The following is a 72,089-nucleotide window of genomic DNA, read 5'->3' as shown; positions in this document are numbered from 1 at the left end:
AAATGTATAAGTGTGAAGTTTTGCCTTCTCTTTGTTTGGCAATCAGCTCGAAACATGAAGAAAATATGCATGGTGATAAACAAAATATTTGTTCTCTTTGGCAACAATTCCTGACATGTAATATACAGACCCAGAACTGATACATTTTCCCTTTGGGGGTTTATTTAATGTGAAAAGAATTGGACCTAGAAATGTTGTGTTTTCTTGTCTCTGTAGACAAAGAAAAACTTGGAGCTGGGAGACATTCTCTCAGTTCAGGAGCTAGAATTAAAACAATGTTGCAAATAAAATCTCTTTGGTGCCTTCAAATGCAGGATCGATTTGATATTTAAAATCAGAAATGGGCAACCTCACTTATGTCTCTTTACTAAGACCCACTTTTAGCACCCTTCTTTTTGTTAATAGCATTAATAACTCCTTCCAATATTGGAAACCAATAAGTATCAGAGTCCTGTAAAATAACACTGTAATATGCACTGATCAAATCTCAGTATCAATCATTAAAAATTACTCAGTTGCAATCAAAAGCATTCTCAGAGATATATAGAACAGACCCTGGCACCAACCAAGTGTTGTGGTGATAGAGTCCTTTGTAATTACTGCACCTACGCTGAAGGGTTATAAAATGTGTCAGAAAGTAAATTTTGCTGAGCCCCATTATAAGAAGTAAAACTGGTGCTTTAAACTTTGCATCTTATAAAGGAATGATTTATTTGACTTTTGACTGGTCCACTTGCAGAAATCATTGCATTGCAATATTCAGTGACTGTGCATAGGAGAAAGAAAGGATAAATCGTGCAGAGACATTTTCAAGTTCATATCTGGTGACCATAAAATGCCAAGTTTTAAGGCAAAAAATCTGCCCATGATGGGGCAAATAATGAGATATGCTGGGGATTTAGGCAAAGGAACAGGGCTTTCGATCTTATGAAAATAGTCCATAACCAATTTCATTGATACAAAGCAATTGCACAAATCTTTTCCCCACAAATTATATAAAGACAATTACAACCTTTAAAATATGAACTTCTTTTAAATTTCTTTAAAATAAAGCTGTAATGATTTTTTCTGGGACTGAATTCTAATTAATACTGCATACTTTTAACAAAAAATATAAAGATGAGAACAACTTCAGCTTGAAAAGGTCAGTGTTGCCATTTGTCCAGCGACATGCGAAGTCACCAGGGTAAAATGAGACCACACAAAAGAGGAGCAAGAAACTGCATTGTTTACATAGGCGCTCAGTATGATAATCAGGGGTAAAAACTTTGTGCATTCCTTAATTAATCTATTCATGACGTTTTATCATCTGTTATATGTAATGCCGTGTTAGACATTCTGGGAAATGTAAAGACAGACAAAAAAAAATCTCTTCTCTTGAGAAGCCTTTACTATATAGTAAAAGGCAGGAGCACAAGCATGTCTTTACAATAGAAGACAATGTGAGGCAATTGACATTGGAAAGGAAGAACATGCCTAAGATTTCACAAGTAGATTTCCTCCTGTCCGGCAGCCCAGGATGCTCCATGGCATGGCAACATCAAGACTTCTAAGGATGGGCAAGATGTTGAAAGGTCAAGATTGGTAGAGAAAAGATTAAAGTTTTACAGTTTAAAATGTTTTATCGACGCTTCCCAATATTTAATGTATTTTCTGGCCTCTCCAGAGAATGGTAAAAGTTCTTTTACTTTCAGAATTGTCAAATAGTTTTTATAATAATAAAAAGGAAGACTCAATGCTCGTTCCAGCTAGCATTTTTTGAAATTGAGCCTAAATATCTACTTTAATGGTTAATTTCATGCATTTAATGCAATTAGTACAAAGTGAGATAAAATTAGAAAACAATAAACCTGAGCAAGTGTAAAAATATTCTCAAAAAAAAGTTTACTTTCAAATTACAAAATAATTTTATTGATATTCATGTAAAATCTGGCTGGAGACAAAAACAATCATAGTTTAGAGAAAATGTTGAAAACTCTGAATCGTGCAGTTTAGTAAATTTCATATATGTATTTCAATTCCTGCCTGGGGATGGAGGTGGGAATTTGGTGGTGGATAAAAGTGAGTCTCGGCAAAACACCTGTAGTAATATAAAATTTCAAGTATTATTTAATAAAGGGTAGAAAATAAAACAAACAATTCATAGAGCTTACTGAATTCATTTAATTCACAAGCACTTCTGATATGCTCCTGGTTTCAATTATCATCTTAAAAGTAAAGAACCTGTCATGCAGTACTAGGTAACACTGAAAATCAACAAACTAAATTAGTCCCAGGAATAATGAATGTGTGTCCCTGTTTGCAAGCATATAAAGGAGAAATGCAGGTGCCTTTAGAAAATATGAAGAGTTCGGAAAACAAAATGATCATGTACAAACTAATACCTAATCTGAGTGCTATTCTGGGTCTTATTCTGAGCGCCTGGAAGGTGTCTCACTAATATAGGAATAGGCAGTGGCTCTTTTAACTGTAACTGAGACGCCTCTTTCACAGAACTCTAAGGAGCTTAGAATCACCTTTCTGACCATCTTTCCTGTCTCCTATATATCCTCATAAAATATTTACTGTTCTTCTGAATGACCACTCTGATTATCCTTAGACTCCTTTCAGATTCCCTGATGATGTCATGGAAATGTTAAACCCATTATGCTAAGTTAGGACCTCCATCTGCAGTGACCTCTTGGCACAAGCTTCGAGGACAGCATGATATTTTTACATAAAAGTGAGGCTTCATTCAAATCCTCGAGGTCTGATCCTGAAAAAAAAACACTGACAGTTCAATCAACCCTAATAAATACTTAACCAGGTCCATGGAAAAAATAATAATACAGTTCCCCCAAAATAATCCATTATACATTCACAATTGAGCCATAAAAGTGTCTATTAAGTGTACAATTATTTTATCACATTTTTATTGAAAAACAAGCATTTATCCTAATTTATAGGTTTAACCTAAAGGTAGTACATGATATTCCTTTTCATTAAGCTATTAGGGGAGTGAGGAGTGATGGCACCCAGTTCTAATTATCTCTAATGTAGTGTTTCAAATTGATCATGCATAATGCAATTGCAAATCATAATTAAATTAATTTGTATTGATTTAAGATTTTATAAGTTGTTAATAAATTCAGTGTACTGCATCTATTTCCAGGAGCTAACATTCATATTTTTAAACTGCCAAACCATGTCCTTCTTTTTACTCCTTTTGTCCTCATTTGAAAGTTCATAAACCTGTGACTACTTTATGCAGGTGAAGACTAAGTTTAAAACCTTATAGATGGAAGTTTTGAGTATTTAGATAAAGTGTCTCCAAGAAATAATGTCTAATAATTTGGATATTCACGACTATCTAAATTTAAAAATATTTCTATCTCTGAAACTCCTTGCCCTCCTCCATGTCCTAATTATCCCACCTGCCACAAATACCTTCCTGGCACGTAACACCAGCTTCCAATCAAGTGACTGACTCCAGGAGAGCCATATAAATGCAAAAGTCCCTTCCTCAACATTACAGGGGGATAAAGAAGAGTCCTAAAGCCACGGGAAGGCCCGAGCAAACTTTGCCTGGTAACAAAGCTCATAGAGTTGGATCTCCCCAAACAATTCCCTTCCCTCCTCATCCCAACCACATTCAAGGAACAAAGTTCCCTCAGAAATCTCTACATCTGATGGCAAAAGTGGAGAATGGATTAGTAGAAAGTCCAGGAAATTGAGGAACCTGTCCTTCCCCCTGCTTCTCTCAAGAACTGAAGGGAAACTTGGGAGGAGAACAGTGAGACAAGAGAACAAGTTGGATTAATGACTCTAAAAGCTCCATCAGTATGTTTTCGTTACAGAAATAAATATTGGGCAAATTTGCAAATTCAGTCTAACTGGTTTTGTCACATACTAAAGTATTCCTCCACCTCCTCATACTTGAACTGGAAATCCAGCCAGATCCATGGCATCAACCACAAAGAGGCATAATCTGGTCCTTCTGGACTCCACAAACCTTGGAACTATAAGTAACTGACCTCTGGATTGCTGTTCTCACCCAGAAGGGTGGGCCTAGAGTTGAGGGTTCTTTCCCTGTGCCTTTCACTGGATGTATTAAATGCCTTAAGGTCTGGGGGATAAGTGGTGATGAAAGGAGACTTGATTTGGGGTGGTGAAAACACACTACAGTGTCCAGATGATGTGTTGTGGAATTGGGCACCTGAAACCTGTATAATTTTGTTAACCAGTATCACCCCAATAAACTCAATATAAAAGGAGGTAATATCTTTAAGTCCTACGAAGGTAAATGAAGTAATGCAATTTGGAAGGGACAGATTGGAAGTGGAAGTGAAATGTTTATGAGAACGGCTCAGAAATGAATTTTATGGGTAGTTTCCCAGATTCCGCAGCCTGCGGGTGGGATTGGTCACTAACAGCCACCTACTGAACTTCAGGAGTGCAAGCTCACACCAACTTGAGGCAGGAACTCAGCCTAAAAACCCTCAGGAGCCTTTGCAGCCAGCGAAGTTTGCTGCTCATTAGCGACCCCTACAGGTCTCAGGGGGAAATGAGCTGATACAGAAGTGCATCCTGGACATGCCCCCCTCCCGCACGTCCCCTCCCCCCCCCCCCCCCCGCGCCTCCGCCCCACAAGGAGAAGAACTTTTTTCTGAGGGCTACCCCAACCCCACGTCCCTACAACTGAGCACTGCAAGCCACCAGCCCAGCCCTGCATAGACGCAGCACCAGAGCCCCACTCAGGGATCGAGCTCCCGGGCGATCCAGGCAGGGGAGTGTGGAGAGAGCACCCCTCTCATTACCATCATAAAGAAGCCAAAGTTTCGGGCATCCGGAGCATAAACTGAGCAGGAGAGGAAAAACAAAGGAACGCCAAACTTCAGTGGAACTGACATGGGGCTCCGAGGGAATGAAACCCAGCAGAGTGAGGGCGTGGACGTGGGGGCTTATGGGTCTTCTTCTATATTGGCTACCACTGGCTTGACATCTCTTGTATCTGAGGTCGAACCACCGCGATGGTTTCAGATACAAACAAGCTTGAGCAACACTTTCTCTACACATAGTACACACACACACATACACACGCACACTTTCTCTACACATAGTACATACATTCACACATACACACACTTTCTCTACACATAGTACACACACATACACACACACACTTTCTCTACACATAGTACACACACATACACACACACACTTTCTCTACACATAGTACACACATTCACACATACACACACTTTCTCTACACATAGTACACACACACACACACACACACACACACACACACACACTTTCTCCAGCAAGAAAATAAAAGTAAGGGGTAAGGAAGGGAGGGGTCCAAATTTAAGTGGACTGCCAGGACCTGCTCCTCCCTCAGCTGAGTTGCTGTCTACACCCCACCCACTCCGCCAGGTGGGAGGGACTACATCCATAGGATGCATCTTGTAGATAAATGCACGCTTTCAGTTGTTTCGCTTACTGAGGCCTCAGTTAGCCCAGTCACATCACCCACTGGCAAAATTAGTTCTCCAGTGTGACTTCTAAAAATGTCTCTTTCTGGTCAAGCACTTGTCACAACAGATGGGGGTCCTTGTGGTGTTTCATTCTCCCCAACACTACACAGAGAAACTCTCAAATGGACGATTCCTTAGCCAAAGACTTCAGAAAGAGTCTTGAGCGGTGACGGGATCTTTACATTAAAAGGTGCTGAAAGAGAAGGGGACAAGAAGTGTAGAACAGTTTCAAGTAAACTCGAATCACACTGCTATACTAGAGAATAAAACTAATTCACTCAAACTCAACACATCATTTCCCTTAACTAGTAATACTCAGAATGCTGATATGGATTTCCTTGGACTTGAGTTACAGTTTGGCAGTAGACTCAACACTGCAGTCTTGAAATTGAACTGCCAGCAATGATTTCTCTGGTGTGTGTTGTCCCTGGGATTGAGATAAAAAGCTCTACCCTCCAGAAACTAGGACATTGGGGGGACCAGGAGATTCATCCATAAAGGACTCTTTTATGATTAAAAAAAAAGAGAGAGAGAGACTGGTTTTAATAAAGTCTTACCATTGAGGCTGAATTTAAGTGTTTATTTTGAAGAGTGGGTTTGGTATTTTGTGGGTGTTGTGTGTGTGTGTGTGTGTGTGTGTGTGTGTGTGTTGTTTTGTTTTTTTTTCTCTCATGACTTGCAGTTCAGGTTGTTAAGTTTCCAAGCAGGAATCAGCTTTAAATGCATGGATTGTATTATATGTACAATTTAATCACAAGGTATTTAAAATAGACATTTCCATCTAAAATCCAATCAGAAATCAACACAGTTCCTCCAGGCATTAGATGATCATCTCAATTTTGCATTTGTAAACTGGGAGAAATAAATGTGACTTGTGGATACCAAGAGGTCAAGTACGGCTGCTCAAATATTTTTCTTACAAAATGACGGATTTATTAGACAAATAAGTAGCCCGGCTGATGCAAAACCCCCAGTGATTGAATTTTGACGTTAAGTCAACAACAACTCGAACTACAGCAGTGCTTCAAGATTTAGTTATGATGGTAGAGATTACTGAACAAATAAGAGCCAGAAATGAATACAGATTTCTGAGGATCTGCCCCTGGCACCCTCTTCTTGACATTCTCCTCCATATGCTCCCCCTATTCAGACTGTATTATAATTAAAGATTTGCTTATGCCTTATGATTGGAAAAGAACTTTAAAATAATTAGGCATATTTTTCTCTGTGTGATTTTGTATTTTTTTTTTTAAGGACAGGCTCAGGGAGAAAGCCAATTGAGTTTCATTATACATTCCTTCGTGGCCTGAAAGTCATCCACTATTGAGGGAGGGAGCCTACAGTGGGTGTTTAGTTTTGTTTTGTTTTTTAAAGATCTTACTTTCATTAAGAGTTTTTGATAACTTACTCTCTTACCTTTCCCTCCTTTCCTTTAAAGGAAAGAGTTGAGGACTTTCTAAAAGATTTGAGGACTTTTGGCAAACTTAGGATCCCACTCGCGGATGCGGATCCACCGCTAAATAATTAAACCGCACATAAAATTTCAGAAGTATTTAGATTTCACCTTTCCTGGGTCACACTGCGCCACCCCATCCACCCTCTGCGGAGCTGGCCGTAGTGCTGAAAACCCAGTGTGATCTTTTGGGAAGGGAGGGCGCCACTCATGGAGACTTTGGCTCCTGGTAAGTGGGGGCTTACATAATTGAGATTACATTTAAGCACAAAGCAGTTCATTTCTCATCTTTTCATGGATAAAGGGGCTAATCTGCTCCTAGTGTGCCTTTATTTATTCTGTGTGACTTCCTTATTGTAGTGGAATTGGTGACTCAATTTCCATTTGTCTTTTTGAACCAGCCAAGAACTCATTCCTTCCACATTCTTCTCTTATTCCCCTATTTTCAGCTATAGTTGAGGCGCCCCTAGTTTATGAAAATATTTATTTTGCAAGGACAAATCTATATATTTGATTTTAAGGCTTTGCCCGATCAAGGGCTTGACACAATTTCTCTTTGTAGCTAGAAATTTATTTTCTGGGTTTCCAGGCACAGACCACTAGAGGCAATAAACTGGTACTAGATTTTTTCCCAGATTTTATTTAAATGTAGTATAATTGCACTCTGTAAAATAAGTTGCCCATCCCGGCTTCTCTCCCAATTTCTCATATTCCCCTCTTATGTATGTATATTCCCATAATGTCTATAGATGTTTTCATCATGCTGGTTTTTAAATCATCCATTGTATTAGTTGTTTTCCTGAGTAAATAAACCTGAAAATACAAAATTGCTAACCTTAAAATAAACAATATAATTCATAAGTAGAAAGGAATGTTTCATAATTATTTTTCCACTCCCCAGGATTAAACAATAAGTTGTGCAATTGAAGCCCTTCTACCAGGGACAGAGGTGTAGTCCTCTATTCCTCTTCCTTTTAAAATATTGAATAGTACTCTCAGTCCAACAATGCATCTGTTTACAGTTTGCCTAAATTTGTTTCTGGATTTATATTTCAGTATGCTCTTTAGGATGCAAAATTCCTGTCAAATTAAAGAGTGTTCAGGTCTTGCCCGCTTCCAGCAAATCACTCGCAGCACCTAATAAATCCAGCTGGGGTTCCTTCCATAGCCCGATGCTGCCGAAATCATTATTGTCCTGCCTTGTTTCATGTCAGAGGCCTCTTCGCCTCATCTGTCATGAAACCAATTTCACTTTATTTACATCCATTTGCTAGTTTAATTACTGTGCTGATGAATAGCCTGAAGGAATTAAGTTACGAGTCTTTGGAAACCCAAAGCGACAGATATATGGGCTACCTTTTAACTACAGGGGAAGAAATGAAGGCCAGTGTGTGGCATGCACAAAAATTTAAAGATAATAAGTGTTTCTCTTTACCCAGCTACTCTTGAAATTCAGGATGATCCTGTCTTTATGCATTCATCATCTCCTGGATGAAATATAGTGTGTTAGGACCCCTCATATTTACAGATTGACTGCAGTTCTCTACAATACAATATAGTTCTCTATTTTTAAAAAGCATTTTGCATTACTAAAGGAGTGTCAGATGATCTTCTAGCCAAACCAAGTAATCTAATGTACTGATGTTTTAAATTACAGGTACCTATAAATGTTAACCTCTCCTTGTAACTGAGAACTTCTATATAAACACCAATAGATGTTTTTGTGAAATGAAAGAATATTTAATATAACTAATCTAATATACAGTACGAAGTACACCACTTATATACTATAAATAATGTAACAAAAGTCAGTTATATAAATTTTGTTTATCATTGAGCACAGTTTCACAGTGATATTCTTTTTTTAATATATATTTTTTATTATTGATAGTATTACAGATGTCTCTCCTTCCCTTCCCCCTTTACCCCCCTCCTCCCAGCCTCTACCCACCCAGCCCCAGGTCTTCACCCCCCTATTCCTGCATCCATGGGCTATGCATATAAGTATATAAGTTCTTTGGTTTATCTTCTTTAATGTATTTTTAAATCATAAATAAGAACATTCTGAAGTCTCTTTTACAAGTCCAACATAATAGAGTACTGTGAATCTATGTTAATGACAGAGGGTTTGTGGTGTGGTTGAATAATCTGTGCTCTCAAATATACATAAGTAATCATTTGCATATATTTTTAAAACCTAACATTAATAAACTTCAGTCGTTCCTTTATCCTATAAATTAGCTACTGTGGTATAAGCCTATTAATCATGACACTATTAAAATCATGCCTAATATAATATCATCTTCAAATTTTCTAAATGTTATCATTAATGTTAGACTTTAAACTGAACATTGATAATCCAGAAATTAAGTCTTTATATGGTTCATCATCACTGAGTACCAATTAAAACAACAATAAACCTGAATTGACATTAATTTCATATTTTCTCTCTCCCCAGGTATCATCACACAAGAAAAGAATACAACTTTAAAATCTAATGCTTATATATTTTCCTTCCTTTGTTTCTGAGAGTTTCTGACATTTTAAAATCAGTACTTTCATTTTATTTCCCTAAAAATGATGAGTTTAAGGCCCATAACAAATATATTCAGCATTTCAAGAAATAATCTAATTTTTTTTCTTATAGACTTACTGTACTTACTTATACCATCTCCATGTTGTGCACATAATTACTTCTAAGGTTGTGCAAACTTTCTAAACTGTTATCTAATGGAATATTTTTTGAACATTCATGGAAGGGCAAGAAATACTTCTAAACAAAACAGAAATGAGAAAAATTAAGGTTTTTAATGTTTTCTCATTTCCTCTCCTCCTAAAAGAATTAAACACCTTTTGCGCCTGTAGACTCTGCGGTGTGGTTTATTACAAAGCCAGCTTTAAGAAAAGGGTAAGAACATAAGCACTTTATATTTACTATCAGAAGATCTGAAAGTGCTGAAAACTCTACTATCTATGGAGACCTATATTAATAAGTTATATATTCATTACAAATCCTCTAGCCCCGCCCTTATAGCCTCTAAAAATACACTTGCCCCATTCTTCCTCCCCCATGACTTTTAATAAAGCTCACTGACAAACAACCTACATTACAAAAACTAGTTTTTTTGTGTATCAAAGAATCTTGCTTATAAAAGTTTTTCAATAAAGGAACCCTAAACAGGACCCTACAGGTAAAATTTTCCTCTATTTTAATAGAACCAGATATTATTCCATTTTTTAGTAGAGATTTATGAACAGTCTTTAACTTGACAGAAAGGAAACCTGCATTGTTTGAGTCTCTTTAGCTATTTTTCTTCATTTTTTAAATAAAAGAAGTGAGAATGATGGGGATTTAAAATGCTTTTTCTTTCTCCCTCTTCCTCCCCCATTACCCTCCTTCTCCCCCTTTCTAAGACCTTCTTCTCCCTCTCCAGCTCTTTTTGATTAATAGATCCATGTGGCTAACGGCCTGACATATGGTGTGCGAAGCAGCTTGAGATAGTACCTTAGGCATCCCCTACGGCCATTAACATATTAGGGGCTTATGTGCAGTCAGACAGACCTCATCCAGAGCCTGCATTTTCAGAAAGGCTGCACCCCAGAGCTGTTTGATAGAGAGTTTCAATAATGCACCACTCTTCAGTTTTAAGGGAGTTGCTTCTGGTACTGAGACACTGGAACAGAACCGGAACAGAGTTGAAAAAGACTCAGTTACATTCACCAGCAATAGTAAAAAGTGTGCTTACATCTATTTGTATATGGAGACACACCTTCAAACTCACAAACATGCACCGGCTTCTAAGTATTATTGGTAAACAGCCTAATGTCAGCTGCCTAGATTTTGTTTAAAATTGTATTTTGTTTTAAAGTCCTCTTTATGCAGGGAACACTAACAGTACAGTTACTGATGAAGATTATTCAAAAGCAAAAAAAAAAAAACAACAACAAAATATAGCATAACATTTAAGAAACTACTCTGAAACATATTGCTTTCTCTAATAAAAGAAATTAAGTGTATGTTTACATCTGTAGCCTTAAAATAAGGGGGGAAAAGGAAGAAAAGTTTAAGTTTAAAAGATTTTATCACATTTTAGATACATTGACAGATCAAATCCCTGGAGAGGTAACTATTCTTGTTCTACAAAACCTGAAAGTTTACAAACAAATAAAAGTCTGACAACAACTCAAAAAGGTGGGGAAAGCCTCTAGTATGTGCATATATGTCTAATAGACATATACTATGTACATGTATGTATGTATAAAATTTTGGAGAGAGGAATAATAATTCAAAATCAAAGCAGACATTCCACTTGGAGCTTATTTAGTTCACTTGAACGTCGTAATTGAAGCTTGAAATTCGTTTTGCCCAACGTCCTTCTCTTCTAGCCTCCTGCTGATAAACCACTGTACCTCCTTTTGAACTGTACTCTGGCTGTTTGCTTGGCAAATAAATGCTGTTCCGCCCTATTAAACCTTTTAGGTAGTTTCATCTTCGGATTTCTCAAATACAGAGCTAATAAGGAGGTGCTTTGATGCTGTTTTACTTTCAAACTATAGCCTCCAGGCGTCAAAACGCGCAAAAGGTAAGCGAAAAAGTAAACTGCCACGAGCAAGGCGCACCCTCCCTTTCAAAATCCCTCCGACCCTCTGCGGTGCACTGCGTGGCAGCCGAAAATCGCCTGTTCCTGTGCAGAACTAAGTTCCCTTGGCAGCCTCTGGGGTACTGAACCGGCGCCACGTTACCAGGGGGAGGAAGAGAGAGGAGGCACTTTTAAGTGTAAAGCCCTGGGATCCCTTGGGGAAGGGTAAAGATGGAAGGTAGAAAAAGGCAAAGGTTCCAAAAAGTTTATTCCAGGCAAACAAATAGCAGATGGGAAGTGAAGATTAAGAAATGGCAACTTGTTTTAAGCAGCCAGTAATAAAACTTTTGCATAAGGCGTGGCGGCGGTAGGAGAGAGCCTGCTCCCCAACTCAAGGCTGGTTTTAAACCTCCGGCTCAGGTTACACCTTTGGAGGGAAGACCGTGCCGGGCACTCCTGCCTCGCACCCACTGGAAACCCCCAGCCCACCCCCGCCCACCGACCCACCCACCCACCCATCGCCCTACCCTCCCACCCTTAGTTGAATATAAGCAAATGAAACTATTGAAACGTGTGTTTTCTTTAAAATTGGGATGAGTCTCCTGCTCAAAGGCGTCAAGGTTCCTCTCACGTAGGTGCATTTTCAGAAGAAATGGGAAGACCCGGGAACTGCCTAGAATCAAATGGACCCTACCTGCTTTTTAAAAATGCCTGTATTTCCATTGCTAGCTCACAAAACACATTTTAAGTAGGACAGTTGAGCTCCAATCTCAGCCTCAGAGCTCCTTGTCACATCCTGCTTCTCTTTCTTTCCCTTTCCATCAGAACGCTTTGGGAAAGTCGCATAAGTGATCAAAATTAACATAAATCATTATTAGTTATTAGGATTTGCTCTAAATTACACTGTGAATATCGCACCAGCCCCATCTGCCGCCCCAGCTCTCGCAGCAATAGATTGCAGATAAAATAAATGTCCTTACCCCATTAGAAGGTTCCTGTCTCTGTAGCCAAAAGCCAAACAAAAGCAATAAATACCGGGCTTTTCCTCTCCACCATTCAGCTGTGACTCTTTTCATCAGCTCTTCCTCTAGAAAAGCTCGATAGCTGCCTGAAAATATTGCATTTTATATCACCAAAGGGCGATTAATATTGCATTAACTGTATTTAACATTTTTAAGCGCGAATAAGCTACAATGAGTTTGTTTCTGTTATTAAGAATAGGGGGTATGAGAACCACTGCAGACCACTTAAGATACCTGTATAACCCTATTATTTGTCTCACACTTTGTATTTTTTTTTATATAATGTTGGAGTTAGCGCGCGCGCGATGTTTGAAGTGGAACAAGTATTCTGACACTGACTGGAGACATCCAAGTCCCTGCCTTCATTAAATGTTTATTGTCAACACTGGGGGGAGGAGTGGGGGGGCAGAGACTGGTGTAAGTGAATTTCCACGGCTGGAAATTGTCAACACTTTGTTTAATTCAAATCCGTACCCACAAAAGTTTGTTTACGTTATGCTGCATTGAAGTCAGGAGTCAGTTATCAAACTTTTGTTTGCAATTCGTTTCGCCTAATCAATGCAGGGAATCAGTTCCTCTTCCTCCCCCATCCCCCCCTTTTCCACGTCTCTTTCCCGGCACTCTTTCAGCTTCCCTTCTCCTCTTCCTATCCCCTTTCTTTGCAGCCTCCCGTGCCTTCGGGCTTGGGGCAGGGAATGGAGGCGGGAGCCCTTCTCCCACCCTTGGGTTTGCGGGAGCAGGACCCTGGTCTCTCACTACCTCTGCTTTTCTAGCTTCTCTCCGACCCAGATTTTCACTCTCCGTTTTGCGACCCAGCATTCTATGGACGTCTTCGGGAGGAAAGCCCTGTGTTCAGCCCTCCTCCCGTCCCGAGTAAAATCCTTGCCTAATCAATTCAAATCCATAACAGGGCTTTGGTGGTGTGCACCTTAACAACAAAACAAAAGCCAAGCTATTATTGCTCCCAGTTCTTTTTGAAAAAATGTAAACCAGTTTTGAAAGTTTTGTGGTGTTTAAGGCGTCTGTTTGCTTAGGCAAACTGTGGGGAGGAGAATATTTTTTAACCTCTGCGCGACACTGGTCCCTTCCCTTTTCAGGACGTACTCCGAGGCACTTGCAGGTTGGGCGAGGACCTCCGGGAGCGCCTCGTTACCAGCCGCGGAACCCCGCTCACCTCTCCGACCGACGGGACTCGGCGCACGTAACGCGCATGTGCGGGCTCGGCGCGCTCCCCGCTCTCCGTGCGCGCCCCCTGCGCCCCGCGCTCCCCGCGGCCCACGCCCCGCCTTCCACACCTGCGCACGCGCCCGGAAAGCCGGGCCTCGGGCTGTTGACCAGTTCAGGTCCTCCGCCGCCAGGTCAAGTCCCGGCCGGAGCCCGCCCGCCTGTGGCCGTCTCGCCAGCTGTGAGGAGCTGCGGCCGGCGGCAGCTAGAAGCCTCCGCCGGGCCGCGGATCTCGGGGCGACGGCGGAGGGGCGCAGACCGAGCGCACCGCTGTCGCTCGGCCAAGGCTCGAGCTCTTGGGACCTGGGATTCCCTGCGTAGACGGCCCCGAGTGGGTGGGTGTTCCCCACGGCAGAGAAAGCACCCGGCACGGGTTGAGGGAGGGCGGGTCCCCTCCTGGCTGCCAATTCTGACCCAATCAGCTCCGCCGGTGGTTTGAAAAGGCACCCGCCAACCCCACCGTCCCGAAGTCCGAAGTCGCGCTGGGGAGAGGGGCTGTCTACGGACGGCTGCGGCTGGAGGGAACGCAGCAGCCCCACGAGGCTGCACCCGCAATCGCTCCCGGGGTCAGAGGAGCGCTGGGCCGCTGAGTGCCCCAGACCCTTCCCAGCCAGAGCCCAGCCCTGTAGGTCCACCAGATTTCGGGGTGGGGGACAGGGAGGGCTGCCTGTGCCCCATCAAGCGGACTTGGAAGCAATTAGGAAAGTTTTTAATTAGCTTCTTGTTACCATTCATTATATTAATTTCCAGAAGTCTCAGGCCATGAATTATTCAAAAGCAAACCAGCGCAAGGGCTGCGGCCGCGCGCGCGCGCGCGCCCCCGCTGCAGATGCCCGGCCGGCTCGGGCCGCTGCTCGCCCGCTGCCCCGAGGGGTGAGCCAGCCCTGCGCCGCCAGCCACGGTGGCGCTAAGGTTTGATCAAATATTAAATAACGCAATTATTGAGACAAGGCTTATCTCGCAGGTGGAAAGAGTGCCCAGCCCCCGTGAGAATAAGAATTTGACTGCTATTTTTAAAAAATCAATTAAGCTTGCGGTCTCTTTTGAAACCGCCCTCGAGGACCGAGTGGCTCTCATCCTGGGGCTGAGACTGCTGCAGCAATAACACAGACAAGCAGAACCGTACCCGATAACAGTTGTTGGCATCATCTTGGCCATCCCGCTGGCCACCAAGGCCCTTTGAATGGGGTGGGGAACGCTGCTTTGGCCAGGGTCAGAAGTCACCATTCCAGCTTCCCAGCCTAGATTATAGAAACCGGTCCACGTGAAAGATGGAGCAGGAATGCTTCGCTGCAGGGTTGGCGGGAGAGGCCGGGGCGACAGAGCCCGGGGCCACGGGCGGGAGCTGGTCAGGTGAGTCCTAGAGTGAGGGCGCCCTGTCCGCTCTAGGCAAAGCCACTTGTAGGAACGGGACCGAAGTAGTTTTTCTCAAGAAAGTAAAAATCGATACAATCACGGCAGCGGTTGCCTACGGTTTAATTATGAGAGCGTAATAGAAATTGAGAGCAATTTCAGAGCACGCATTAAACAGAAATCTATTCAGAAGTTAGTTGATGTGTCTTGAGGACATCATTGCTTAGACCGACAGAAGGAAAGGAACAGGACCCGGAGCTAGGACTGGGGAAGAGAGAAAATACCAAACGAAGGGATGGCACAGACATGGCAGGTGCATTTCATGCTTACTTTTCTTTTGCCTTCCCCACTCCTCCACCACCTGGATTTCCTGGGAAGCCAAAAGGAGGACAATTTCCCACTCTCTCCAACTTATTTAGAGATTGTTCTTTAAAAGAACCGAAGCATTTCCACCTGACTGGTGCCTTGGATGCGCTTAGAGTAAAATGCCGCTCTTCAGAACCAGGAAACTTTGAAAGGCCAACTATTGCTGAGTGCCAAACCTTTGCATTTCCTTCAGGTGGACATGTGATTGTTTGCTCGTTTGTTTCTTCACGAAATGACAGTTAAACTTGTCTTAGAATAGTCTTATTATTCCTGCGGGCAGTACACAGATTCACTCGCCAGAGAGCAAAGCATATCTTGTTTTGCACAGTTTCCTACTACGGAAAATAGGAAACTCTGCAAAGCATGTATTTTCATAATCTGTTTTATTAACATAATATTGTCTTTTCATTTGGTGAGGGTTTTACTTAATACAAAACAAATGCTTAAGTTCTTATTACATACATTGGTCATCATTATATAATACAAATGTATTTGCAACATTTCGTTTGGGGCAGATTTTTTTTTAAAGCAGCCTTTGTAAATCTTTTCATCTGTTCATTCCTGGTTCTCCAACAATGAAATCGGTCATACTTTTCTATAAAATAACATGTTTTCTTTACAAATGCATTTTATTAAAAACTTTGATGACATTTCAAGTCAATAACAGAAAAAATCAGTTTTGATGGAAGAGAACTATTTTTAAAAATACCTCTAAGTGCTTTTTTTTAAAACATTAACAACTTTAAAATCACAGCTTTTTTAATGTACTATTTATTCTTTGTTGAACATCAAATGCTTTGTTTCACAGATTTGCCGGTGAAATTAAAAAGATTTGGCTAAAATAGGATGACTTCTGAAGATATAACCCCAGCTATTAAGAAACTTTGTACATTTGGCATCTGATCTAGTCCCAGGTCACCAAAAAATAAAGAATCTCTGGTTCCTCTGGAGCAGTAGGTGGCACACTAAATGTTCCAAATGAACAGAGGCATTTGCCATGAGGGTGGGACAGATTAGTGGATGGTTTTTGTATTAGCTTCCAAAAGAAAAGGTCATTTAGTTACAATACTTTTAAATAAATGTTTTTAGGCTAGAACAAAACATATAAACCTCCAAATGCCTCTGTCCCTGAACCTTGATTTAAATATTTGGGGGTGCTTGGATATTTATTAGCTTCCACCACTCTGAAGGGGGGGGGGGGGCTCTGGTTTGGGAATTTCTGTAGTTAAAGAAAACTTTGATAAACACAGGCAACTAATATAGAATTCATTTTATTCAGAGCACCACTTTTCACATGAGTTGTCTGAAAGTGAATTCTAATTCAGCAGAAAAATACATCATTCTCACCCTTTCCCCTGTATTTTTGGTTGAATTGAGTTTCATTTGCTGACCGGCTCTACCAGGATTTGGCCTAGTATAGACACAAAAATGCACCCAAATCATAAAACTGCTCTTCTTTCAGTTATGTTTTATTTGTAAGTGTACTGGGACACATCCCCCTGTTGTATTTTGGCGCACATAAATGGTTCTGATAGAAGTGGGAAGGAGAAACGGTAATAGAGCAGACATAACCAAGGAGAAAGCTCAGCAGACATACATGGACAAGTATAACACTGGCAGTCTGTAACCACTGTGTGAGTGTGTGCATTAAAGAAAATATTTACAATAATCTTCCTGTTTTACCTTTTTTTTTCTAAATACAAGAATATGACAAGAATGCTGTGTTTTCGGTGAAAACAGGCAGTAGACTGTGAAATCACACTATCCACAAAACGGTCTATCAGAAAGCTAGCCCAGTTTAGTGCTCAGTTTCAAATGCATAGAATGTTTGCGCTGCAAACAATGATATACAATGTAATTAAATAAATAATGCCTAACCAGAGTGAGACCTAATTGTGTTTCTTTCTGCACTTTTCAGATCATGCATGATTTCAGTCTTGTTAAATGGCAGGGTTTTTTTTTTTTTTCCTTTTCTTTCCACATTTGTTTTCAATTTTTTAAGTTCATATTAAAGGATAGTAATAAACCATCCCCACATGAGATCAAAAGAGTATCTTGTGCACCAAGCAAGCGTTTTACCTAACCACCTTCAACTGTCTTTCTCATTTTTTAATCCATCAGCAGTTCATAAAGTACCTTGATTATAACTATGAAATACTATACACGGTTTTCTATTTGGGAGACTGGTAGTGCAAATTAAAGTTCTTGCTACCCAACATTTATCCCCAGCAATAAATTACTTTTGAATAATAATAATAATAATAATAATAATAATTAAACACAGTTGTTCTGCTTCCCCCCCTCCCAACATGCAGACCCTTTTGAAACAAATGGAGGACTTTAACTCTGTCATCCTCTCATTTGGGATTTAGCTGATTTTTCCCCCACAGCCAAGTCCTGCTCCAACTGAAAGCAAAAACTTCTCAATATTTCAACCATTTCATGTTCTCCAAGAGAGAAGGAAAGGGTACCCAGAAGAGCTAGATGAGTCTTGTTCTGTGGAGTAAAAGGGACAGAGTATCTCTCCTATTGTTTTCCATCCCATTAATCTATTTGAATCAATAGGAAATAAAATTATTTTTCTGAGTGTAGTTTATTTTAAATAAACTACACTCAGAAAAATAAGTGATTGTGAACAGGCAAGCAAGTTCTATGGAGGGGGGTGGCACTGATCTTGAACATAGTCTGTTTCTAGGTCTTAGATATAAGAGCAAAAACGAAAAGGAAAAGAACTTGTTAAAATCGTTTTGTTCTTCTAGAATAAAATATTTCTTTCGGAGCTCCATAAATTCTGCCTATTAGTCAGCTCAAATACTACCGCTCGCTCCCTAAACACCCCCACCCCAATGGGCCCGGGCCACCGGAATATAGGCTAGGTCAGTGGAAAACTTGAACTCCACCTAAACAGGCCATAATACCCCCCGCCCCCCTTTCAGCTGTTCCCCCTTCTCACTTTCTGGCAATGGAGAGCAGCCATCCAGTCTCTTTGGAACGCAAAAAATAAAGAGAACGTGGGTGGGGTAGAGGTGAAACTGAGAAGGAAAAATTAAATTAAATGCACAGAACAACTAGCTTAGCTACCCACAATCTCACCTTCCAGTTCATTTGGTTTTCATTTTTCAGTTCATTTGTGAAGGGTTGGGTCAGTGGTAATAATGGTGGTGCTTTTTTTCTCTTCCTTGGGGGGGGGGGGGGGTTTGAAGCTGCAGAATATGGCTCCCTGGAGTTAAATTTCTAACGCATATTTTATTTGCTTTTGTTCTGCTTTGTTTTAGTTTGCTTTTATTTGTTTCGTTTTTTGGTGGTTGGTAGATTTGTTTTTGTACATAGTTCCTTGGTCCCCAGGAGATTTTGATAAAATGTCTCTGGTCCAAAACAGTCCATTTCTCTACCCTTCCAGTCTCCCCCCACCCTAACCCCCAGAACCATCCTGCTCCTCAAAACCCCTCCTCCGGGCTCTGCTTTCTTTCGCCCTCGACTACCAGCTCACCCAAATGCCCCCTCTCCGACGTCCACACCCAGCACCCCAGTCCTCCGGGCTGGGAGAAGGTGAGGGCAAGGAGAGCACAAGGGAAGGAGGGGGGCGAAAGAGAGCGCTGGAGGACGGATTCGCCAAAGGCAGGCAGGATAACGGACACTCCAAATCCGGGGGGAAGCCCCGAAAGGCCCCTGCAGCTCCCCGCTCAGCCCCCCGCTCCAGCTCCCGCCCACCCCACCCCCCTCAGTAAGTGGCGGAGAATTTCATCCGCTTCTGCTTCTGTCTCTGGTTGCAAAACCACACCCGCACCACGTTCTTTTTGAGGTCCAGTTTCTCGGCGATGGCGGCGATCTTCTCCGAGGAGGGCCGCGGCTGCACTGCGAAGTAGGCCTCGAGGGAGCGCTTCTCGGGCGCGGCGATGGAAGTCCGCTTGCGCTTCTTCTCGCCTCCGTTGAAGAGCTCGGGCTTGTTCATTTTCTCGCGCTGCGCGCCCTCGGCCTCCTCCAGCCACGCCTGGAGGATGGGCTTGAGCGCAATCATGTTGTTGTGCGAGAGCGTGAGCGACTCGAACCTGCAGATGGTGCTCTGGCTGAGCGAGCCCACGCCCGGGATCTTGAGGTTGGCCAGCGCCGAGCCCACGTCGGCCTGCGTCACGCCCAGCTTGATGCGCCGCTGCTTGAAGCGCTCCGCGAACGCCTCGAGCTCGCGCGGGTCCGTGTCCGAGTCGCAGATGGACGCCAGGCCGGCCGCGCCCACCACGGCCGCCGCCGCCGACGCCGCCGCCACCTGCCCCGCCGCCGCCGCCGCCGCCGCCGCCGCCGCGCCGTGGTGCGCCGCCGCCGCCACCAGCCCGGGGTGCGGCAGCCCCGACGGCATGTTCATGGCGGCCGCGGCCGCCGGGTGCGACAGGTGGCCCAGGCCGTGCATGTGCGGGTGCGGGTGCGCGGAGCCGCCCAACAGCCCGCCGCCCGGGCCGCCGCCCCCGCCCCCCGGGCCGCCGCCGCCGCCGCCGCCCCCGGGGCCGCCGCCGCCTGGGCCGCCGCCGCCCCCCGGCCCGCCGCCCCCCGGACCGTCGTGGGCGCCGCCGCCGCCGCCCGCCGAGCCCGCGCCGCCCGCGCCGGCCATGAGCGCCAGCGACGGGGAGGAGATGTGGTCCAGCAGGTCTCCGGGCTCGAGCGCCTGGTGGTGGTGGTGGTGGTGGTGGTGGTGCGCCAGCGGCACGGTGGACGTGGACGTGCACGGCACGCTGTTCATCGTGTGGTACGTGGCGTCCGGCTTGAACGGGTGGCTCTTGCCCTGGGACACGGCGATGTCCACCGCCGCCAGCGCCTCGGCCCGCGCCAGCAGCGTTTCGTCGAGGCTGGCGAAGAGGTTGCTCTGCAGCTGCAGGCGACACAAACCAAACCAAAAAAAAACCACAAAACCAAAAAAGCAAAACACAAACCAAAACAAAACCACACACAAACCAGGAAGCACAACAAGCAAAGGACACACACAAAGCAACCAAAATAACAACAACAGGGGTGGGGACAGTGGAGACCGGGGAAAAACAGAATGGGGACGTGTGGGAGAGGGGACCGGGAACGGAGGAGAAGGGTCAGAGTGCAGGGAAGAGAACAGATGCAGGGAGAGGAGAACACAGGAGCACATTGCGGGGAAGAGAGTGGGAAGACGAAAAAGGAGAGGGGGAAGAAGAAGAAACGGAGATGTAACTCGCAGCTGGGACCCGTGTCGCGCACCGAACACGCAGAGATCGCCTTTCCGAGGCATGACATTAACAGAGACAGTGGAGCAAAGTCGAGAGTCCTGGCCCCACCGATCCCCACTCTGATCGCAAGCGCCCGACAGGAAGGCAGGGGCGACAGAAACATGACATTAAGTGCCACTGTACAAAATGTACCAAGCAACGGGATGTCTCTAACAATCCCTGCCCTCAAATCCCCGCACCGGGACCTCTGCACACACCAGCACCCGACATGCAGCGTCTCGGAGACGGGGAGGGGACGAGTGCGCGGGCTGGGGCCGCGGGCGTGGGGCGCTTACCGGCGGCGTGGGCAGGCAGGCCCGCCGGATGGCCTCGGAGCTGGAGTGCAGCGATGGGTACTTGTGCTCAGGGAGGGTGGGATGCATGGCAAAGTGAGGCTGCTTGCTGTTCATGGACATCATCTTGATGGCTTGGCATGTAAATCCACAAACACTCCGAAAGTCCGCGGGAAAGTCCGCACGCCGGTTCCCCTGGCCTCCCTTCGGAGGCTGCAGCCTCGGCGGCTGGCGGCGCGGAGGCGGCGGCCACGCGGGGGGCTGCTGCTGCTCCTGCGGTCGCCGCGGCCGCCGGGCGCTCCCTTCGACCGCGCAGAGCGCCGCGCACCGAGCCCACTTCTCCAAGAGCTCTAGCCCCGCGCGCGGACGGGATGCACTCCTCTTACACCTGAGCCCCACTTCTCGCGGCCGGCCCGGGGAGCTCTCGCGAGAGCTCGCGGCCCCGCCGCGCTGACAGTCATCAGCTGTCTCGGTCTGTCTGACGCGCGCTCTCCTATTCCGCGGCGCGGGGCGACTGCGCGCGCGCGCGCTCGCCGGGCAGGGACCGGCGCGTGGGAGCCACTCTTATAGTGACCACCAGCAAGGACAGCGCAGGTGTTGTACCTGTAGCTGACCAGGCATGCGCACTGCACACCTCACCTTTCCCACCTCGGGTCTGAAGAGATCAAAAGGGCCAGCAATTGTCTGAGGGTAGGCAGGCACCTTTTAAGGAGAGAAAGCCACCGTGTCCGTTCACTCGCAGCCCAAGGTTTCCCCTCTTCTCCCAGCCCCCGCCCCCGCGCAAGCCCTGAATATATGCGCATTACTTAGGCACACCTCCTCGCTGGGATGTCTAACAAGCTGTTATATAATGTACAGAGCTGGGCATTTGTATGTTAAATTATGCCCGCGCATTCCTCTGTATACAGTATAAATAACAACACAGAAATGCAGAAGGTGCTGTCCTGTGCTGCAAGAACCTGTTTCTTTCAAGGTTTATAAATAGGTTCCTGGAGAATAATCGCGGTGACAGACATTTGTTTGAAGCAGTCAGACGCTATTGATTTCCATATAATTTAATTTCCTCCGCATACTTTTGTTGTTGTTTTTGTGAATATAACTGTGTCAGGCACCGACAGTGACAGCCACTTAGAAGCCACAAGGAGCGTGTGCTTTCTACTCGGGGAATGGCTGTTGAAATGAAATTGTGCCTTTCTCTTATTGTTTGTCTCCTTTAACTGTGTACAAACCCACATTTCAAACGAGCTCCGGGTGATCTGAGGCTTCTAGTAAACAAAAGGAAAAATAGTTAACAGGGTGTAGTTGGGATCCTTTCCTTCCCTCAGCGCGCGCGCGCGCGCGCGCGCGCGCGCGGACACACACACACACACACACACACACACACACTTTATCCTGGAAACTCCAGGAAAAGGAAATCACTTCAGAGAAAAGGGAATAAGATGTTGGAAAAAGAACTTTCTTTTCCTCCCATCGTTTTGGCTTCTTCGCCATGTATATTTTTTCTTCAATAGGAGACAGGATTAAGCCAGTTTATTTAAAAACGTAATTAAAATATTAACCCAAACCAATTTGAAAGAACGGGCCCAAGCTCTGACCTGGCTTTTACAGTATTTATTTTTGTTACTGTAAAATCAAAACCTAAAAAGAGAATAAATCAATTACCCAACCTATTGTATGGCCCTTTCGTGGTGGGCAAATCCAGGGCCTCACAGGGGACCACAGTTCAGGTGCCTGAGTCCCCAAGGAGCAGCACTAGCCCGGAGTGATAATAGCCCAGATGTTATCACATCTGGGGCGAGAGAGCTGGAGAACCGCAAGGGGCTGCTTATGGGAGGCAGAGATCAGATAAATAATTTTCCTGGTCTCTCCCACACCAAAGGGATCTGTATTTCCACCAATGAGCACATCTCACTTCTATAAACCTAAATTTGCATTCGCGTTTGAATTTATCTTTTCTTTGGACAATAGTCTGTGTATTTAGCATACTCGATCACTAATCAAATTCTAAGAGGAGCCCACAGGCGTCACCGTGGCTTTTCTTTTCTTTCTTTCATTTTCTCTCTGCCCACCCCCACCTCCAACCCGCCCCTTGCAGCCCAAGAAGGGAGTAAGAGGGATGTTCATTTGCTGGTGCGAGAAGGAGCCGCGTTTCCATCCATTACACGGTCCCCTGGGAGTGCTAAATGTAACTTTATCTCTTCGAGAAATGGACGATGAGCAGGACAGCGCTGGAGGGAGCGAGAGAGTCCCACGCAGTGGTCGCAGCGGGTGTCCAGGTTTAACCTAATCCCTTCTGACACCCTTCGCGGAGGTTCTCTGAGCTCTCCCTCAAGGGAAAGAAGGGCCCCGCTGCGGGCGAGCGCTGGGATACTAGCACCCACCCAAGGGAAACGCTGGCCTTTAGGGGCCGTGAAGGGTTCAGGGAGACAGAAACGCATAGATTTGGGCCCAGGTGGACCTCCAGAGAGCAAGGCGAACCCCAGAGTACCCAAAGCTCATCTTGATTTACCCTCCAAAGCTTGGAGGGCACCAGTAAGCCCAGTGAGCAGAGAGGCACCTGGATTAAGGTCAGGAATTCGCTGCCTTGTGGAGACCACTTTTAGCTTACCTCTTTGGACACCGGATCCCTTCTTACCTTGGGGGGTGGTGTGGGGGGCGGGTCAGACCTTTGCCCAGAATATCTTGCTTTTCCAGGGGCTAGAAATAAGAGGGCTGTGGGCACAGTTCTCAACCCACTCCCCAACCAGTTGGTTGGAAGTTCATTTAAGGCACATCTTTGTCCACCATGGCGCTTAGCAAGGTGTTTGAACAGAGTAAACATGCCCCATACAACAATACACGTGAATAGGAGGGAAGAGAAGGCAGATGGGGAGGGCCAGGATGAAAGCCAGAGAGGCTTCAACAAGCCAGGGCTACTGGGGGGCAAGCAGGAAGATCACGCCAGGTCTCTTTTTTCCCTAAAAAGGAGATGGAGACTGGCCAGAGGGGTGTGCTGTCCTCACACAGAGCTTGTACATCTTGACTTTAGACGTTCTATTTCCAAAATCAATTATTTCATCCCTTTCTCATTTATTTTCTACCTTACCTTCCTTCCTCAAATGCTCGCTGGGCACCAGTCTGGGCCAAGACAAGACACTGGAGATCAAATGAGTTGTAAAATATGGGCATCTGCCCTCCAGGAGGTGGCAATCTCTGACAGCGAGGCAGCTACAGGTGAAGCGGTGTTTATGGCACAGGTGTGACAGGTGCAATGTGAGGTAGTTGTAGAGAAATACGGGGGTGGGAGGGTGATGGTTGGAGAATTATCCTGCCATATCCCTGCTGGGCATTAGCCCCAGGCTAGAGAGTGGGGCACAGCGGTGGATCTAGAGGCAGGTGTGCCTTAGACCTTATCAAGCCTTTCCCTACTGACCCCAAGGCAGTGAAAGGAAAGGGTGGTGGACCAGGGCTCAGCCCAGGAATGCGTCCCTGTTTCCCCAGTTTGGCAAGTGCAGTCACTAGTTGCCCCCTGCCTGTACTCACGGTGCCCACATGGGGCTGAGCCTCGGCGTAGACTCCTGAGCATGTCCCCACCCCCAACCCCTCCCCCTACCTCCTTCTTCTTGTTTAATGACCAACACAGACTACCCCCTCCCCCATCTCATAGCTTTGCATTTTATCAAGGGGCGGATAATGAATGCACAGCTATTGATTTCCAAGGAATTTCCGCCCCCCAGGGATAGGGAGTCTATCATCTGGATCAGAGACACATTTCTTTCCCTCATTAATTAATTTTCTCCTCCTCCTTTGGCAGGCCCCACTTAACATTTCCTTTGGCCGAGCCTCCTTCCCAAGCTCAGGGAGCAGACGTTCCTTGGTTCCAATGAGGACCCGAGACAGAGGCGCTGTGCGGGAGCCCGCACTGTTGGGGGTGACGTCTCCTCGCCTTTGACTGTCCTACGCGCCCGCTTGCCCCTCGTCCCCCACCCCCACCCCCACACACCACACACACACACACACACACACACACACACACACACACACCAAGTTCAGGAGAGCGTGCCTGACAGCTCCGCTCGCTGCGGCTGCCTTGCTCCTTCCAAAGGGGCTTGGGGGAAGTTAGCGCTCCACTCAGGAGCCGCTGCCTGCATACCCCCTCTCCCTCCGTTCGTTGCAGTTCTGTGTCCTGATTCAGGCAGTGTTTGGAATGTTCACTTAAGTGCGCGGAGGTTGTGTGGGCACAGGAGATGGGGATACGGACCCACGTTCTTGCCCAAACCCGGGGATCGGGCCCTACCCGCAGGCTGGGCCACCTCGGGTTCCGGTGGCCCAAGGGGGACCTCTGCTCCTCCCAGACTGGGGACCCCAGGTGTCCCTCCGGCAGTTGTACAGGTTGAAACTAGGCATTCACCGCGTGCAGGGGAAGCCCCAGAGCCCAGGGGCAGCCGGGTTTAGGTGAGGCTTGGGTTGGTTCAGGCAGTGGGAAGAGGCAGGCAGAGAGGAGCCGGCCTGTGGTGGGGGTGGGGGTGGGGTGGGGGTGGGGTGTTTCTCCAAAGAGGGGTGGCACTAGGGCGGTCCTCCCACGCCCCAGCTCGGACACTGTCCGAAGGGTGAGCTAGAGGAGGGACCGGTAAGGTACTTTCCACTTGGACTCTGTTCGCCTTCTCAAGGGCCACGCCTGGGCTGTTTTGATCCTTCGGCTCTCAGCGCTCCCCTCCCGCAATCCGACTCGGTCCCTGCCCCGGCAAGAAGACCGGGCTCCTCACCGGCCCTGCCAAGGGCCCTCGGACCGCCCACCACAGCCCGCCGGCCTCGGCGCCCACCCCTGCCACCCGCAGGGCCCAACTCAGGCCAAGGCGCGCGGCCAGCAAGAGTCGCGTTCTGGCCGGCTGGGGCTTGGGGGTTCCTGGAGGCCTCTGTCCTTCCTTTCTCCCCGTCCCGGTCCGCACCCGGGGCCGCTGGTCTCGGTCTGTCCCCGAGGTCAGGGGCGAGGGGATGAGTTATTGGGACCGGTGGTGATCTCCAGTAAGGCTCTCAGCCCCGCATCCAGACTGGGGTCCAGCTGGGATTCGCGGGATATGTTTTGGCGTAATCCAGTGGAAAATCCACTATTTTGTTTCTTCTGTCCGTTTAATTCAAATGCAACTTCCGTTGGGAACATTTTCATGGATGTGGACCACCCACCCAGAGACGGCCATGATGCTCTTGCAGCACCTATGGTGACGCGCCCAGTAAACTTCCCTGCGGGTCGTTATCCCTCGGCGCTACAGAAGTAGGGGTCTATGTGCAGGGCTGGGCACGTGTAGGTTTACAGTTGTGAGTACGCGAAACAGAGTTTATCCTTGTGTTTTTATTTATTAATCATTGTACTATTTTTATACGAACAACTGTAAACCAGTTTTGCCCACCCCTGTATGTACCTCCAGCCGGATCTCTCTGCGGCCTTAAAACCCACCCACCTCGTGAAAGCCCTGGGGGTGATACAAGACAACTACGTCTCCGTCCCAGCGGGGGCACGCCTGGCCCGCCCGCTAGTTGCCCGAACCAGTTGGGTTGCCCAAGCGAGCAACGCTGTAAGCACCGAGCATGGCCACAGGCCCCTGGGGTTGAGGCCCCCAGAGACGCAGAGCCGCCGCCTGCCTCGACCAGGCAGCTTCAACACGGCAAGAGCGCGCAGGTTACAGAAAGGGTTTCGAGTTCCTCTGGATAAAAACAACGAACAAACCAACTCAGCGACAGACGCGCCCGCCCGTGACCCCAGGCGAGGAGATCTACGTTCCGGTGCCCTGGCCCGCCGCCTGGCCCGCGGCCGCGACCCGGGCGCACGCGCTCCCAGGTTGGAGGGAGCTCCGCCGGCGCCAGTCCCCAGCAGAGGACTCCCAGCCCACCCGCCCGGGCCGTCCCCGGGGCCGAGCGGCGGGCTGCGTGGCCCTCCGCAGGCACAGCGCTGCCGGCGGGAGCAGGATCCCCCGAAGGGTTCCGAGGCGGCGGAGGGAAGCGCGAAGCCGCGCGTCCACCCGCCGGAGTGCGGAGCTGGGTCCCGGCGCCCGGCTCCATCGCTCGCCGGCGCCGCCGCCGCCAGCCGCCCCTCCTCCCCGCCGCCCGCACAAATCAAAGCCCCTTGCGAGGGACTGGGAAATAGTTGCCTTGTCATGTAACACATTGCCCTGATTTATTATAAAATTTTAACGAAATCATGCATATTTTAACAGCCTTTAATCACTGCATGAAAATTTAATTCATGGACTGTAGCGCGTTTAAATAAATGAAGTGTTAATTCATTAGGATTAATTAATTTGTTAAAGGATTGTGTGCAAGGTTAAGGTGGAAAGAAAACTCTTTGTTGGTTTGGCGTCTTAATCGCCAGGTCCGTGAGTGGCAATAAAATTAAAGGAAACCGCAGAGCCAGTCATTTCTTCGGGTGGGGACGGGGCGGGACCCGCTGAGAGCGCCCTCCAAAGCGCTGGAAACTCCGGCCTGAGGGGCGCCGGGCGTGTCTGTGCTCCCGGGAGACTAGATCGGAGGAGGGGGGAAGCGGTACTGGATGCGGGAATCCGGGAAGGCTGGGTTCGCTGGAACCGCGGGGCGGAAAGACGGCTCAGGGCCCGGTCGGAGGGCCCGCTCTCCCCCGCCTCCAGCCACCCCCACCCCAGCACAAAGATGACCCTGGGAGTGAAGCGAGGTCGCGCCTTCCGGCCTTCGGAGCGCCAAGCCTCGGCTTAATGGACAGATGATGGGCCAGTCCAGCCACCTCCTGAGCCTTTCAGCGCCCAGGGAGTCACTGTCTCGCCATCAGGCGGCCGCCGGCCCTCGCGGCGAGGGCAAGCCTGGAGTCTCCGGGGATGCTCAGAGGGAGAAGGCGGGGCAAAGACAAACTTGCAAGATCAGGCTGGAGCATCTGGAAACCTTTTCCAATCGGGAACCCTGACCTTAGAGAATGGTTCCTTCTGCACCTCTTCTAGGAGGAGGCTAAACAGGCGTCCCATCCAGCAGAGCGGCCACGCAGGAAATGCCCTCTTCCACACTGAACTATTATTCATCCTTAAAGACCCAGTACCAATAGTACCAACGTGAAGCCATCCGGTTTCCGCTCTGCTCCACGCTCTCTCCAACAGGAGCACTTTTCCATTCACCAATGGATATGTTGTTAAGAATTATAATGGAGCAGAACTAGGTCCTCCCTCCTCACGGAAAGTCTCAGTAAATGCCTATGTAAAATTCTTGTCCTTTGGGATTGGAGCTTTCCACCTCCAAATTGTAAGTGTCACGGATGGCCCATGATTCTACACACTTGCCTAATCCAACTAACATTTACTACAGGAGGTCTGCTCCCTGTTAAAACACAGCAGACCCAGGAACCCACCATCTTTCAAGAAGCGTAGCTTCAATTCAAGGTATTCTAGCCTGCCTGTCCTATAAAACAAAATCACCCTAGCCTGAGTTCCAGATGAGTTCTCAAAAGAAATCTGCATTTAACAGATGCTTCCTCGCTCAGAGTAAGGTTCCGAGAATTAGGCAATAAATGTTCACTATGCACTCTGAGATCATTGCTTAAAAGGTTTTCTCTCTGCCAAGTATTATAAGGATCAGGTTACATCATGATGGGCAAGGACTATGTTGTAGGACTCCCACAAATAGGAATGAAAGACCTTCTTAGGAGGCTTTGGGAAACCCCTCTAATCTAATAGGCTACATTCAATAAAGTTAAACTGTTAATCTGATGTTCTCAAATATTCACAGGGTCAAAAGCAAAGGGGGAAAAAATCTAGTGTATATATTTTAAAAACTGAAAGCACTGAAGTATATAGAAACAAGTTCCTGAAACATCTTAGGGTTCAAGATCAACGTTCTTCCCTTTTTCAGTGTTACCTATAGTTGTTTCAAACCAAGGTAAATGAAAAAGAGATTAGAGGAAAACAAAGCAGATTTGAAATTAAGGGTCTACCATTTTGAGTCTTGGTCTCAGTTGGTCCATTAAAACAGGAAAAAGACTTGCTTTGGATGGGATGTAGATTTTGAAAATTAAAAGATGAAAGCTAAAGGTCATGTAAAGAAAAAATCTAGCATGTCACCCTGTATATAGCATTTTAGAAAGATGAGCAGTTAACAGATGCTGTTTTTATAAAGACATGAACTAATAAGTGTCTGCTTCCTTTATCACTAGTGCATCTTTTTCTAACATAGCCTTAATGCTATTTTTAAATTCATGTAAGTGTCAGAGTTAATGTGAATGTTTATAAACTTGAAAGTGGCACATACACACTCCCATCATTGAGCTTCCACTTAGTAGCAGAGTCAGATCCAGGAACAGAGGCAGGAATTAAATTTTATTTGAAAAAGAACACACTAATACTTCTAAAACATGTTTTAAAGGATCCTTGGAAATTTCATATCCATTCATTCTTTGGCCTAGAAATGTGAACTCCCATGCATAAGGGAGGAAGAGTACAAGCTCTGTAGTTAGAGGTTCAGCTGCAAAACAGATCTATCCCATTCCAGATGCATTTGACCACTAATCCTCAATTCACTTACTTGTGAACTGGGGATAACAGTTGGCTCACAGAATTTGAAAAGAGGATTATGAGATAGGTTAGCAAATTACTTGGATTCAATAAAAGATGGTTGTTGTTTTTTAGTTTGTGTACATAACAAATATATTAAAAATATGAGACCACCATATTTGTCATGGCATAGATAAAGAGGACAAATGAGACTGTATTTAAAATAAAACCTTTCAACTGAGAAATTTACAGATTTGATTAATTTAATATATGAAATATTGTTTTGGGAAGGATGGAGCAGTGTTTCTAAAGTGGCTGGGAAATACTCTGGTCCAATATAGACACGCTTACTGTAGATAGGCATTAGTAAATCAGGTTACACACTGGATTCCATTGCACAGTGTCAGTATATATTTGGATTGAAAATTGATACATTCATGACACAGAAAAGTTACAGACAGAATAAGAGGCTTACCCCCAAATTTATTCTATTCAGAAAACATTTAGATTTCTACATTTAATAAAATTTCAAATGTATAACCACATTGTCAAATGTACTTACACTGCTAATATCTCTGAAAGTATCCATTAGCTTTCAACATATCAGAAAGACAAAATGATACATAAATACTTTTTGGGAACTATGTATGATAAAATTAAAAAATGCTTTATATTAGCTCTTTAAAATTTTTATTTTGGCTTATTACTTCTAAAAATGGAGGGCATGATTCTCCAAGTCATAAAAGCGATTTGTTTTACTTTTATGGTTTCGTTGAATCCTGAGTCTTAATGACAGGGGTCAGCAAGTTTTTCTGTATTTTACGCTTTGTGAGACATATGGTCTCTGTTGCAACTATTCCACTTTGCCACTGCAGTGCAAAAGCAGCCATAGACAATATGTAAACAAATGAGTAGTTGTGTTCTAATAAGACTTTATACAGAAACACTGGAATTCGAATTACTTATTACTTTCCTGTGTTATGGAATATTCCTTGCATTTAAAAAAAAACATTAAGAAATATAAAAACTCGTTTTAGTTCATAGGCCTTTCACAAAAACAGATGCAGGCCAGATTTGGTCCATGGGTCATAGTTTGTCAACCCTTATATTGTAAGATCCATTAAAAATGATAAGTTTGACTGATCTTTATAGGCTAATTCAATATCTGAGACAATATCAAGAATTACAATGCTATGGCAACCTTTATTCAATTCACATAGAAAAGCATGCAGTATTAACATAAAATAGTATGATATCAATGTAAAATGTTCAGTGCACATTAGCTAAGCAAGTCACTAGCATATTAAACCATTTTTAAAAGCCTATATAGCTATACCAAACATGTTGAGAGCAAACTTTTTCAGACCCTAAATTATAAATTGTGCTTTAGCTCACCTATTCTCACCCTAACACTCTTCATTAAAAAAAATAATAAAATGTCCTACTTAGAAGATATTCCATTAGCCAACTGAAATGCCTTTTTCTTAAGAAAAACAGTGCAAGCAAGAATGCTACCATGCATAGAGTTTTTACAAAGAACAGTAACATGCAAACAACAACTTGATCATTCCAAAAAAGCTTCCCTGGCAGATCCACACGAGTGGATCAAGAACTTGTGAGTGCTTTTGCACCTGTCTATCTGGAACAATGAGGCTACCATGTTTAGGCTCCTCCAAACCCAACTGTTCCATGCCTTCTTTCCAAAGTAGGCTCAATTTTTGATTTTTCACTACACACAAAAAGATGAACAAAGGAAAGTTATCTGACATAAAACAAATATTTTCATATACAAATGTATTCTTTCATACTAGCAAAATGTTTTTACAAAAACTGAACAAAACACAATATTAAAAATGCATACACATAAAATCTAAAAAAAAAAAAGTAATTTAATATTGGTCTAAGGTTAGAGTGCTATTTCTCCATGATGGCCTTGCATAAAAGGCCACTACTAGACATAAATAAAATGGGGCAAAATAATGTCCACCCTAGGAAAACCTTTTAAAGAAACTCAAGTGTCATAAGCAGTGTGTAGACAACACAGTTTTATTTAAAAAATCCTAGTTCTGAAGATAACTGAGGCTCATTAATAGGCCATTGTATCTAATAGTTAAATCAAGATTCAAAACAAAATATACCCAAACCAGATACATATAATATTCATTTAAAAGAAACCTTCTGCCTACCTTCTGGTAAAAAATATTCCCATTTGAAAATGAAGAAATTCTTTAAAATGAACAAAAGTATTCTGGGTATAGGCTAATCTACCATTCTGACTTGACAGTTGACTAAAGATTACCAATTCAAAATTGTACAGAACTTTTATGAGAGGGAAAAAGGTAACTTTAAAAACTTGTATTCCTCTCTGGACAAAAACATAAATGGCCCCTTCCTAATGAGTCAACTTTTAGTTGCTTTTGATGGGCTAGCATTAGAAAGGCTGCTCTGGATTTTTCTTTTTGTTGATTGATTCGCATTTTTATTCTTCTTTTCAGGCACAAAAGAAGTAGACCAAGGAGACTGAAGGTGGTTAGGAAGACCATGCATCTCTGAGGACATCTTAAACAAAGATGACCCAAACCTTTGGTCTTCAAACAGCCTATGTGAACTGCTTAACAAAACACCCTGGGAAAACTCGGTTTGAAATAAACAGCTTGGGGGTTTGAGTTCATTAGTTCCTGAGTTAGAACTGGGATGGACCGAAAATTCTTCACTCATTTCTTGGTCAGATGGAGAGAGGAGGAAAAAAGAAGACGATTTCCATTCATTTCCATTTTCTAACTGATCAGAAGTTAGAGAACCTTTGGAAAGGTTTGGCTTAGTTCTTTCTTCCAATTTATCTGGTTCCTCAAGAAATTCACTGCCTTGAGATGACTTTGATAACCCATCCAAATCCACTGACTTAAAACCGTTATTACAAGGGCTCTTACTGTTGTCTGACTCAGACATCATTGAATCCAGCTCAGAGATTTTGTCAAGGTAAGCTGCGTCCATTGAGGCTTCGCTGGATGTTCTTGTCCGATTCATTTCAAAAGAGCGAATAGAATTCAACCTCTTAGATAAACATGAGCCCGATTTCTCACTCATTTTTGAAGAAATCTCTCCAACAGAATTTGCTATCGTGTTCCCCTCTGCGTTTTCAAAATCCAAGCTTTGGGCATAGCTTGTGGAACAACAATCCCAAAACCCAGTCTTTGGGGAAGTAAAACGTTCTGATTTCTTTTCATTTTCACTTTTATCATCTTCTGAAGAATCTTTATTACAAACATTTGTAGAATCACAAAAATCATCAAACACCAATTTTCTGAGATGGTTTGAGTGCTTTTTGGAACTTCCTGCTTTGGCCAGAGAGCTCTCTCTATTTTCTGGAGTACTGAGCTGAAGGCAACTAAGGGACAAAGGAGTGCAAGGAGCTGGAAGATCATAAAGTTCATCTTTGTAGGGTGTACTATCAGATGGCTTATTACCCCAATCTCCTTCCAAATAAGTATCCATACTGGCATCAGTTACACCTAACATTATTTCCACCTGTTTTTGATATAGGTCTTTGTTCTTAGAACAATTTAGTTCTGTTTTGCTGGTGCTTTCCTGCCGGGCAGAACTGTTAGAAGGCTGTGTCAGGTGGGAACTTGGGGTCGAAGAGCTAAGCTGCTTTCTGGCACCATCACCTTGATTTGTTGATGCCATATCCTCCTCGCTGCCTTTGCACCCCTTGCCATCTGTAGAAAGTGCTCTCTGGCAAATGGAATTCATAGCTTCCTTCTCTTCACTTGAATTTTTTAGCTGTGCAATTTGAGATTCTAGTTCCTCTATATACTTATCACTTCGTTCCAGGGCTTTCTTGAGGCGATTGGTTTCACGTTCATACTGTTCTACTTTGGACTGAAGAGCAGCTACTGTAAACCTTCCAAACCTGCAAGGAATGGAAGGACAGTTAGCCTTACTTTTCAAGCCTTTTCAAAGTTTAAGAGTGCCAATTGTCTCAGCCCATTCTAATTTCACACGTGATATTTCAGACCACTCAATGAAGAGGACAAAGCAATGCCAGATGTAGTTAAAAAAAAAAAAAAAAAAGGTTTTCCCCACTTATTTAACAATAAGCATATAATAATATGGCAAAGATTTAAAGAATACTTTTGTGGTCAAATCAGACTAGTGGTAGAAGAAGCAGAAACTCGCTGAAGATTTCCCTTCTAAGAACTAGCTCTATCAATTCATCTCATATATGCATGAAGAGTTATCCCCTAAAACAATGGCAAAGATTTATGATAACATTTGAACAGTGGTCCACATCTTGAAATATTTACATTCAATCATTTTCCTATCGTACAGCAGTGTTTTATAATACATTTCTTATACAATGTCACCTTGTCAAACATAAAATGCCAATTTGAAATTCAGAAATCCTAGCAGTCCCAGCAGGGATGGTTTTAAATACTTATTTGGATCCTTTCAATTATAGCCACCGTTGATCTGAAGCTTTTACTTGGCCTTTCTGAACACTGGGCTTTAACTCATTTCAGTTCTACTTATTTTTGGCATTTTACAATTATGTGAAACATCAATCTGATTTTCTCCAACTCTGAAATATAAAGTCAGTGCTTGTGGTTACAATATATTACGCATAAAAACATTTTCACACTTTCTGAAAAGGAATACTTTGGAGAGTAACTGAAAAAGAACACATCAAAAATTCACTCCTTTTACTTGGGCTTATCTTATTTTCAACTGCCTTAAGAATGGGTATTGATTGGGCCTTTGCCCGTTTGGCTCAGTGGATAGAGCATTGACCCTCAGACTGAAGGGTCCCAGGTTAGATTCTGGTCCAGGGCACATACCTCAATTGCAGGCTCAATGGCTCAATCCCCAGCCTGGTCAGGGCACCTGGGGGAGGCAACCAGTCGGTGTATCTCTCTCACATCGATGTTTCTTTCTTTCTCTCCCTCTCCCTTCCACTCTCTTTGGGAATCAATGGAAAAGATAGGAACTGATAAATTAATCCATGTAATTTATTTGTTTTCTGTCTCTCTCTTCCCCTTTAGAGTATAAGCTCCTGGAAAGCAATGGAAAAGTTAGGAAGTTATTTAATCCTCTGGTAAGGATTAAAAAAAGAAAAAAGAAAAGAAGAAGAATGGGTATTGGGTTCAGTCCAGTTTTGAGCACCTAGTATGGGCTAGTGATATATTTGGAGCCGAGGATACAAAAATCAATAGACTGTCCCACCTTAAGGGACATAAAATGTCTACCTTAAATTCCATCTGGCCACCAAGGAAAATTCTCTTAAAAAAAACCTGCTTCTATGAGTCAATAAACCTAAGCCTTATATTCTAACCCCATAAAAAAATAACTTTTCTCCACAAAAGCTATTTTCTTAATCATTGCTTTTATTAATTATATATTGAACCATGAAGAATTCAGGGGTCGTCTCCTTGGAGGAAGATACTTAAGAAGGTGACTTTTTACAAATGTTTTTATCTATGGGTTTATCTTCCATCCCCCCCATAATAAAAATAATAACAATGAATAAAATGTATGAAGTATTTAAAAAAAACATAAAAGAGAAGAAACCAATAGTAACTGCACCCCTTAGAGTCACTACTACATGCTCTATCACGTCCTCCTACACTGGCTCAATTCTCTCTCCAGTTTACCTTTGATATGATCCTGGCTCTTGTCATCAAGGGAAAAAAGCAGGGGCAAAGGTAAATATAGATTCATAAAATCGCAAGGTTAAAAAGGGCCTTAAAAGACTTGTTGCTGAATATTGATCTACACACTGCAATTAACTGAACTCTCAGAAAGAGCATACTCCCTTCAACCTCTAAAAAGAAAAGCAAAAAAACATAGGTATAACGAAAACAAAAGCAACTAAAATAACAAGCCTCCCTGTTTTAAAGACCAAGCTTACCATGATGAGTATTTGATAAAATGAAAGTGTTTCCTTCTTTTTGTAAAAAAAATTTTGGTTTATAAATGTTGTATTTGACAAAGCTGTAGTTTCTGTAAGGTAATTTAAAGAAGTGAACAAAGATCTTTAATGCCTTCAGCAACAATGTGAGTTCTTGACTGTAAATACTCTGGCATAATAAAATAATCTACGTATTTTTAAATGGAAAAATTGTATAGGATGTTTATTTAATGCACACAGCAAAGTGACAGCTTTAAATTTGTCTGCCAAGATAAAATTTCTTTTTTCTTAAGTGTAATTTTTATGATAAAGTTATCCTCAGATGAAAAATATCAAACGATTTAAAATCAAATATTGTTACTAAATAGTGTCTGTTATGAAAGGGATGTCCTTGGGAACTCAGAGGCTTATACTGACAAATAAGGAACATTTCTCAAAATATCAGAAGCTTCTTATTCCAGGTTTTGTTTGACATTTTCACACATAATGTCATTGTAAGATGCTATATTTGCACCTATATGTGGTTTTTTAAATTAATTAATTATTTTTGAGAGAGAGGAAGGGAGGGGAAGTGAGGGAGGGAGAGAAAAAGAGAAATATTAATTTGTTGTTCTACTTATTTATGCATTCATTGGTTGATTCTTGTATGTGCCCTGACTGGGGATCGAACTTGCAACCTTGGTGTATCTGGACGACACTCTGACCAACTAAGCTACCTGGCCAGAGCTGCCCCCACAAGTTTTTAAAAGAAGTTAAAAAATGGTTCTGAGTTGAGTCAAAATGATAGCCCTAACCATATTTTTTGTTACTTCTAAAAGAAAGCTGAAGTGCCATGAGAACAAACAACAAAGGCCAGCAAGGGAGCACGCACATGAGAAGAACAAGCAAGCAGAAGTCACTGATGGAGCTGACTGTTTTCTAAAAGGTCATTGCCCTCAATTCCATTTCAATACGTTACAATCTATAATACCTGGAGTGATCAGACCATTTTACCATGTTACTGAGGGACCTATGCTGATGGACAAATGAACAGAAATGCATAATGAAAGCCATGGAACTGATAAATTAACCTATGTAATTTACTTGTTTTCTGTCTCTCTCTTCCCCATTAGAATCCAGGGAAGCAAGGAGTTTGACCATCTTCTATTTACTGCTAGATCCCTAGAACAGTTCCCGGTATATAGCAATTCTTCATTAAATATTTCTTGAATGGATGTTATTTTATTATTTTAAGACACATCAATGTCTTACATCAAGATAGGGCCAACACCACAGGATAAGCCGAAGGTCCTTAGGCCTCTTTTACATGTAAGATTTATGAGTCACCATATTACTAACCTAATGTTTCATACATATGACTGCTGTTTTTTTCACCGACACCAAGAAAAGCAACAAAGCATGGCATATAACAGTATAGCTTTTTTTTTCTTCCCACTACAGGCTTGCCGTTCTACAATGCTCCATCCAAAAAAAACCTCCCACTTTCACCTTAGCTAAACAGATGAGACTTTTGACATAGGCTTTAGAGATTTTTAGCTTACCCTAGATACCTATATTAATTTGGCAAAGAGCAATTTACTTGATCACATAGAAATAACAATTAGGAATGCATATATGTTGCTAAACTTCCAAGGAAGAAAACAATGAGGATAAGAGCTTATTTACCTTTGGGTTTTAATACTCTCTTATTCACAGTAATTCCAGATATTTCCAGAGTACATCTCATTAAATGAATCAATGCCAAGGCAAGCCGGAGGGATTTCTAACATCATTTACCATACTTCCTTTTCCTGAGCAAATTTCAAAATGGAGTATTTTCATAAACATTCCATTAGAGACCAAAAGGCTTTGATTTTCAAAGTAGCAGTGATGGCCAAAGGCTTCATTATGTTAGAGAAAACATCGTAGAGCAGAATGGGAACTGCAACTGATATCGGAAGTGTGTTCTGCTAGAATCCAGGAGAAGCTCAAAGGATTTCTCATCTTGCAATGCTAACTGATGTGTACGTACGTTTTGGTTGAGGGCTCCCCTTGTCCAAAAAGCTACAGAAATATAAGATTATTCCTGTAGCTACTGGAAAAGAAATTAAAGTCCTACTGGTTTCACCTTTGAGGTATTATAACTATTTCAAGGGCACCTCCAACAAAGAAAAGTTCCCATGACCACATTTACTTATAGACCATCATACAGGAGGAACAGGTTATGTTTGAAGGAGGTCAGAAGAAAACAAATGTAGTAAAAGAACAAATGCCAGAATTTATTTTCCCTCTCTAGTTCTCAAAGGCATCCCCAACAAAAGGAAAATACAGCAAGCACAGCTGGTACTGAGACCACCAAACTTTAGAAACATCATCTTGAGGGACAAAGAGGACACTGGCAAAGTGAGCTACCTGCCTCCCATTCTGCTTCGATTTTATATCTTTTCCTCACTTGCTAGCTAAAGCAACTGTGAAACAAAGTGAAAGAAACCTTTGGTTCTGGACCAGCTTTGTGATCTAGCCTGATAGATTTTCAATGCTGATGTCCTTGCTGTACACGGTTCTGATCTGCACAAATTTCAGCTGGCACAGGTTAATTAAATAACATCAGTCACTTAACAACATGGTTCAAATTAAAGTAAAATTTTCACTGCTAGCTTTCAGTTTACAAAACACCAATAAATAGCAGATGTGTATTATAATAAGTGACCAATCAGATCACTGTTTTCAAAGTCTGAAAGTGACTGGTCACTGATCTGATAATCAGTTCACACACAAACAGCAAATCATGTAGTTGTGCTGCTACATGACATTTTACAGAAATGGATAATCAAAAGACAGAATTAGCCTACAAAGTTGAAGGAGCAGCAAAGAAATGAAAGGTGATTTAATACTAGAAGTGAAATTAGAATCAAATGTAAATGTAAGTATAGAAGAATAGGTGATCATGGGAATGTTGAACCTGTCACCATTCGAGAGCCTCTAGATATGCTCGAGGAACTTGGGAGAGGCAAACTTATTGACATAAGTGAGAATATCGGTTGTGATGAAAAGAATAAAGATGTCTAGAGGAAGTAACAGGCTAGCAAAAACCTTCACATTAAAGCAAAATGGAAATATTTCATGACATTGAAAGCACAAAGGATTAAGTGATAGAAGCTGATGCAAACTTAGGAGTAGGACAGTTCGTTAAGGTGTTAGAAAAGGAGTAGGACAGTTCGTTAAGGTGTTAGAAAAGATGCTTCATATATAAGTTATTCCATAAGGTGGCAAGCACTATTGATTATTCTCTGTAAGTTTTTTACAAAGAAATAAACATTACTTACTAAATATTAGTTTTATTATTTTTTTCATTTCCATGTACATTTATAAATAATAATAAGAGATGTAATGTTTTGACAAAAATTGTTAAAGGTTATAGAACAATGAGATTTTCCCCATTATTATTGCTTTGCGTGGTTTTAGCTTGAAATACCATTTTTATGGTCTTTTATAAGGATGTAAAGTGAGGATTAACAATATCATGTATATGTGCTGCCAAAGCAAGCACAGGATTACCTAAAGTAATGGCTAGTATGTGAGAAAACCCAGTAAAGTTATGTAACTCTCAAATATTTTTTTAAAGAATTGCCACACTTACCCTAAGAAAGAATGACCCATTCACAGAGTGGGATTTTATTGTAGAGTTGCCTGTCTACATAGCTGTAGATGTCTAGCTTCTCATTCCCTGACTTTCAGAGATATTAGAAAAGCATGTTCTTTATTTTAAACATGGAAGACAAGTAGAGTTTCATAGGGAAAGGAAATTTCCACTGTTCCTTTCACTTTCCTAAGAATTTTCTCCTAAAGTATAATCCACCAGTTAGAGATTCCTTAAATGTACCAACTCGTCTTTTTAATTATACCTGACTTAAGTGAGTAGCTTGTAAAATGAGCTCTTCAGGACAGAAGTGGGAAGGAAAGGGAGAGGTCCCAGTGCTATGCTCTGCCTTGTGCATTGTGCACAGGGTGAACAGGGGGGGCATGTTTTAGGAAAAGAGGACAGAGAGGACCAGGACTGTAGGGAGCTCAAAACTGTATTTGGTGGTGGAGGCATTTCTCTCTCACCTGAATCCAAAGAGTTGTTTGTACATTATCCGCATCTATTTCATCCTTACGCATGTGCTGGAGAAGGGGGGCATCTCTCTTTAAACTACTAGGAAACTTTAAGAAGTGGCCTATACATTTTTACCCACTGCTGACCTATATGACTTGCCAGAGTTTCTTCAAGATGGTTTTCTCTTTTCAAATTAAGAATTCAGTTATAAAAATGCTACATTTCAAGAGAATTTTTAAATCATAAATATACTGTCTATGACCAATCCTAGTCACATAAGTTGGTTCCACAAAAATATCTATATATATAAAAGCCTAAGCGACCAAATGACCGGTCGCTATAATGCACATTGACCACCAGGGGGCAGATGCTCAACACAGAAGCTGTCCCCTGGTGGTCAGTGTGCTCCCACAGTGGGAATGCAGCTTAGCTGACCGAGCTGTCCCTGCGGCCCAACGTCCCTATGGCGCACCAGCCCGGCGACAGCCACTCACTTCCTAGTAGTCCTGTAGGTCCAATCCCTCCCTCCACCACCCCCCCCCCCCCGCGGCTCCCTCAGGATAGGCACCAGAGACAGGGCTCACGGCCGGTGCTCGCCTCTTCTGACTGGGCGCAAGCCCATGGCAGGCACAGCGGGGCCGGGATAAGCTGGAGCGGCAGGCAGGAGTGGCAGGAGGCATTGTACTGCCAGTTTCGGACCAATCCCTGCAGGCCACGCTGAGGGACCCCACCTGTGCACGAATTCATGCACTGGGTCTTTAGTCCTATCTAATAAAAGAGTAATATGCAAATTAACCACCACTCTGCTACACCCACAAGCCACGCCCACCAGCCAATCAGGAGCAAGTATGCAAATTAACCCAACCAAGATGGTAGCGGCCATGGAGAGAGCAGGAGGCTTGGGTTTCCCCGGTAATGGAGGAAGCCAAGCTTTCCGCCTGCCCTGGCGGGCCCAGGCCTCCACTCAAGGCTACAAAGTTTCAATTATAGAAGATAAATAAATCCCAACAAAAATGGCAGCAGCCACGGAGCTGGAGAGAGCAGGAAGCTTGAGTTGCCCCCGGTGATGGAGGAAGCCAAGCTTTCCGCACACCCTGGCCGGCCTAGGCCTCCACTCAAGGCTACAAAGTTTCAATTACAGAAGATAAATAAATCCCAACAAAAGTGGCCGCGGCCACGGAGCAAGGAGGAGGCTTGGTTCTGCTCAAGGCTACAAAGTTTCAATTATAGAAGATAAATAAATCCCAGATACCAGGGCCTCCACTTGGGTCGCTAGGGTGCGTGGCTGGCCTGCAAACCACCACAGGACTCTCGCCCAGGTTGCCCCATGCCCCAAGGGAACCCCCACCCTGATCCGGGACACTCTTCAGGGCAAACCAGCTGGCCCCCACCCATGCACCAGGCCTCTAGCCTATCTAATAAAAGAATTATATGCAAATTGACCATCACTCCAACACACAAGATGGCTGCCCCCATGTGGTCAAAGATGGCTGCCCCCATGTGGACACAAGATGGCCACCACAAGATGAAGGGCAGTTGGGAGGGAACAGGCCTGCAAGGGAGGGCAGTTGTGGGCGATCAGGCCAGCAAGGGAGGGCAGTTGGGAGGGATCAGGCCTACAAGGGAGGGCAATTGGGGGTGATCAAGCCTGCAGGGGAGGGCAGTTGGGGGTGACCAGGCCTGCAGGGGAGGGCAGTTGGGGGTGACCAGGCCTGCAGGGGAGGGCAGTTAGGGGCAAACAGGCTGGCAGGGGAGCAGTTAGGCGTCAATCAGGCTGGCAGGGGAGTGGTTAGGGGGTGATCAGGCTGGCAGGCAGAAGCAGTTAAGGGCAATCAGGAAGGAAGGCAGGCGAGCAGTTGGGAGCCAGCAATCCTGGATTGTGAGAGGGATGTCCGACTGCCCGGGCAGTCGGACATCCCTCGAGGGGCCCCAGATTGGAGAGGGTGCAAGCTGGGCTGAGGGACACCCCCCCGTGCACGAATTTCGTGCACCGGGCCTCTAGTATTAAATAATATGAGGCATACTGAAAGAGAACAGGAAGACATTCTTACAGTCTTCCCTCCTGAAGATACAAGACAAAATTTTTATCCCCTGGCCTATAAAAAAAAAAAGGAAAGTGAACTTTTGCGATGGAACCAAGAGTATGTGTGAAGATAAATCTTTAACAGCAGTGAGGCAACTATTGACAGTGATGATGACAGTAACAATAGCAGCAGCCACAACTTATTGAATGTTTACTTACATCAAGTACATTGCCATATGCTTGACATATATCTTACTTAATTTAATCATCATGTTAACTTTATAAAGCAAAATCTGCTCTTATTTAAAAAAATATTTTTCATTGATTTCAGAGAGGAAGGGAGAGAGACAGAGACATCAAGAAGGAGAGAGAATCATTGATCAGCTGCTTCCCACACACCCCCTAATGGGGATCGAGCGCTCAACCCAGGCTTGTGCCCTTACTGGGAATGGAAGCATGACCTCCTGGTTTATAGGTTGACGCTCAACCACTGAGCCACACCAACTAGGCAAAATCTGTTATTTTAAAGATGAGAAATAAGAAGTTTTAAAGGTTGTCTCTTGTTCAAGATTATGCAGTATGAACATGAGATCCTTTCTTAAGTAATATCAGTACCTATTTATACTGTGGAATAGTGTAGAATGCAAGCTAGGTTTACTGAGCACAAAGTCTGTTTAAACAGTCAAGGGACTAGCATTGTTGTGATATTTATTAATACATACATTTGCTAAGAGAAACATGGAGAGAAAATTAAAAAAACAAACACCAAGATGTGGGAAAACAAGATATGAATACACAAAATGGATATTTATCAAACACCAAGTAGTATGTTTTAGACACAAGCTCAAGAGTATTTTAAAACTTCCAAAGATCATTTTTCAAGGTAAAGTAGCCTTGCAGGAAACTATAGACCAGACAGATCATTCTGGCAAATGCCAACCAAAGAGAGTGTCTGTTTTAACCAGAGACATGAAAGCTAAATTTGAACCAGAACTATGAACCAAAAGCTCTATTTTTAGTGTACTAAATATAAAAAGTATATATGATCATCTTGTCTAACTCATGCACAAATCAGCAGGCACCTTCAACTAAAAGGAAACAATGCTACTTATGTGAAATAAGGAAAAATTTAAATACAAAATTTTAGTGCTTAAACATCACATAGGTACTTGTTTTAGGGCCTAATATTGAGGAATTAAAAAAATACAAGCTATGTTATGTTGCATCTTGGTTTATTCACAAAATATAAAGTGCTTCAATAGTTAAAAGAATTTTAAAAGCCACAATTTCCTCCTTAAAGACAAAGGTCACATGGAAAATGGAACTAGAAAAGAATTGAGGCCCTTGGAGACATTCTTCTTCTACCTCCCAAAAATTCTATTTAAAAATTAAGGTAGAGCCTAGCTGGTGTGGCACAGTGGTTGAGTGTTGATCCCATAATCCAAGAGATTACTGGTTCAATTCCCCGCCAGGGCACATGCCTGGGTTGCAGGCTCCATCCCCACTAGAGGGTGCAGAGGAGGCAGCTGATTGACGTTTCTCTCTTTGATGTTTCTATCTCTCTATCCCTCTCCCTTCCTCTCTCTCAAATCAATAAAAACATATTTTTAAAAAATTAAGGTAGAATTTGCTTTATAGCAAATGGAGAGCAGAGTTTAAAAATAGCTCATATTATTAACACAATTTTAAGGAAAGATTTGTGTGTGTGTGTGTGTGTGTGTGTGTGTGTGTGTGTGTGTGTGTATTTTATTAAACTAATTAGGCATTTGTGGTAAAAAATTATAGTGTTGAAAATTCTGGCTGAGATATGTAGAAATTCTTAACAGAAACAACTGGAGTGTTGGGCAGCATATGTAAATTGAAGAGGAAAAGATTCCCCTTTGGGGTAAATCTCCAAAAAGAGCTGACCCATATATACACACTCACTGCCTATGAGGGTGGATTACTCTTTCACTATGGAATAAATTTCATTCTATTTGATAAATATATATCATTACAATTCCATGCAGAAATGCCCTAATTTTCTGCCCAAGAAGATCAGCCTTGAAGTTTACATGACATCAGTGGGAATACTAATCATTCATGGAAGGAGAAAACTTTAAGATATGCTATTTCATATTTTTTTATAATTCTAAGATGAATACTTTTTCTCAAAATACAAATATCCTTAACAACATAATATTAATATTATAAAAGAGTACAACTATTGTTGAATGAAAAAAGCAAACTTTAAAATCTCTGGACTAATAACTATGTATACATTTTTCCCTATAGTTAAATCAATCTCTCTCAGCATGAGGAACAATCTGAAACAAAATAAAACAAAACAAAAAACTGTGATCCAGGCATCCTGTAATTATTACTGAGATGACAGTTATTGAGGACTAAGGTATGCCAAGGGGCTATGAGGAAGGAAAACAAAAGGAGAAGAAAACATTACCCTTGTTCTCCTGCAGTTCATAATCTTTCTGACAAGCTTATTGCTTAGTCATTAGCATGCATTGCAGGCTCCTAAAATATCTTATCAATACAATAAAGACAAGTTGACAGAAAACTGCAGTAACTGTCCATCCCCAATTAGCTGAATATCCAGAGAAGGGCCCCTCAGGCGGCTGAGGGGCCTGAGCACACCTGGCTGTCACAGTCTGGCCCCAGGGTATCATCAGGCTCCCCTGACAGTCTACAAGTTCCCCTTCCGGGAAAACCAAAGGGCAAGCAGAATCACTCATTGGATCAGGCTGGGGTCAAATACCAGGAATCATGGTTTGTCAGAGCAGAATCATGAGAAACAAAAAAGGCCAGCATAGGTCAAGAAGGGAGAAAAGCCACGGCCAGCAAGACCAGAAGTGCTGCTGAAAAAAACAAGAGCCAGGAGTAGTGACAGTGATACAAGCATGTCTTAAAACACAGTTTAGGAAGAACAGACCTGTGAACTGGAATGGGCCATAGCTTGGAGTCAGCATGGACACAGGTAAGTGCAGGAAAACCTGGTTCAAGAAAGGAGACTCAGACAAGAAACCTTATCTAGGAGCCAGGCGAGCTCTAAGGTTGCCTCCTCTTTTCCCTTTGTAACTCCCACTCTTTAGTACAGTCCGCAGGCGTCCTCAAACTACAGCCCGCGGGCCACATGCGGGTGTTTTTGCCATTTTGTTTTTTTTACTTCAAAATAAGATATGTGCAGTGTGCATAGGAATTTGTTCATAGTTTTTTTTTAAACTATAGTCCGGCCCTCCAATGGTCTGAGGAACAGTGAACTGGCCCCCTGTTTAAAAAGTTTGAGGACCCCTGGTACAGTGTATGAAAATTTCAGGAAATCCTTCTGCTCTCCTCATGTGGAGAAAATGCCAGAAATCTGATTCCCTGCCCTCTTAAACCCTTCATACTTTAACTTTCAAGAAAGCTCAAAATCTTAATTCTTGGTCAGTTCCCTCCAGGTAGCAATATAGAGTATTAGAATATAAGGACGCCTTCCCTTTGCCAGGACCCAGAGAAGATACATGCATGCACACACCTGTAATATAAATATGTACACGTACACACACACACACACACACACACACACACACACACACACACAGATGCATTTTTAAAAATGTCTTAGCTCCAAGGAGCTGATAGATTAACTGGGTGTTACAGTCATGGAACTGGTCAGTATACAATGTGATCTTTAAAGCAATACAATAGAAGAACAATGGGAAGAACATGAGGAAAGTGTTTCCTCTGTCTAAGGAAATCATTGAGGGCCTTACAGATCTCAAAGGATGGGTAGGAAATAACCAGGCAGAATAAAAAGGAGAAGCTAATGGGGAGGACCAGGGAAGGCTAAGGAAAAGGCATGAGCAAATGTACAAAGACATGTCACCACATGGCAAGTCTGGGGCCAGTGAGAAATTCAGCATGGCCAAAGCAGAGTACAGGAAGGGGGAGGCAGGAGAGGAGACTAGAAGGCTAAGCTGAGGACATACAGTTAAGGATTCTCACATAGTATACTAAGAAATTCGGGTTTTAATTTGTGGGCAATTAGGAATCACCAAAGTTTATTAAGCAGGGGAGTGAGATAATCAAATTTATATTCTAGAATTCAGGCAACAATAAAGCAGATGCTCAAGTGTTCAGAGTGGAAAAGAAGAGCAAGCAGTAGGAAGGTTGTTAAAATGGGCAAAGCAAGCCCGGCCAGCATGGCTCAGTGGTTGAGTGTCCACCTATTAACCAGGAAGTCACGGTTTGATTCCAGGTCAGGGAAACTGGAGTTTTTACCTTAGGCAAGCAGATGAGTAGTAAAGTGATTAAGGAGAATAGGAACAAAGCAAGAGGATAAACAGTCTTGGGTGCAATGGATGACGGGTACAATTATTTATACACACACACACCTCTACCAGTTCTTTGTGCTACATATTATGCCAAAGATATAAAATAATTTCTTTTAATCCTTGCAATATCAAATTATCCAATTTTACATAAAGAAAATGATGGCTCCAAGAGTTTAAATAATTTATCAAATGTTATTTATCTATTCATTTAATTACTCAACAAATATTTATCAGGTGCCTTTCAAGCGCTGGGGTTTTACAAGGGAAGGAGTTGGCAGCTAGGTGCTTACCCTGTGGAGCTTAAAACTTAGAATGGAGGAGGCAGACAACAAACAGGCCAAGCAATTAAATGAACAAGATAATTTCAGACAGTGATAAGAACGAAGAAGACAATAAACAATACTATAACACTGGTTGAGCATTAATCATGGGCTCTAAGTGCATTTCAAGTTTAAATTCATTTAACTCTCGTTATAACTAGGAAGTTACTATCCCCATTTCACAGAAGATAAAAACTTAAGTCCAGAAAGGTTAAATATCTTCCCCCACGTCCCAGAGCGAGTAAGTGAACAATGAGTTCATTCCTAGGGAGCCTGTTCTGGAGTTCATAATCACACACTATACTGCGACCCCACGCCATGATTATACTATTATCAACATAAGACTGAGTAAGGAAGCAGAAGGTGCTGAAGCAGAGGGCTGCTTTTGACTGAATGATCAGGAAAGGCCTCTCTGAATCTGATAACAGAAGAGAGAGCCACACACATAAAGATCTGGAAGCCGAACATTCTAAGCAGAGAACAAAAGTCCAGTATGTTTTAGAAACAGAAGGCCATTATGGCTGGAGCAGGATAAGCTGGGGAAATGAAAATAAGATGAAGTGAAACAGGTAAGTATAGACTAGCTTGTACATGATCTAAATTTTATTTTAGGAAAGCACTGAATAGTTTTAGGTAGGAGATTTAAATAATTTGATTTATACTTTATAAAAAGACAATTTTGAGTATGGTGAAAATGAATTGGGTAGGGGAAGAAGGGGCAGAGTGAAAGCAGGAAAATGAATATACGTAGTCTGTCTCCAGTGCTAAACATTTACAGTAGTACCCCCCTTATCCACGAGGGACAGGTTCCAAGACCCCTAGTGGATGCCTGAAACCGAGGATAGTACCAAACCCTATATATACTATTTTCCCATACACACATACTTATGATAAAGTTTAATTTATAAATTAGGCACAGTAAGAGATAAACAATAACTACTAATAAAATGAAACAGTTATAACAATATACTGTAATAAAATATATGTGAATGGCTTTGGGGCCACTATCAAATAAAATAAGGGTTACTTGAATGCAAGCATTGTTACACTGCCACAGATGATCTGATAATTGAGATGGCTAAGTGAGTAAGGGGCAGGTAGCATATGCAGCATGGATACACTGGACAAAAGGATGATTCACATCCTGGGTACGAGGAAGCAGACAGCATGAGATTTCATCATGCTACTAAGAACAGTGCCCAATTTAAAACTTATGAATTGTTTATTTCTGGAACTTTCCATATAATATTTCTGGATTGCTACTGACCATAGGAGTAACTAAAACTGTGGAAAGTGAAACCACAGAAAGCAAAACCGTGAATAAGAGGGGTCTACCAAAGTGTCATTTGCCTCTTAATGATGAATATATGCTCTGAGAAATGCATCATTAGGTGCACTTACACAAACCTAGATGGTATAGCCCACTACTGTAATTGTATGTGCTATACTTTTATACAACTGACTGTACAGTAGGTTTGTTTACACTAGTATCACCACAAACATGAGTAATGTGTTACCACTTCAATGTTACAATAGCTACATCATTAGGGAATAGGAATTTTTCAGATCCATTATAATCTTATGGGACCAATGTTGTATATGTGGTCCAACATTGACTGAAACGTTATGTAGCACATGACTGTATTTAACCTCTTTGCTCTAAATTTAAGGTATAGGAATTCAGGTGAAAGTATAAAGTAGACAGACAGAAACAAGAATCTGAAGTTCAGAAGAATGGGCAAGGCCAAAGATATAAATTTTATTTTGTAACCTCTCACATATGGTAGATATTATTAAAGCCATGGGAATAGATGAGATTACACAAGGAACATAAATACAGTAAACATAAATACAGCATAAATGGAAGAAAAGCACAGATTGTAATCTGTGAAGTCTATTCATTCCTCTTTAGAGCACTTCTTTTTATATACTAAAAACAGGAAATACTGCTCACTGTCCAGAGGGTATCTGTAGCCTTTATCTTCCCTCAGGAGCTGGGTGAAGAAGATTGGTTAATAATGACAGTCTTGGTGTTGCTGTACAATAAAAGAGCTGCTGCATGCAAGGAGTCATTATCAAACCCATAGATCTCACTAAAGACACAATTATAAGAACATAACATTCCTGAATCCATATTTATAGAAAGTAAGCCATTAATCCAATTATAACCAGGTTTGATATAAATGACCTGTGAAGTTTTATATATAGATCTTTATACCCTATGCTATTAAGGTGAGTTAATAGCTGACAGCAAAAATAGCTGCTCTGCTAAAGCCTCATAATAGCTGGCAACATGGCCCAAACCCTGCTTAGCACACCTAGAACATAAAAATGGCACAACTAAACACAGAGAACACAGACAGAGGGCATGGAACTTTTAAATACTTTACAAGTCAATTCTTCATAACTCTTCAAGCTAAAAAGTCACCAAGGAACTCCTAACTCTATCAAGGACAAATACATCCCATTTCCTGGCATAGTTTAGGAATAGTAATTGAAGCCAAGAGAATTCAGTGGCATAAGAAATGCAATACTTTCAGTCTTCCCTTCAACTTCCTCTCATCATTCTTGTTGTTTCTTACCATGTGGAGCTGTAACACTCTTGGCACTCCACACTCCCTAAGAGGCTGAGACCAGGCCTTTCTGCTTAGAGCAGAGTGGTGGATGTGGAAGGGTCGTGCTAATCAGCTATTTTCTAGGGTGATGACGGTCACAATGAACAGATGTGTAAATGACATAAAAGACTTCTGCTCTGATGAGTTCGAGAGGGAGGCTATCATTTTTCTTGAGCATGATGTTTGGCTGCTACTGGAGAGAAAGTTCTAGAGCTGAAGGGACCACATAGTGCTCCTCTCAGCTCAAGATGTTTTCTCTGGCCCAGAATGTTCTCTTCCTCACTGAAATCTCTATCCTTCAAAGCTCGGCTCAAGTCCCGCTTCTTTGATAAAGACGCTCATTACTACAACCCACCTGCCATTTTCTAAATTTATACTGGCATCTAACCAAGTAGACAAGAGACAAATAACTGGTCAAGGTGCTTTCTAATCAAGGGAACAAAATGGAATGGATGGTTTTTATTTGCTTGCATGTAGTTTTAAACTCTTGAATTTTCATATTATTTTCAATATAAATAGAAGCTCTCCTCAGGTGAACCAGATCTGGATATTTTCAGCTGTGGTCAGCTTCTCTCTGAATCCCACTAGGGTTTGGTGATGCAGAGTAAACAAGGCTATAAATCAAATGCAATGCATTTAATACCTCAATGCATTGTAAATTGATCTGGAATAGGGGTTAGTTCAAATCGTTTTTAAAGTGAAAGTGGCCCCTTACCCTGAAGGGATGGAATGGAAGTTAAAGATAGCAAATCCAGAGTTATATGGGATTTAGAAGTATGGCTGCTTATTAGAATTGAGTCCAGGTTTCTTCAGGTGAGATTCTTCAGTTACTTATCAGGATGGAGCCATGGATATTTAAAAACACACATCTTGGTGCCTGGCATTAAATCTGAAATCTGGTGGGCAACCTTTCAAGAAATAAAAGCTACAAACAAAATAGCTTTAGTTCCATTCAGCATGCTGTGGGAAATGGCTAATGGACAAGAATTACTATGACTGGCAAGGCGAGCTGCCAATAAATGAGAGGAGCAGAGACTCAAAACCACCACATACCAGCAACACTTCCTAAGCTTATTTCACTAATTTGTCATTATCTGAAATGAAAGCAAAATGAGGTTGCAGAGCACAGGGGAAGGAACTATTTAAAAGTAAAAGCTATGTTTCTTTTCTATTGGTTAGTTATCTCTGTTTTGAGCAATTATGGTTTACTTCTACCATTTCCTGATATTACATTTTGTTTTACTGAAGGCAACATTTTCTCCTTTTCAAATGACAAGCAGAGAGCTATTTCTAGTAGGAAAAATTTTCATTCTGCCTTATCTTTTTCCACTAGGAAGAAAGGAAGTCTAGTGGTTAGACAGGAAGAAAGTATGGAGTTCTGATATGCCATACCTCAGAGAGGGATGGGGGCCATATTCTCTTCTCACTTTTTTTTTTTTCTAGAAGAAGAAAAACCTAAGTGCTGTATCCCCCATCTTTTTTCCATCTTTAACTCTTAAGTCTCAACTCTTTCTTATCATTTTAAACAGACAAACTAAGGGTTAAGTGGGTCAACACTTGCAATCTCTGAGATTGTGGAATGGAATGAAAACTATCCCATCACAAAGGAAGAATGAAATCACTTAATTGTATAGTTCAAATCAGTCCAAAATCCAACTATTAATACCTTAAATTCTATTTTGGATAGATTTTTAGTGTATGGGTAATGCAAAAGTGTAATGGTTTTCAAGTAATGGAACAGAGCATGGACTCTGGGGCTGGACTACCTGGGTTCAAATTCTATTTACATAACATACTAGCTGTGCAGGTTTAGATACATTAATTTACCCTCTTTATGCCTCTGTTTCTTCATCCATAAAAGGAGAATAATATCAGTTATACATCATAGGTTATGTACCTCGCAAAGAGAAAGCGCTATATGAATATTTACTATTATTAAGAATATTTCAGAAAACTTCTAAAGGACATTATGTTATCTCCCTATTCTTTGTTAGTTCTATTAAACAGTTATATGTAAAACCAAGTAAAAGTTCATCGGTTTTAGGTCACAAAACAACCCTTTTGCTAATCACATAAGGAATAAGGATAAAAATGAAATCCTTTCTTCAAAATTAGCTTTAACTGAAACTAAGATTTTACCAAAAATATAACCATACACTTGACTTTTAGAGGCAAGACATTCTACTTAAACCTATATGCTTCAATGAAAAACACATCTGACAGACAATAACAGCTTACTCTAAAACATTTACATAATTTAAAACATTGCTCTATGAACAAAATACATACTTCTGTGGTGATCTGTTATCAACTTCAGCCTTCAGTCGTAAATTCTCCCTCACTAGGCCACCATTTTCCAATTTTAGTTTTTTATTTGCCTTAAAAAAAATTAAAAATAATTAAGTATAAGCTAAAATAAAAGTGCCTTGTGAAATTTATAACATGAGCCACCAGTATTTTTTTGAGTGATAATAGCAGAAAACTGAATGCTGGAACATGGCCTTCAGAAACTTAAAATCACCACAGGGAATGACTTATGAAATTGTGAATACAACCAAGCATTTTAAATCCATATTCCCCAAGCACTTTGCAAATCTCCTATCCAGGGAAATAAACGGAGCTATGTTAGTTACGAGTCATTAAAGGACTATACTAATGGTGATTTTTTTTTCCTTTTTCACATAAGTGAATATTCTAAGCATGGTAACATTATACCAAATGTAATTATTCACAAAACTAATGCTAAGAGTTAATTCTTGAGCTATAATATTGATTTTTGGTTGCTACTTAACAATAGTTTTTTAGTGGTAACAAATCTAATCTGATTAGATTTGCTTTCTTTCTTCAAAAGGCTTCCCCAAATGCCCTGGCTCACAACTTCTGAGACTCTCAAAATTGAGTTAATATTTTCTAATAAATTCTATTGATCTCTTGATTAAATAATAAAAAACCCAAGTATGGTTTTCTTTTATTTTTTAATTCTGATACCTAAAAATTGCTTAACAAAACATTAATTGCTAGAAAATCTAGAGCAAGCATGTCAAACTCACGGTCCATGGGCTGCATGCAAACCACAATGAATATTTTTGTGGCCCAGCCAATATAATGATGCATAAGAAATGTTTTAATAAAAATTTCATAACTTAATTTTTACAATATCCTGTTATACATAATTATTAATACTGAACTACAATGTTCGCTAATGACTGATTACTATAATCATGTTGCATTCATTTCCCTTATTTGCCTTACTGCACAGGCACACCACTTCTCTCCACTAATACTAGCAGCAAATATTTTAGCAGCCGATTACCATGTCATTAGTCTTGTACTGACTTGTTTGGTGTGTGCAACAGGAAATATTTCGCTTTCGGAGAACAAGAAAAATAGGTTTATTTGTGTTATGCTTATTAATTTGTGCAGTTATTCAGTGTCTGGTAAGTTAATGTTCAAGAAAAAATATCAATTTTTTATTAAAATGTTCTATTATTTTATGTTAACGATTACTCATTTATTTCAGCCCTTTGTATTCAGCATGTCTCTATCGAAATAAGCCTACGTTTGTATGAAAATTGAAGCTTTCGTTTTTTTGCGGCCCACATAAACTTAAACCTTGTTAATTTGGCCCCCGTTAGCCTTTGAGTTTGACATGCTTGATCTAGAGGCCCAATATTGATTCTGGACAGCCTAAAAAGAAATGTGCCTAGATTGTAGAGGTTTCTTAAAAGTTACTCCTTTAAATTCCCTAGTCATTGCATTTATTAATTCCATAGAAAAATAAGACTCCCTGGAGTAGAAACCAACCTCATGAACCTGGCAGGAGAAATTCTTTGTTAGACTAGAACATTCACATTCAAAGTGAACAGGTCACAAGAACTGTTGTCAACAAAAAGGTTTAAACTAGGAAGACTTAAAAACAGATTTCAAAAATTTGACCAATGTTTTTGACCAGTTTCCAGAACTTCTGACTATATTACTTGCCTACCCACAGACAAATAAATACCCTAAGAGAATGATAAGAGAAGCAAGGCAGAGAACATTCTGTTGGGCACAAGCCTAACTCTCTTAGATTCATCCAGGTTCCTTTTGGGCTCTGAGCAACTGCTTGTCTTTATGGTTGTAAAACAACAAGGACTGTGGAGGGTTAATTCTTTAAGTGACTGATAAACACCATTACTGCCTCTCTGAAGATATAAGGAAAGTCATTTACTTCCTCATAGACACAGACAATGAATTAAGCTCTCAAGCACAGCACCATAAGAGGAGGAGGCACTTAGTGAATGCTTTTTGATGATGTTGATAAGCTTAAATTAGAAACTCATTTGAGATTTCTTTTCTCCATCCCCTCTGTATTGTATCATTACATTTTAAGGTCTCTCGCCAGCCTATGGCTCTCTTTATGGGCTGGCTAGTTCCTCAAAAATCAGGAGATATTTTCAAGTTCAGAAGGGTTAAGAGGGTAAAGATTACACAGGGTAAAGTTTTCCTATTTTTTGCATCTAAGAGAGTAATGAAGTCTTCATCTATTTTATAATCTCAACACTGACTGGGTAATGAAACTAGCCTCATAAAGGTTCAAAACTCGCTCTGTCCTGAAAACATTAAAAAAAAAAAAAAAGGCCCATATCACTCATTCTAAATAGTCCTTTATTCTAAATCTTTTGTACCCCTGTTTTTGATTTATAGTATATAATTTTATACTTCACATTCAAGTTTTTCCCCTGTAGTCCACGTTTTTAGATTCATTTATGCCCCAGGTTATAGTCTAGTACTACCTAATACCATCACTAGGCATCCAAAATGGGCTTACTAAATATCCCACATAATTCTGAGGTCTCAGGATAGCTTTTAGTATTGAATTAACATGTGGCCTTTAAAAAGCAAAGAAAAACTGTGTTTTATGTAAATTTCTTTTACATACATCCCCTACACCAAGCTTAGGAGCCCCGAGTAAACTTTTCATACCAAGCCTCATGATCTAAGAAACACTGATTGCCAAAAACTTAAAGTTTAATAAATATAAATGAGATCATATAGAACTTACTGATGGCTCAAGAAGAGGAAGGGAAGTTAAAGGAGACATGGTAGATTGATAAATAGTCTAACTTCCCAGTTGTCTTTCCTTTTTGTGTCCTCTTCTTAGACAAATCAACATGCTAATAATGTTAGCTATCAATTCCAAAGAAACTACACACTTCTCCTAAGCTTATAATAAACTCAGTGCCATTATGTAGTAGTTTATTTTTTTTTTTCTCTAAAAGCATTGAGTTCTCTTCTTTCTCTTATTCAGGCCTTTGCTGAGCCCAAATAAAATTTCGCGTGTGTGTGTGAAAATAGCTTAGTATTTATTAACCTCACTAAGGATCTGAGGACAAATATGTGGTACTACTTTAAAATATCATATAGAGCCCATTAATGATTTTAGGAAGTGGGATTTGGTAATTCAGCACAGTAACAATGTTTTAAGGGAATGTAGATACTTTAAATGGGTGGCTATGGATCTGGATATCACAAAACCATCTCCATTCAGCAGAAAGGACTCCACTGTGGATAAACTTGAAGTCAAGCTAAAGGATGGTCCCTTTGACCAACAAAGCTCAACAGCACTTGATTATAATCTCTAGTGATGATTGCATGCATCTTATCTCCTTTCCTAGACTGGAAAATTCTAGAGGCTTGGCTTTTTCACCTATGCTTTCTCTATCTTGTTGGATGAATGGAATAATAATTTGGAAAAAATGATCCTGCCTCATAAGGCACAATATTCTTTTGCATAAAGTAGTCTAAAGAGGCTACTCAGAGCTCTCTTGATATTAGTCATTATGCCTTTAACTATTTACAATATTAAATATCAGAGAATGGTAGTGCTAGAAAAGATATAATCCAAGTCTTTCATTTTATAGGTAGGGAAATGGATATGTGTTTGTTTTTATGCATACAGGGCAGTCACTGACATAAGCTTTAAAAAAGTTAAGGTAAACCACAAAGAGGGGAAATAGAAACACATCCTTTAAATTGATGTCACTCTCCTACAAGAAGATGCAAACTCATATAAAAGCACTAGAGTCTCCAATTATAGTCACAAATGGAACCACCTTATATTTCTTGGCAGCTAATGACATTTTAGGAGAAAAAGTTTTCCTATTCCTTATTAATGCTCATTCAGGGATTTTTGTCCTTTCCCCACAAACCATCTAATGATGAGTCAAGATAATATGGCTATTTATACTTCTGAAGGTACTTACAATATTATAGAATTCAAACAAAAACTATAATAGAAATTTAAAAGCTACATATATTAAAAACTTTTAAAAAACCACAACTTACCTCCTTTAACTTATCCACATCATCTTTCACTTTTTCATAGATTTCATTAGCTGTTCTAAGTTTTTTCTTCCACTCTGCTACAGTTTCTGGGTCAATTTTACTTGAATTATCTGCAACTGGATGTTTGTCTTCATTTTGATTGCCCTGCATCAAGGTTAAAGGATCTAGAATAGTCTTGATCTGTGACTCCAAGCTGAGATTTTTGTTCTTAAGCTCTTCTACCTCTTTCTGCAGACAATCTATTTCATCCTGAAAAAGCATTGCATAGCCATTAGGTAGACACAAACACTAAGCACATACATATACTAACCTGAGGCCAATGGGTTTTTACATTTTATATTCAGAATTCTGTAGATACACAAATTCTTTATATATCAGAATAGTTTTGTATGCAGAAAATTACAGCTGAAATTCTCAAAATGTATTTCGACTTAGATAAAAACTGGCATTCTAATAAAAAACAACAACTGGCATTTCCACTGATTTCATTTAGATTCAATGATAGTTTGTGGTTTTAAAAAATAAAAATGTCAAATCTTTTATTCTATTTAAGATATCCTGGAAACAAAAGTCACATGAATTCAACAAGGAAAGATTCCTCAGCAGAAAATTCTAAGGCATGTTTAATTGCTTTACTAAGGGAAATTTAAAAAAATACAGTATTGATGAAGGTGATCTATTATAGTTTTGTTTGATGATTATATTTTTGCTTCTGTATTTGAAGTAGGAGTTGAAACCATAAGCTATTTCCTCCCACTTTCCATTTCAGAATAGTATCTGTAGATAATTTTTATTTTCTACATTCTGGTTCTTCAATAACCACTGTGACTAAGTATTAGATTTCAACATCTGGAACTGCTTATAATCTTAAATCCATTTGGACTAGAACTCTTTTCTGTAATACCATTTATTCATCTAAAATAGGTATTTCTTCTTAAACTAAGACCATGAGAAATTCTGCTGTTAGAAAATAAACTCCAAGTAGCTCAATATGCCAGTGATCTCCTAAAGGATTAATTTGATGAGTACCTAACTATGATAAATATTCATTAAGTATGTGAGAATACATTTTAGAATTAATACAGTACTATTTACTATTTTAAATCACAATATATTTCATGTTAAATAGCATTATAAAATAAGAAAATCACTGTTTGAATTAATATATTAATGAATAAACAAATATAAGCAGAAACACACATATATGAATGAACACACCAGTGAATTTATTGGAAGAAACAAAAACAGAATGAGGACTACAGTCACCAATTGCCAGAGCATGCATAATGCCTTGTGGGGGTTGGAAGACTGACTTTCATAAGAGGGTTTCTTTTATTTCCCAATTTCTTGAGAGAGCAAATACTTACAAAATGATGTATCTGTTGAGGACAGATTTTAAATTAAAACAAAGGAAAAAAAGGAAATGCTTCTATCTATTCCTTTCCTCCATTTGAAATAGAAAAGGAAAAAAGAAATCATCGAATAAGACATTTTTAAATTGGCATTTAAATAAGATCTCATTGGATGTTTACTCTAAGAAGTCCAGGGCCCGAGATAGCTCAGTTTTACCTTGAATTCAATGCTATCATCATTTTAAATTTTAATTATTATTTACCTCATATTCTTTGTGGAGTAACTCAAGTCTAGTTTTCCGAAGGTGCTTCCGGACTGTATGGCTTAGCATAGGTTCACTTTCACTTGTCCCTCCTACGTGAAAAAAAAAAAACATACCTAACTTTTCACTCTAATTTGGGCAGAATGAAAATGAACCTTTTTCTTATTGTTTTATATAGTTTCCTAGCTTAATTTTTACTTATATAAATATTTGGGGCTGCCATCTTGGCCTTTTCTCTATCTCAAACTGGAGAAAAGATAAATATCAAATAATACCTTAAGAGAGAAACAAGATGGCAGTGTAGATAAACACCGATACTTGCCGCCTCCCACAACCACATGAAAATTACCACTAAAATACAGAACAACAATCATTCAGAACTACCTGAAATCTGGCTGAATGGAAGTTCTGCAACTAGAGAAGTAAAGAAAGTGTATTGAGACAAATCCAGGAGACATACCAGATCTACTTAATACATAGAAATAAACACAGGAAAGTAGCCAAAATGTGGAGACAAAGAAACATGTCACAAATGAAAGAAATGGAAGCAAGCAAACTACTGGATACAGAGTTCAAAACAATGGTTATAAGATTGCTCAAGGATCTTAATGAGAGCTTCAAGGGACTTAGTGAAACTTACAAGAATCTTAATGAGAATTTCAAACACATGAAAAAGGACCAGTCAGAAATTAAGCATACACTAACTGAAATAAAGAATAATTTACAGGGATTCAACAGTAAAGTAGAAGATGCTGAGAATCAAATCAAGGATTTGGAATATGAGGAAACAAAAAACACCCAATCAGAAGAGCAAAAAGAAAAAAGAATCCAAAAATATGAAGATAGTATAAGGAGCCTCTGGGACAACTTCAAGAGTACCAAGATACACATTATGGGGTGCCAGAAGGAGAAGAAAGAGAGCAAGATATTGAAAACCTGTTTGAAGAAATAATGACAGAAAACGTCCCCTACCTGGTGAAAGAAACAGACTTACAAGTCCAGGAAGTGCAGAGTCCCAAACAGGCCCACACCAAGACACATCATGATTAAAATGCCAAAAGTTAAAGACAAAGAGAATCTTAAGAGCAGTTAGTTACCTCCAAGGGAGTGCTCTGTCGACTATCAGCTGATTTCTCAACAGAAACTTTGCAGGCCAAAAAGGAGTGGCAAGAAATATTCAAAGTGATGAACAGCAAGGATCTACAACCAAGATTACTCTACCCAGCAAAGCTATCATTTATAAATGAAGGCCAGATAAAGAGCTTCACAGACAGGAAAAAGCTAAAGGAGTTCAGCACCACCAAACTAGCATTATATGAAATGTTGAAGGGTATTCTTTAAGAAGAGGAAGAAGAGGAAGAAGAGGAAGAAGAGGAGGAAGAGGAAGAAGAAGAAGAAGAAGGAGGAGGAGGAGGAGGAGGAGGAGGAGGAGGAGGAGGAGGAAAGGTAGAAGGAGAAGGAGAAGAAGAAGAGATAAAAATATGAACAATAAAATGGCAATAAATTCATATCTATCAACAATAGAATCTAAAAATCAAAATAAACAAGAAATCTAATGAACAAAATAAACTAATTAATAAAATAGAAACATGGAACAGACTGAAGAATCTCAGAGAAAAGGGGGCGGGGGGGTGGGAAGAGATCAATCAAAGATCTTATATGCATATATGCATTACCTATGGACATAGAAAATAGGGTGGTGATGGCCTGGGGTGGGGTGGGAACTGGGTGGAGGGGGGCAATGGGGATAAAAAGGGGGACATCTGTAATACTCTCAACAATAAAGATTAAAACAAAAAAAGTTAAATGAAAAAAAAAAAACCCATAAGAAAAAACTTCAGTTGAGTTCATTTATCTGTGTATCTTACTATAGTAAACTCATTAAAGGTAAATGCTGTATTTTATTAAGTATCACATTTGGACTACCAGACAATCCTTAAATAATGATAAAATCAATGATTATACTTATATTTAACCAATAAATTATATGAATAATGTTATCTAATACTTAATATATAATTATACATGTTATCCACATATCATAATATATAATACATATACATTATAATGTATATTATATAATCAATTTATTCATTCCAACATACCTAATCACTGGTAACACCCTAAAAAGATTAATGTGCCATTTCACTGATTTTAACAACCTAGTTACAATGTATTATAAATCATAGCATTATTGTATGCCAATAATGACTCGTTACAAATACATTCTAAATGAATTCTTCCCAAGAGCTTTTCACTTAAGCTGTGGTAACCTTTGTTCTTCTTAGCATCATGATAGCAAAGGCATTTTACAGATGTTCTTTTTCAGGATATTCTATCCAAATGCTATAGATGAACTATTTTACATGAGAGAATTTATGAAATATTTCTTACATATGAATGAAAGAAGCCAGGAGAAGAAACATGAAGAGAAGCTGCTAGAAAAAACATTTAAATTATTTTAATAATCTAACCTCATATTTTGCAAGAAAAAACTTGACTCCTTGGTGAAGTTCAGTACAGGTAAACAACTAGAGGCAGAGAGGTTAATACTATAGTATGCAGCACAGCAGAGAAATATTCCTCTATCAGACTTCACCCAGGTACCCAAGGAAGAAACCTTGAAGCCATCTCTGATTCCTCTTTCAGATCTCTTAGTTCCAAAGTCCTACTAGTTTTTGTATTCTAGCTTATATCTTCTTTTAAATTTCCATTGCAAAAATCTTATTTAAGTCTATTTTCACTAATTTGGGACTAAGACAATGACTTCTTAAGGTTTCTAAAAGGTGTCTCCCACACAAAGCTAATGATATATTCACTTTCAATTTTTCCTGAAGCAAAAACAAATAAAAATCATTTTAATTTCTATAATCTAACAGAAATAACTTATATGAGCAGAATAAAAATCCAACTCTTTAAATGTTTTATTTTTCAAGGGTCTTCTAGTTCAAGTTTTTTTTGTTGTTTTTTTTTATATGTGTTTCATTGACTTTTTTACAGAGAGGAAGGGAGAGGAATAAAGTCAGAAACATCGATCAGCTGCCTCCTGCACACCCTCTATTGGGGATGTGCCCGGAACCAAGGTACATGCCCTTGACCAGAATCAAACCTGGGACCCTTCAGTCTACAGGCTGACACTCTATCCACTGAGCCAAACCAGTTAGGGCTTCTAGTTCAAGTTTTATCCTCCCTCTTACCTGCACTAGTACAGAACTGAATGTTCTTTTTTTACCCTTAATCCAGATTCACATTCTCCCTCACCTGGACAAGAACCTCCTAACTGACCATATCACATCCTGTCTCTCCCCTACAGCCCAACCTACATGATCACCTGAGTAATTTTCCTCAAGCACTTGGATCATGCAACTTCTTTGCTCAAAACCATCATACATACCTCACCCTTCTTCTTACCCAGAGAGCAAGTTCCTAACTTAATTTGTCACTAAAGTCTCAATTTACCTTTTTAGTCTTATTTCAGTAGTCAATCCCAAACTACTGTTAATTTTCAAAAACATGCTTTTTGTTTTCCTACCTTTAAACTTTAGTTCATGCTATTCCCTCTGCATAAAATACCTTCCCTAATCTTTACCAGGTGAAATTTTATCAATCCTTAAATCCCAACATAAAGGCCACCTGCTTCTTGAAACCTTTCTCAATGTTGCTAGGTGAACTTTCTTGCCTGAACACTCCAGGCCTTTTCCTGGCCTTTCTCATGTGCTGCTTTAAACTATTAATATTTTGGTCTACATGCACAACCCCTATCAGAATGTAAGTTCCATGAAGTTCTAAGATTTCTCATAATGCTTTGTGCTCCTCAGTTGCTCCACTTATAGATTATACAAATGGCCAATCCATTCAGTATGATATTGGCAAAATAACATCATTGAAAGTTGTCTATTTTGGTCTTCCTCCAAATAGACACTACTTAGAGATTGTTTCAAATCCATTTCTATGTGCTCAGAAAATAGGCCCTTACCGATAATCTCTTTGCAAGGATTTTCAGGAGTGATGGGGACTCTGCAAGCTGGACACTGGCTATTATTCTTCAACCACAAATCGATACAAATTGAACAAAATACATGGTTGTTGATGCATATGACAGGCTGGCGTACCTTTGAAAAAAAAGAAACATTACTTTTAGTTCAGGGCAATAGTCATAACTAGAATCCCAATAGATTTAGTTAAGAGCAAACAAATTGCTTCTCTAGAGTACAGCAGAGTAGCTACTTCTGTTACCACATTGTTTCTTATCTATGTTTAACAGAGATACTAGCTGAGATATTTAAAACATCTGACATATAGGGTGGGGCAAAAGTATGTTTACAGTTGTTCATTTGGAAAATACAATAATTAATAAATAATAATATAAGAATAAACTGTGATTCTCATACTCACAATTGTAAACCTACTTTTGTCCTATTCTGTATTATGAAATGGTTTTATTTTGTTCCAAATCACACTCATGTCCAAAAAGAAAATGCATTTTGTTCCACTAAAGGCTGTGACAATTTTCCTTCAACTATTCTATTTTAGAATTATGAAATGAAGAATAGAAGGTTCTTTAAAGATCATTTAGTCCAAACACCCATCTGATACTTGAATACTTCCCTCAATTGATTCTACTATATTAGAGAGCAACAGCAACCAACAATTAAGCATTGGCATCTACTGGAAAGTCTCCCAAACCAGAGGCGTGAAAGCTAAAACTACTCTAAAAGACATGAGTACCACTCTCAGGTGGCTTATAACCTAAACAGCAAACAATGATGACAGATATTGGCATACATCTAATACACAAATCTCTGACTCCATTTAAACAAGTACATATAATAATTCTTTACATTTATATGGTCATATATTTTACAAAGGGCTTTCACATACATTTTCTCTTTCTCTTTTTGTTTTGCTTTGTTTTAAATAACCCTGTGAGGTAAAGAGTAAATATACTTTACAGATAAGGAAACCCATGTGGCTTGCTCAGGGTTAACTAGGTGTTTTGGCTGTGTTTAATTGTTTTATCAGAGGGAAAATAAAGAGAAAAGTTGCTTTAGTTGTACCTGACATCATGCTTTGGTTGTTCACATATTTATTATTTATCTCCCCAGAGGGAAGATAGAAGAGAGAAATTGCTTTAGTTTTTCTACCTGATATTACATATTTGTTTACATATTTATTATCTATCTCCCCTTTTAGAATGGAGGCTCCATCAGAGCAAGAACTTCCTTAGTTTCATTCATTCCCAAATCCCTACTGCCTAAAAGACAGCCTAATACACAGTAGGTACTCAACAAAGATTTTGATGAAGTAATTGCTATTAAGACAGTATTTAGCATTCAATTCAAGCTGGGGAACTTGATAGAGGGAATAATGACTTAATATTCTTCAACCAGCACAAATTTAACAATAAAAACAAAAAAGAAATGCTTAGATTTTCACTTGATTTACATGGCACTTTGACTACAGGACTCAAAACACTTTATAGCCATTTTCAATATTTTCTTGTTCTAATAATATTAACAATACTATTGTAGAGTCCTTCAGCATTAGGGACCGGAAGATCAAGGAAAAACAGAGGAAATAGAGGAAGAAAGAAGAGACAGACTACCACAAACCACTTTCCGCAGAGAAACTGCTTGTCCACCTCAATATATAAACATTCAGAATATGAGTGTCAATTTCAAAGGGGTCCCTATCCTAAGAGAATTCACAGGATGTATGGTGATCTGTGCCAGGCAGGAAATCAATTGAAGTCTCACTACAAAGTGCTTTCTCGTTCTAGTTTGGCTTCCAAAATTTAGATGCTCCCTTAATTATGAACACTAGCATTAAGAAAACTAAAGAGAAGATCTTCAGCATGGATTTAAGCTTCCTCTTGGAGAAACCAATTCTAATTCATTCAGTTCAACTGATTTGATTGGACTAATTAAAATAAATAAATGACCATGAAGCACTCAAATTCTTCCTTCAAAATACTCTACCAGCAGCAAGGAGTAAATGCTTATCTGGGAGTGAGTGTGGTGTTGTGATTTATTAGAAATATATATATTTTTGGTCATTCAGATAACCTAAATATATTTCTCAGATATTTGGTCTTCATCCATAGCTCCTGGCCCACAGCTCCCAAACCCCTAGGAATTTTAAAAAACACCTTTGTTGCTCTCATAACTTAGAATCTAAGTTATGAGAGCAACAAAGGTGTTTCTTATTATGTTAATGAGGTGATTTTTGAACCAAAGGTGGGGGCTGGTTGATGGTAGGAGGAGCCAACTTTGAGGACAGAGGAATGGAACTTTTAGTCCTATCCCCTATTTTCCAGAGAGGGGAAAGGGCAGGAGGCTAGTAAGTCAAAAATGGCCAATGCTTCAGTCAACCATGACTAGTAACTTAGCCTCCATAAAAACCCAAAAGGACAGATGGAAGGAGACTTGACTTGAGGTGGTGAACACACTATACAATATACAAAAGATGTGTTACAGAATTGTACACCTGAAACCGACATAATTTTATAATTTTATTAACCAATGTCACCCCAATAAGTTCAATTAAAATACCCAAAAGAACGGCCTGTCAGCCCCTTTTCAGAGAACCAGAGTGCTTCCACATGCCACCATGACAGGTCCCATGCTCCCAGAGGACAGACAGAAGCTCCTTTGTTTCAGACCTCAGCCTATATATCTCTTCATCCGGCCATTGATTTGTATCCTTTAATATCCTTTGTAATAAATCTATAATCTAGCAGGGAAAAGGGTTTTCTTGAGTTCTGTGAGCTGTTCTAGCAGATTAATCAAACCCATGGAGGGGGTCATGGGAAGCTCTGAGTTATAGTCAGTCAGTGCGAAGTACTGGTAACATTCTGTACTTGTGACTGGCTTGTGAAGAAGTGGAGGGCAGTCTTCGTGGGACTAAGCCCTTTCTTTACCCATGGGAGAGGGATCTGAGCCACAGATAGCAAAGTTCCTAAAAAGTAAGAAGAATGAGACCCAAAGCACAAGGGGGAGATTTTGGCTTATATAGGAGTGAGAATCTGTCTTCCACTGTAAGAAAAGGGAAGACCTAGGGGTATGAGAATTAACACAAAACATTTGGATAATCTATGGATAGAAGATTACAGAACTCATGTTGCAACTGTTCTAACTGCTTATATTTTGTCATTAAATATGAGGTGAGATTACCTGCTGAAAGTGAGAAATGGAGAAGGACATCAACTTGAGAAAATAGAAAAATAAAGCAGTTATTTTTAAAAGTGAGAAAGTAAATTTACTAGGTACATGTAGCAGGATTGCCAAACACTACTGAGTTCCTATTTGTGGTTTTAACTGTAATGATGAATTAACATAGGTGTGTATTTTCTTGCCAACTTTTAGCTACTCAGGTTCAGGCAGGAAGTAAATGAGTTGAAGTTTTGCCAAGAAGAAAGAGAGACAAGGGACTGATGATAATAAATGACCATGGTTAATAAGGGAAATGAGTTCTTGAATGGTAAAGACAGTGAAAAAGTGAGAGAATTATAAAGTCAATGGATGGGTCTGGGTAAAGCTGAAATACTGCTAGAGAGTAGGTATGATGGGAAGAGGATCAGAGACTGAAATGCTTCTAGTCAAAATACTAGAGGTGGTACAGCTACGTTCTCTGTTTTGTCTTGAACCATCTTATCTGACAGAGTCCTATTTCTCTCTTAATCTCATGTATCACGTAGTGTTAACATATTTTCTATGGTGACAACTTCTGAGAATCCTCTGTAAATAGACACCAGTAAAGTGGCAGAGCTTGAGAAATAAACCTGGGGCTAACTCCAGTTCTGTCTCTGAGCTATTTGACCTTGGGTAAGCCCTTTAGTTAAAAGGGGCATCTTTCTGCCTCTGAAATTGTAGTTTAACCTAGTACACTTTTCATTCAGGTGTTAGCAATACCTCAAACAAACAAAACAAACAAACAAAAAAGAAGGAACGTAAAGGTAACAATATTGCTATATCCATTGCCCAGAAGACAACTCCATGTAAGGTTCTTGTAGCTGCCTCAACCATAATATGTCCAAAACCAAACTTGGCCTCCTCATAACCTCTCCTCCCACACTCCTATCTAAAAGGTGAGAAAATCAAATGCTATCTCCTTTGCAAGGCCTTCACTAATCGTTCCTCTTACATTCCCTCTTGTCTAAGTTAAGGGGACCACCCCCCAACCCCCTCCTCTGCTACCACCACTTGGGCTAGAATACTCAGAGCTGTCTCTGACTCACCCTTTTTACTTCTCCTCATTATCCAATCTGTCACCAAATCCTGGTATCATTTATCAAGTCTAACAAGCCAGAGTTTTTAAGATGTACCAATAAGCAAAATAAAGGAAAAATGCTGCTAATTACTATAAGATGGCATCACCTGTAAGATACAATCAGGTGGATAAAAGTACATCTCAGAATAGTTAAAATATACTAAATCTGCCTCTAAATGTTATTTGCCTATCATCTATCCCTTCTTTCCCATCATCACCTTAATAATGAATTCAGGTTCTCATTCTTTACCCTGATCTATTGTAGTAACCCCTTCCCAAACTTCCTTGCTTCCAAATGTTCACTTCTGGCCACTTTTCATACTGATGCCAGAGCTACCTTCCTAAAATATGGATCAGCAACTTTCACTGTTCTTTTGCAAAATAGCAATGGTTTGTTTCCTGCTCGTAGTTTTAAGTATAGCATTCAAGAGCAACATAATCTTTCTGGTTCTTTAACAGCTATTTCCCTTGATTTGCTATTTTAATATTTGACATAACCTACAATTGAATCACATCTACCTAATGTTCACCAAAAAGAATACCAATAGTGGAGGCTCCCTACTTATTTTGCTTTCATTTCTTATCTTGATGTGTCCTGTTGGTCTTCAGTTTCCCCAATCAAAATAAAATCCCTCCCATCTTTGAATATGAAAATCAACTGCTATTTCTTCTGCAAGGCCTTCACTAATCCTTTTTAGAAGTGCCTGAGTCTTTTTCTGATCCTCATAAGGGTCCCCCTTATACACTGATTTAATGTTCACTTCTTTCTGTGTTGTGCTGTACTTAGAAAATTGTTTACATCCTCATTCCATATTAGATTTCAGGATCTTTGACGGTAGTGGCAATGTCCTGCTCATCCTGTATTCACCTACAGCACCTGATACAATGCCTCAAATACTCTAAAATAAACATGAATTTTTATATATTAAAATGAAAGGCTGAGACAATACCCCTAAAAGCATTTCAAGAAGCAAAGGTCAATGGCCACTGTGAAACTATGAAAAAGCAAAATTTTAACCTTTCCATTTAATTTATCAAAATATACACAAGAACAACCAGTCAAACTACTTGACTATCTGCTAAGAGTCTCTAGCAATGTCACCTACAGGAGAATCATTTTCACTGTTCAATATCTGGTACCGTTACAGAATAGGAAGAAGCCAGGAAAATTTCAGGACAAGTAGAAGAGGGAAACTAAAATAGATAGCTAAATAGCAGTTTGCAGCCACCTAGTAAATCCTATTTTTCCTAAACACAGGATACTTAAGAGTAAATGGTCTGCACTACTCCCCAACAAGAGGGTAAATAGTTTAAATTACACTACTCAGGGAGACAAATCACAGAAATCCAGTTAGTGCCATTTGCCAACCACACCCAAGGACAGAAAAATTAAGAGAATAAATCTCATTTTGGTACATCAGCATAAAGCTGATGAATATTCTATCGATTCTCTCCTAACACCTCCCTAAACACCCAGCCTTTAAAACCCCTGAGAGTGAAGGTCCCAGGGTGCTCTCCCTCCAGGGAGCAAGGCCCAGCGCCACTGATTTCCTTCCCTTTGTCCTCCTGTCCTTCCCCACAGGCACATATCCCCTAACCTCTAAGGGACCGTATGAGACATGCAACCAGGGGAGCAATGGTCCTTGTTTCACTGTCCTAGTATGTTTTTACTGTGGTCAGTAAATTCTTGCTTGTTTTTCTACACTTTGTCTTTTGATTGAAATCTTTCCTCGTCTCACCAGTAACAGTACTGTCACTATCATTGTGTTGGATTTTTAAACAGTTGACTAATTCATGTATTTGGACTAAGTAATTATTAGATGATGACTTCTGAATTTAAATTTACCTTAGATGTATAGAAACCTATATAGGAGAAGGAATTACTAAACCAAATTATAGTACTCTGCTTACTTGACTATAACCTACAGGAGCAAAATACAAAGAATCTATCCCTCCCTCAATTCCTGTCCACCCATCTACCTCAATCCAGATTCTGCTATATACAACACCAAAACACATGATAATGCTTTTTAATAAGATCTTCCCAAGATACATAGTCATAATTTGCCTATGTTATTAAGGTTTATATCTAATTTAATCTCAAATGAGGTCTCTGGCAATAAAACAGTACTCTTCCTCCTATATAATAAAGAGGTAATATGCAAATTGACCATCACTCCAACACACAAAGATGGCTGCCCCCATGTGGACACAAGATGGCTGCCACAAGATAGCCGGAGGGGAGGGCAGTTGTGGGAGATCAGGCCAGCAGGGGAGGGCAGTTAGGGGCAACCAGGCTGAAGGGAGGGAAGTTAGGGGTGACCGGGCCAGCAGGGGAGGGCAGTTGGGGGTGGCCAGGCCTGCAGGGGAGCAGTTAGGCATTGATCAGGCTGGCAGGAAAGTGGTTAGGAAGTGATCAGGCTAGCAGGCAGATGTGGTTAGGGGAAATCAGGCAGGCAGGCAGGCGAGCGGTTGGGAGCCAGCAGTCCCGGTTTCTGAGAGGGATCCCAGATTGAAGAGGGTGCAGGCTGGGCTGAGGGACACACACACACACACACACACACACCCCGTGCACGAATTTTGTGCACCGGGCCTGTAGTCCTATCTAATAAAAGAGTAATATGCAAATTGACCGTACCACCACTACACCCACAAGCCACACCCACCAGCCAATCAGGAGTGAGTATGCAAATTAACCCAACCAAGATGGCTGCGGCCACGGAGCAAGCAGGAGGCTTGGGTTTCCCCAGCAATGGAGAAAGCCAAGCTTCCTGCACACCCTGGCCGGCCCAGGCCTCCACTCAAGGCTACAAAGTTTCAATTATAGAAGATAAATAAATCCCAATAAAAATGGCTGTGGCCACTGAGTGAGCAGGAGGTTTGGGTTTCCCCGGGATGAAGGAAGCCAAGCTTCCTGCAGCCCTGGTCTCCACTCAAGGCTACAAAGTTTCAATTATAGAAGATAAATAAATCCCAACAAAAACGGCGACAGCCACAGAGCTGGAGAGAGTAGGAGGCTTGAGTTGCCCCCGGTGATGGAGGAAGCCAAGCTTCCTCAGCCCTGGCCTGCCTTGGCCTCCGCTCAAGGCTACAAAGTTTCAATTATAGAAGATAAATAAATCCCAGATACCAGGGCCTCTGCTTGGGTTGCCGGGGGGCGTGGCTGACCTGCAAACCACCATAGGCCCCTCGCCCAGGCCGCCCCATGCCTCAAGGGAACCCCCACCCTGATCCAGGACACCCTTCAGGGCAAACCAGCTGGCCCCCACCCATGCACCAGGCCTCTATCCTATCTAATAAAAGAGTAATATGCAGATTGACCATCACTCCAACACACAAGATGGCTGCCCCCATGTGGTCAAAGATGGTTGCCCCCATGTGGACACAAGATGGCCAGCAGAGGAGGGCAGTTGTAGGCGATTAGGCCAGCAGGGGAGGACAGTTGGGAGGGACCAGGCCTACAAGGGAGGGCAGTTGGGGGCGATCAAGCCTGCAGGGGAGGGCAGTTAGGGGTGACCAGGCCGGCAGAGGAGGGAAGTTGGGGACGACCGGGCCTGCAGGGAAGGGCAGTTGGGGGGGGACCCAGGCCTGCAGGGGAGAGCAGTTGGAGGGGACCAGGCCTGCAGGGGAGGGCAGTTAGGGGTGACCAGGCCTGCAGGGGAGGGCAGTTAGGGGCAAACAGGCTGGCAGGGGAGCAGTTAGACATCAATCAGACTGGCAGGGGAGTGGTTAGGGGGTGATCAGGCTGGCAGGCAGAAGCGGTTAGGGGCAATCAGGAAGGCAGGCAGGCAAGCCGTTGGGAGCCAGCAGTCCTGGATTGTGAGAGGGATGTCCGACTGCCCGTTTAGGCCCGATCCCGGTGGGATCGAGGGGTCCCAGATTGGAGAGGGTGCAGGCTGGGCTGAGGGACACACACCCCCGTGCACAAATTTCGTGCACCGGACCTCTAGTATGAAATAAAAATTCAAGATGACAATGGCAAGAGTAAGTGACAATGCACAATTCCAAACACATGTACAGTATGCATGTTGAAGTGATATCCTAGGGCAGTGATGGGCAACCTTTTGAGCTTGGTGTGTCAAACTTCGCCAAAAAACTGAGCATAACTCGGGTAGTGTGTCACTTTGAGGAAAAAACTAACTCCAAGACTCTAGTCTCAAATGTTTCATCCTCAGGAGCAGCAAATGTTTCATCCTCGGCATGCGGCCGCGTGTCATCAGAAATGGCTACGCGTGTCAGTGCTGACACGCGTGTCATAGGTTCGCCATCACTGTCCTAGGGTAATGCCCCTGAAGCTAGTGAGGAAGAGAAGGAAGAGACGATAAACCAAGGTAAGAGAGTGGGCTCTTCCACTGGAATGGGCCCATCAGGGTCATCGGGCAGCCGGCTGGGAGGGAGGGACCATGGGAGGCTGGCTGTGGGAGCGCAATGACCTCCAGGGGGCAGCTCATGCATTGAGTGTCTGCCCCCTGGTGATCAGTGCGCATCATAGTGACTGGTCAACTGGTTGTTCCATCGCTTTGGCTTTTATATATATAGATGTAATTTTAGAATACAGCTTAACTAATACAGGGAAATAAGAGGTACCAAAAGTTTCTGTTGTCATGGATGAGCTAAAGTGAGTTTTTAGGAAGTAATCTACTCAAGACAAATGGCAGCAATAGAGGTTCAAATCCCAAAGACTCTTAGCCTTAGTTTTCTTATTTTAACAAATAGGGAAACCAGTCTACTCTAGCTCACAGCCCTATTGAGAGGAGTAAATGAAACAAACACATGCAAAAGCAACCTGTAATCTGCAAATCACTATGTTCTATTAGGCATAATTTTTGTTAGACACAGAAAGCATAGGTAGCAGCCAGGCAGAACACATTTTCAACACAACTGCAAAAGATAGCCTATAAACTAATGGAAACTAGATATAACTATACAACCTAGACCAAGTAAAACTTATATCCCAAGGATATTTTTATCAGCCTTTAAGACTACTGCTGGAGGAAATCCACTCAGAATTTAACACGTAGTTGTGGGAACTTCATGTCAAGGCCCAAATGTAGACTTACCAAATTAGAAACACCATCTCCTCCTCCTATCAGTTATGATCTAGGCACTGGTAGCAAATGCCAGTTCAAATACCACCCTCCAAGACAGCATCCTTCATCTCTCCCATCAGAAGCGATCAAGACATCCCTTATATGCTCTCCCAGCACATTTGCTACTTTGTTGGCATTTCATTCTGATTGGCATCAAGGGTTACTAGTTGCCTCCCAGCCTGACTTCCTACTACTTCTTGAACTCAGTAAATTCACACAGAACCCCAAACACCTAAAGCAAGTTGATCATATTGCCTAGCACTCAAACATCTGCTCTATGAGATTATACTTCTCGATTCTAATCCTGCACCTGTAGGTTCAGTCTGCACTTGGGGGTAAACACACACATGTACATACACACACCACAGACGTGAAAACAGTTCGGTGGGGAAAAGAAATTTGTTCACAGTATCTTCTCCCTTCTGGGCCTATCTACGTGGTGAAGAGATGCTCTTTTAAACACAGAACGAGGCACAAACGGAAATAGATGAATGCATCAGAACCTTCAAAACCCAATATCGAATTCAGATTTACTTTCTCTCCGCCTTGCTTTAATAAACACTGCAGGCACCGCTTGCATCACAAAGAGTGGGGATGGGGTGTCCGGACGAACCCCTTCTTGGAATGAAAGCCCACACCTCTCGTTCTAAACCCCACGCGGGGCACGTGCTGTTTACGGCTCCGGTGCTGACCCCGGAGCGCGGGGCGCTGCAGGCCGGGTAAGCCAGAGAAGGACCTTGGAAACGGAAGACTCCCCAAGGGGCACCGCAGGCCAAGAGCACGGACACTCTCGCTGTGCAGGGGACGGCGGAACCCGAAGGGCGGGCTCCAGGGATGTGCTTTCCCAGACTTCACCGAGCGCTCGACCGGGCTGCCAGGGGCTCCGCGGAGCGCCGCCGCGCCCCGTTTCCGACCCAGCCTCCTTCCAGCCGGCGTCGGCCTGGGAGGCCGCCGGCGGCGGCGGAGCCCTCGCCGCCCTCCTTCCCGACCCCAGGCCGCTGTCATCCTCCGTCTCCTCCGAAAGGTGCACGAAGGAACCCCTTCGTCACCGCGCGCTCCCTGGGTCGCCGGGGAGGCGGCCTCCGGGCGCCGGCGGAGAACGCGGGTGGGCGTCCGCGTCCCGCTCGGCGCCTCACGCCCCGTCCCCGCGGCACTCGGAGACCGCGCCGGGCTCCCGCGAGCGACTTGAGCCCCAACCCGTTTCGGAGCTGCGCCCGGAATCACCCGTTACCTTCCCCAGGCAAATGTGGCACGTGATGGGCAGAGTGAGGGACAGTGTAACGTTCTGCACGGTCTGAGCCATGGCAGCGTTCAGAATCCCGCCAACACGGAAGTCCCGCCGACCGCGGGGCCCGGCGGCCGCAGGGGCGGTGCGAGGCCGCTACGGCAGCCGGGCAGGGCCACAGCCCGCCGGAGAGGAGGCCGAGAAAACGCGCTTCCCAGACGCGGTCGCCTTCCCAGACGCGAAGAGGCTTTCCCCTTCCTCCCTTCATCCCTTTCATTAGAAAATATAGACATATAATAAAAGCTTTCCCCCGTGTGGGACCTGCAAGATTCCCGAGGATGGAAGGGAAGCCGTTTTACTACACGTATGGAGGATCTTGAAAGTTTAAGTGAAAGAGTAATCGTGGTGAGAAGAGAGGAAGAGAAATAAAAGCTATGCGATTCCCCAATCTTCACCGGAGGGTGGGGAAGGGGGGAGAGTTTTCCATTGAAAGAAAAAACCCTAACCAGCCTGCACTTACACGGTGCAGTCAAAACAGGAAGAGCGAAAAGGCGATCTCTACTTTTTCATGGTTCAAAACAACTTTCTGCCCCTCCCAGCTCTCTCTGTAATTCGTAAAGGATGTGATGTCGCTTAAAAACAACCGACGGCGATGGCCCCTTCATTTGTTTCTGAGACTGTTGTGGAGACATTGAATCGCAGCTTTCCCTGAAGACACCTTTCACCGCGGGCCCCTGGATTTTATCTAAAATGAAGTTTAAGCATCGGAGCCAAAGACACGTTATAAGATCTTGTCTGGGA

The 72,089-nt window shown here is 41.9% G+C and overlaps 2 protein-coding genes across 2 annotated transcripts; both read right to left on the bottom strand.

Moving 5' to 3' along the window:
* Positions 1-19,235: 19,235 nt before the first annotated feature.
* POU4F1 (POU class 4 homeobox 1) lies at positions 19,236-21,158 on the bottom strand (the record flags this gene model as incomplete). The annotated part of the gene is made up of 2 exons (XM_079778505.1): positions 19,236-20,375; positions 21,036-21,158. The coding sequence occupies 2 exons, from the start codon at positions 21,156-21,158 to the stop codon at positions 19,236-19,238; spliced, it is 1,263 nt and encodes a 420-aa protein (XP_079634631.1).
* Positions 21,159-29,240: 8,082 nt separating this feature from the next.
* Positions 29,241-71,397, bottom strand: OBI1 (ORC ubiquitin ligase 1). The gene is made up of 6 exons (XM_079778504.1): positions 71,295-71,397; positions 60,682-60,817; positions 56,706-56,797; positions 55,091-55,339; positions 51,053-51,141; positions 29,241-33,425 (listed from the first exon to the last, which is right to left on the bottom strand). Exons 1-6 carry the CDS (start codon positions 71,364-71,366, stop codon positions 31,913-31,915), a joined length of 2,151 nt encoding a protein of 716 aa, XP_079634630.1. The 5' UTR covers positions 71,367-71,397; the 3' UTR covers positions 29,241-31,912.
* Between the last annotated feature and the right edge of the window lie 692 nt (positions 71,398-72,089).

The sequence above is a fragment of the Cnephaeus nilssonii genome (assembly GCF_951640355.1).
Source record: "Cnephaeus nilssonii genome assembly, chromosome: 8".
In the NCBI taxonomy this organism is placed as follows: domain Eukaryota; kingdom Metazoa; phylum Chordata; class Mammalia; order Chiroptera; family Vespertilionidae; genus Cnephaeus; species Cnephaeus nilssonii.
The sequence above is the reverse complement of the archived record's forward strand: the minus strand, read 5'-3'. Positions and strand labels throughout refer to the sequence as shown.

Coding starts and splice junctions, on each gene's coding strand:
- OBI1 (XM_079778504.1), bottom strand. CDS start 71,366: ATGGCTCAGACCGTGCAGAACGTTACACTGTCCCTCACTCTGCCCATC. Junction 55,340..56,705: donor TACTCCACAAAGAATATGAG/GTAAATAATAAT, acceptor ATGCTTTTTCAG/GATGAAATAGATTGTCTGCA. Junction 51,142..55,090: donor ATGTGGATAAGTTAAAGGAG/GTAAGTTGTGGT, acceptor ATTTTTTTTAAG/GCAAATAAAAAACTAAAATT.